This window comes from Notolepis coatsorum (assembly GCF_963971535.1).
Source record: "Notolepis coatsorum genome assembly, chromosome: 5".
Taxonomy (NCBI): domain Eukaryota; kingdom Metazoa; phylum Chordata; class Actinopteri; order Aulopiformes; family Paralepididae; genus Notolepis; species Notolepis coatsorum.
In genome coordinates, this window is record NC_140169.1 from 2151756 (window position 1) to 2223844 (window position 72089).

The 72089-nt window shown below is 45.7% G+C and overlaps 1 protein-coding gene across 1 annotated transcript; it reads left to right on the forward strand.

The window, feature by feature from the left end:
* Window positions 1–19271: 19271 nt before the first annotated feature.
* Window positions 19272–36192, forward strand: htr2aa (5-hydroxytryptamine (serotonin) receptor 2A-a; the record flags this gene model as incomplete). The annotated part of the gene is made up of 3 exons (XM_084315313.1): window positions 19272–19394; window positions 33330–33336; window positions 35309–36192. The coding sequence occupies 3 exons, from the start codon at window positions 19272–19274 to the stop codon at window positions 36190–36192; spliced, it is 1014 nt and encodes a 337-aa protein (XP_084171439.1).
* Window positions 36193–72089: the final 35897 nt, after the last annotated feature.

Below are 72089 nucleotides of genomic sequence, written 5' to 3' on the forward strand. Positions count from 1 at the left end.
TATTCTGTACTTCTGTATGACAACTATTGAAGAAACTTGAACTTGAAACTTGCTGTGTGTGGCTGTTTACCGTTGGGTGCAGGAGGGGGGGGGGGGGGGGGGGGGGGGAGCGCCGCGCTCCAAGGCCCATTTCATGTATGCACGAGAAGACATAATAATGATAATCTAGCCTTGATTTCAGGAAGATTCGATAATCAGGCGAAAAATGTCAACGTGATAAGTGTATTCCACTAAAACGCTATTATCTCGTCTTTTCCTGGGATTACTAAGGATCACCAAAACTATACTCATATTCAAAACGGTATAAAACGGAAATGTACCGATGAAAAAACCATCTGTTTCGTGCATGTTGACTGGAAGCAACTCACTGACAATCGACAGGTGTATTAGACCCATAGCTATAATATAAGATATATTTTAAGCACTTGCAAATGTCGCAGTCTCCCCATTGATTAAAGCTCTAGTGCCCCCTGGCGCCCCGACCCCTGACGCTGATTGAGTTAAAGAAAACTCTCTGTTGTCTCCCTGAGAGATCATGAATAAACCATGATAGTGCATTGGAGGTGAAACCGTAACACTGTAGCTTATCTACAAGCAAAGTATGATCAATTACATCAAATGCTCCACTGAAATCCAACATAACAGCACAGACACATTTCTTGTTATCCATATTTGATAACCAGTCATCACTCATTTCCAAGAGTGCAGTGCTCGTAGAATGGCCTTCCTGTATGCATGCTGAAAGGTTGAGAGCAGATTGTTATTGAAAAAGTAGTAACAGCAGTTGTTATTTTCATACTTGTATAAATGAATAAGGCTCAATATTTTGATCAAGATCATGCATATCGGACTATTTTGGTTTGATTATTCTCAAGAGTCATACACACACACACACTCACTGGAACTTGTCTAGCTCATCCAGGTCTCTGATGACTAACACCCTGGCTTCTTCTGGTGTTCCTTTCAGATTCATGAGGACTTGCAGTCCTGATGCTGAGTTAGCCCCTACTTCTATGGTAGTAATTGGCACTGTGAAGTCCTGGAACTTCATGCAGTTAATCTGCAAGTTATTATAAGGCTAATGAACGTGTGTTGTACTTTACTGAGAGCATTTAAGGATTTATGAATGAATGAATGAATGCATGAATGAATGAACAGATTGCAGAATGGGTACAATACAGTACGGCTCAATATATACAATTGTTAAGGGGATGCAGACCAGAGAAAGACGTTTGTCTTGTTTCCATCCGGGTCCCCCATTTTCAATTCATATAGACATTTATGACATACACAACATACATGACATTTATACCTTCTGTAACATGTCTGAATAAATGAAGTTGAGGTAATTGGCATTTGTTTTGGGTTCTTCTTCTTCTTCTTCTTCTTCTTCTTCTTCTTCTTCTTCTTCTTCTTCTTCTTCTTCTTCTTCTTCTTCTTCTTCTTCTTCTTCTTCTTCTTCTTCTTCTTCTTCTTCTTCTTCTTCTTCTTTCGTGTAACGTCAGAGGTCCAACTCTGGTGCGGCTGAGTGGCGCAGTGGGCAAGGCGCTCGCCACTAACGCAGGATATGCTGGTATCGAGCCGGCTTGGCCGGCCGTCATACTAACACAATTGGCAGTGTTAGAGGGTGGGAAAGCCGGTGGGTGGGGATTGGACGTTGTGGACAGCGACTCCTACAGGTCGGTTGGGTGACGCCGGTGCGGCGGAAACAGGAAGTAGCGGGGGCAGCGTGAGCCTCCCATGCGTTACTCCTCGCCACTGAGAGATCGAGCTGCTGTGGTGAAAAGATGCGACAGGCTGCCTCCTTGTGTACCGGAGGGGACACGTGATGCAAGGCTTCTATCCTCACTACAGCTGACCAGTGGGAGGCATAATCTAGCAAAGTTCAAGACAGGGGAGGGAAGAATTGGAAATACCAAATTGGGATGGGAGAAAAATAGAAAATGGGGAGAAAAAGTGGATAAAAAAAAAAAGAGGTCCAACTCTGTATCTTGTAGCCATGCCCTTATCTCTGATCCCACGTCAAAGAGGCTATCTTCCGAGGGTGGTCTGTATAGGGGACAGATGGTTAGGATATGCTCAACAGTCTGCTCAGGGTCTCCACATCTCTTATTTACAATTTCAGAACCACTCAAATGTGGATTAAACAACCCTTGATTCAGAATATTCTCTCCTGGTCCTAATTATATTCTAATACCGGAATTATTACACATTGTTCCTGTACTCAACCAACATTCCCAAGAGGCCCTATACCCTCTCTAACAGTAATAATGCATTTGTTGACAGAGTTGACCTGTTGCAGAATGGGAACACTGACACCCTCAACAACAACAACTAAAGATGACGCAGAAAACTAAAGAGTGTTAAAATAACACAGGATATGTTGTCCTTAATTAAAGTTGTGTTAAAATAACACAGGACATGTCCTTAATTCACTGCTACATAATCCAACACTCCCTGTCGCCAGTTGGTGGGACAACCTTGACGACGTGGTTGTTGCTGAAGAGTGGCAAGAGAACGTTAGGTTATGACTATAACCAAGTTCTGTTAGTTAGGGGCGATGCTTGGCATCGCTACTGCACTATCTCGCGTACGTGCACGCGTACTGAATAAACCACAAATGTACCTCTAATACCAGTATTAGTCTGACCACACCCCTCATCAGCTTACCTTCATAAGCAGGTGTGTGGTCACCTGCTCTCCTCCTTCCCAAGCTTTCACCACAAGGTGAGGACAAGGGCTGCAGCGGCCGTCCGATGCCAAGCATCGCCCCTAACTAACAGAACTTGGTTATAGTCATAACCTAACGTTCTGTATCGTTAGTGGCTTAGCTTGGCATCGCTACTGCACAAGGGAGGCCAAGCGGAGCCACTTGGCTGACAAATACACCCCGCTGACAGCCCCCCAAAACCATCAGAACAGGGAGGGCCGAGCCCCCCCGACCCCCCCTAATGGAGGGTAGCCCCCCTATTAGGGACGTCACGGGAGGGCGACGGACCCGACCGTGCGAAGAGGCACTCAAGCAACTCAACGCACAGGGTGAGCAGACCGTGGCTCGACCCCACGACTACACACACGCACAACCCGCATGCCACCCGGGAACGAACGGAGGAACAACCTCGTTACTGCCCCCAGAATCACGGGGTCAAGGGCAAACCCAACCCCGTGGCAAGGCCGTAGCAGCGGAGCACGAAGGAAGACCCAGACCCACCAAAAGGACTGGACTCCCTAGAATGGGGGCCCGGAGAAGTCCATGATGCCAGCATCAAGACCCCACCAGGTGGGCACGTAGTGCCCCGCCCCCCACATCGCCAGCGTATTCGGACAAAGGCCCCTCAGTTACTGCACCTGGTATTCCCAGGCGGAACCAACCAGGCCAGAACCTGCCCAGCTTCCGAGATCGGACGAGATCGGGCGTGTTCAGGTCGGTATGGCCGTAAGCCGAGCGGGCCCCGTCCCCCCAATAGCACACCGCCTGGCACACTGACCCTGCAGAATAGGCAGTCAGCATGGCCGTAAGCACACAAAAAGGTTAACCAACGGAAGCAGGCAGCGCACCGGGGAAAAACCAGGCAACAGGCTGTTAACCCTAGCCTGGAGACTGCGGACGAGACAGGCGCCAGAGGGGACAGCTGAACACAGCCGCCCCGGCGGAAGGAGCGTAAGCTGGCGGTGTTGCATGACCAAGCCTCCATTTAACAACCCCCACCCAGAGGGGTCGAGGCAGAGAAGGCTGACACGATTGGCAGACGTCATGAACGTGCAGGGGCACCCTCAAACGGTGAACCCGGGAGTTGACACTGCTCCAACACACCAGGGAATCAACCACCTCGGTGTTACCCAATGCGGTGGTTGTTCCTATAACCCCTCAAGAAAAAACTCCAAAACACACCTGCGGGTATACACCGGCTATACCGCAGTACAAGTGTTTCAGTTTCCAAAAAGGGTTAACCCAGGCCTACGGGTCGCAAACATCACTTCGGACCGGGCCTGGCGGTACGGGAAGCACAGGGTCACCAGAGGAGGTCAAAAAACCACCCCCACAGGCCCCTCTTCGCCATGCGTGAGAGAGGAGCGAAAAATAATGGAGAACCAGCCCCTAAGCACACCGTACCTGGTATTCCCCGGCGGTCCCCCAACCAAGTACTAACCAGGACCAACCTGTGTAGCGGCCGAGATCCGACGAGATCGAGCGCGTACAGAATGGCATGGCTGTAAGCCATGACGACAGTGCTGAGTAAAAACATACCCAACCAGGGTCTCCATAGCGCTTAACCCTGTGACACCCAGACCGACCTGGCATTTTTCCCCCTGAAAAAAGCCCAAGTCCCTCAGGGTACCAGAACAGCAGATCTGCATCCCCGGCGGACAACGGGTTCAACTGATCTGGACCAGCGTGACCAGAACCAGTCCCGTGCCCTAACCACGCCGACATGCCTACTCCAGGAGAAGGGCAGATATGCGTGTTGATCTTAACATGAAAAGAAGGCGCCACCCAGACGTTCGGACGAACCGCGCCTGGTGGCCCACCCCAAGGGCGTGAGACCCCACTACATATGTTCAGATCCATCCCGTCATCATCCCCCAGACATGAACGAGAATCCGTCGACAACCCACCCAGGTCATGGGATGTGGTCGCCGGAAGAGGAAAAACCCCCATCTCAGTTGCTTTATAAAAACGCTGTTTCAACCACAAGCAACCAAGGCGTGCCAGTCAATCGCCTGTTTACAGCGAGCTAGCACTATACGTGCGTCGGGACACACCCCCATCAATGAACAGGCTATTTAGACCTGTCATTGAATCCCCAAGGCGCCCAGGGGAACGACAAGAGGGGTGTGACACTCCCTAACTCCAACACTTCTGGAATAGAAAGAAGGAAGCATCAACAGTATGTATCCCAGTCTACACAGCCGGGGTAAAAAATGTTCACATTTTTACATCCCACCACTCTCCCATAGGAAAGAGACGGGGATCCCCAGAGAGACTTCCCACGCGAGCTGTACAGATTGAAAAGAATATATTGCACCTTGAGCCATGTAAAAAACTGGTTTTAGGGCCTCCGGGGAAGAGGCACCGAACCCATACACACTCAATAAACGAATTGAATCGAATATACATACAATAGAAAAGGACCCTTCTAGAGGGTCCACTCACTTTGACAATCTGAGGAGGAAGGCTCTGTACTCTGATGGAGGCTTCCTCACATGGAAGAAGGAGTCCGAACTCACAGAAGGCCTGAGTAGGCGCTTGGTGAGGAGGAGCCCTGACCACCCCCCCTGAAAACAGATCCATCACATGGACCTGAACAGCACACGGAAGTCCTACCAACAGAGACGCGCACGGTGACGTACTCTATGGCGGGGGAATTCCTGCGGTGCACACGCCCAATATACCAGGCCGTGGGACCAGGAACTCCCTCCCCCCCCCCCCCCCCCCCCCCCCCGTAACGTGCCGAACCGCCACGTGACGGGAACCTTGAAGGACAGGGGGTGTACCCCTGACCGACAGAACAATGGGGAGAGGAAAGGTTACCAGTTCACCCCTTTACGACCCCACACCCATGATACGACGTAACGACAAAAAGAGAATATGACACAGTCATAGTCAGCTCTATGAAGCGTTTCACAGCTCCACACAGCGCACGAGCTAACCTGCTATCTGATTTTTACTAAGGAAAAACACAGAATAGAGAGGGCTCTAAGAACCCCGGTCCAACATACACATGTGCTTCTGTGGCCAGTACAACCCAGTTGTAGGTCACATGACACACACAACCCATCATCACCTACAAAAAATGGCAAAAACACTCAACAGAGGAACGCCGTTTTTTTCACAATGAGAGAATACATCATTCTTGATTAGTATCGACCACAGGCCTTGCTAAGCACACATGACAGCAACCAAACCAATTTCCCTTTAGGAAATAAGTTTCTCCAGCAGATTTAGCACAACCTCAGCAATCAAGCTGAGAGTTACATCGTATCCCTACCACACAAAAGACACAATTAATGCACAACATGTCTGATAGGAGGTGATAAAGTCCCCAGGGAACCGGGGGGGGAAACACAATCCTCCTATTTTACCCTCAATACGGCCAGTTAAAACAGGAAAACCTGTTAATGTGTGAACTCACTGTTCATTGTCATTACAGTCTGAGAAAGAACATTCTTTTACTCACTCGTCACCAAGCATAGCTTCATAGGTTAGTTGCCTTAGTAGTGAGTACACGGTACACATAAACACCATGATGTTTCTCACACAACAACCAGATCAATACATCACGATCTGCACGGAGAAGCTAACTGCCAGTGACAAAAACAGCTCACACACAACCCGCAACGTATCCCAAATGTATTGCAACAACACACGTTTTGGGAAAAAACACCGTTATTCACAATACATTTAGCAAGGTAAAACCAGAAGACGTGTTATGAGGTCTGGCCAACCCCGTACCTACCCGGAACGCAGATCAGCGAAGTGCAGTCACAAGATACCGTAGAACACAGCCGTCCTGTGTTGTTCGATCCGGGCAGCGTCGCCGCTCCACCAGTCGCTACAGTCCTCTTTGTTGACGCAATCCCCGTCTAGGCTCAGGCAGGGTCGACGAACATCCCCTGTCAAGGATGACGTCGTGGTCAAGAGTGTAAAACATGTTAAAATCAAAGCACGTTCAACAGAATAGCATCAAGCTAACGGCTGCTCCAACCGTTCGGGTGCTATTGCTTCCGCTCGCGAGACGCCGATCTAACGACGCACGCGATCAGGAGCGAGCTCCCGGCGGCGCGCGAGAAGCCAAGCTACCCCGCGCCAGGCCACCGACCGGCTAACCGTAAGCTATGAACATGTAAACAATGACATAACACTCACCCAGACAGGCCGCCGTTCTGAACCCTCCTCACTTTTTAAGAGAAAAGAGAAAACAAGACGTCAACACCGCTTCACAACGGTGACATTACCACGTCCGGCGGAATCAGCACAGTACCAACTGGCCTGTATAGCTGACTTTGAACATGAATCTGCCGCTATCGCACATTACATGCACATATCCCCTCGTGAAGGAATACTCTCATTTGGATATGAAAGATGGGGTCTTAACACGGTGACAGAGAGAATCCACTCGTCCAGAACACACAGGGATCACCAGTGTCAATGGTCGCGGCCCACTAGTTAAAACTATAATGGTCGCCAGACCAAGGCCTTCTGTCGCCTAGACGGCCAAACAAAGGACCCTAGCCTGGGGCCGGTTTCCATAAACTTTGTCAAGTAGCCCCCATAGCACTAACAGACAAGTGGAGCCCGCCAGCAAACACTACTCACCCAACCTGGAACGCACCGCTCCTCACAACAGCGGCATGTCCGACAGTTCAGCTGTGGCCTGACAGGTTTCACCCCAACAAACACAGCAAGGAACTGCAGTTGAGAAGCATGCAGCGGCGTGCTCCCAATACGAAAACCGGTGGAGGGTTTATAGAATGATCATCATCTTCTAGACACTCCAGTACGAAGACAATATCGCCGTATTTTCTCGAAAATAGTGAGAGAGAAAATAAAGATATGATGTCAACGTATCCTTGTTTCCCAAGCTGTTCCTAATCCAATTTCTTCCATCATGGTGTCAAGTGTGGGGATCTACCGAGGCACCTCTTCCTTGTGGTGAAAGCGAGAAGGAGGAGAGCAGGTGACCACACACCTGCTTATGAAGGTAAGCTGATGAGGGGTGTGGTCAGACTAATACTGGTATTAGAGGTACATTTGTGGTTTATTCAGTACGCGTGCACGTACGCGAGATAGTGCAGTAGCGATGCCAAGCTAAGCCACCAACGATACAGAACCTTTGTGTGTCACAGACATCGCTGTTGTCTTTGAGTGAGCAGCTTCGCCCACACGTTGAAGTTCATACAACTGTAATGAGATCGCCTGTCAGCAGCACTGTCAAGAAAGTTGCCTGCACGCGAGATGGCGAACGCCTTTGGATTGTCAAGAAGGGTGGTTTAGAAAATAATAAGGCGAGGATGTGAAGCAATTACAGTCCAATTCTCATTGTATTTCGGTGGACGATATACGACCGCACACAGCAGGGGAGGAGAGGAATTCAATTCAAAGAGCTGCAGCTCAAAGCTAGAGTAAGTGACAGATGGAATCTGCCGACAATGAAAAGTGGATTTTAAAACACACGCAAGCCCACCACCTTTGCCGGTGGTCTGTGGGGAGCTGAGAAATGTACGGGAGGGATGGAGGAGTTCAGAGAAAGGTATGGACTCACCGACATGTAGCCAGGTCTCCGTTAAAAACATAAAATCCAGTTCACAGTGCTTGTCTGAATGTACTGTATGGTAAAGAAAATAGGTCACATATCACATTATGCATACAAACCTCTTTGAAACTCTTTAATATACACTGAAGCCAGGCTGCCTTGAAATTGCTATGGATACAAGGATTAAGTGTGATTTTATGAATGGGATATTTCTCAACACACTATGAATACTTTATTTGGTTTGTTGGAGTTAGTTTAGTCTTATGTTAAGTTAGTTAATTACACCCATACTTCACAATAGGCTTGCACGATACACCGATACTAGAAAAGCATTGCGATACCCAGCCAACGGTCCAATACTTTATTTGGTAACGGACCAGGATCTCTCCTTGTTATTGGTAACAGACCAGGATCTCTCCTTGTTGTTGGTAACAGACCAGGATCTCTGCTTGTTGTTGGTAACAGATCAGGATCTCTCCTTGTTGATGGTAACAGACCAGGATCTCTTCTTGTTGTTGGTAACAGACCAGGATATCTCCTTGTTGATGGTAACAGACCAGGATCTCTCCTTGTTGATGGTAACAGACCAGGATCTCTCCTTGTTGATGGTAACAGACCAGGATCTCTCCTTGTTGATGGTAACAGACCAGGATATTTCCTTGTTGGTGGTAACAGACCAGGATCTCTGCTTGTTGTTGGTAACAGACCAGGATCTCTCCTTGTTGATGGTAACAGACCAGGATCTCTCCTTGTTGTTGGTAACAGAGCAGGATCTCTCCTTGTTGATGGTAACAGACCAGGATCTCTCCTTGTTGATGGTAACAGACCAGGATCTCTCCTTGTTGATGGTAACAGACCAGGATCTTTCCTTGTTGGTGGTAACAGACCAGGATCTCTGCTTGTTGTTGGTAACAGACCAGGATCTCTCCTTGTTGATGGTAACAGACCAGGGCCCTCATTCATCAACGTGTTCTACGCACAGATCTGTGCTTACCCTGTACGTACGATCATTTCTAAGCAAAGAGTGGGATTCATCAATTTCGATTTGAACTTGACTCCGTGCTTACATCTACGCACAGGTCAGACCAGGCGTACCTGGCGCCCAGTGGTAGAATATATTATTACAACAAGGAAATGAGCTTCTGTGCATAATAACACTGGCATGTTCTGTACGAACCGTAGTTCATTATAGTTCATTGTAAAATAGCAACAGTAGTGTAATTATGGTCAAAACCCTATAAATAGCATTTGGAATAATAGATCTTTCTCTCAGAATGAATGCAGCATGGTTTATATAGCGTTATCGGAATATACGGGGTGTAGGCTACTGACTGACTGCGCTCCGCGTAGCTTGATTGATTGATTGATTGATTGATTGAAAAGTTTATTAACAGATTGCAGAATGGGTACAGTACAGTACAGCTCAGTACATACAATTGTTAATTGGGGATGCAGACCAGAGAAAGACTTTCGTATTGTTTACATCAGGGTCCCCCATTTTCAATTCATCATAAATCATAAAGCTCAACTCGTTATTATTTTGCGCAGACCGCAGAAACACGGGAACGTTTTGATTATATTTAAAAGGCTTTACGTTAAACGAAACAAGTGGAATTTCGAAGCTGTAAGCAGAATACAAGTCATATGAACACCCACGATATAGTGTTCTTCCCCCTTTTTACTGTATAAGAAACAATAAAAAACGCATTGCAATGACACCAGGGTGTATGTGTATTACAAAACCCTTGCAATAATGTGTCTTAAATTAATGAAAAGCATACATGCTCTGGACACAGAGCATATATCGTGTGGGTGATATGACTTGTATTATGCTTACAGAATTCCACGTATTTAGTTTTACAATGTCAAAGCCTTTTAATATAAATCAAAACATTCCCGTATTTCTGCAATCTATGTATATGATGGGATTCAAGTTCGCGTTTTTGTTGATCATAGGCATGCTGTCAGAGTATGATATCAGAACATTTGTCGTCACAGATCATGTCCTAATAGAACATAGGCTATGGCATGGATCGTGATATTGTGTGGACTGTTATTATTACTGTCTGTACCGGTACCACCCATTGTGACAACAGCCTTGTGAGTCCCGCACACAAACATGATGGAATTCAAGTTCATGTATTGAAAGGCAGGCTACATCATACATGCAGTGAGATTCATTGCTACCCAATACTGACATCAAAATAGATTGTAGTATGCCTCTAGAAATCATATGCAGCAGGTAGTAAATTGACGGGAGATCCATCGCGATTTGGAATAAAATTGAGGAGAACTTTAATCCCTGGGTATTAATCAAACAACACGGGAAAAGGCAGTCATATTCCAGCGCGGTATTTATTAGTGTTTGCGCTGCCCAGGCAGCAATGGTTAATAGATATAATTATCCGACATCACCGTAAGTGTACACGTCTGTCAGCCTGTCTCATGACACGCTTCCCTCGGCTTAGTCCATTTTTCCACATTTCATGGGTGTATTCCATTACCGTATATGGTTAATCGGGGCGTTTCTGGTATGCAAATACGTGAAAGCGTGCACGAGCCGCGGCGCAGAGCCAAGGTGGGATTCATCATGACAGGTGTGCGTAGAGCCTGCGTACGCACGTGTGATGAATCCCGACTTCCCTGTGCACTAGTTCTACATTCCGTGCTTACGTGTGGAAATAGAACATGTTCTACGCACACATTAATGAATGAGGGCCCAGGATCTCTCCTTGTTGTTGGTAACAGACCAGGATCTCTCCTTTTTGTTGGTAACAGACCAGGATCTCTCATTGTTGTTGGTAACAGACCAGGATCTCTCCTTGTTGTTGGTAGCAGACCAGGGCCCTCATTCATCAACGTGACATAGAAAATGTTCTATTTCCACACGTAAGCACAGAATTTAGAATGTGTGTACGCACAGAAATATTGGGATTTATCAACCGTGCGTACACAGGTCCTATGCTCCTCCGTGTTGATAAATACCTCTTTGTTCTACCGTCAATGCTCGTGCATGATTATCCATATATGAAACACCCCCATTGGGATGTGAAATAATGGACTGACCCGAGCAGAACTCTGAGAAACTCCACGGGAGATTGTTCACTGAGGCGCTGCCGAACCAAGAAGACACCGCGTGTTATGGGATAAATAAAAGGCGGACTTGTACACGGTGATGTCAGATATCAACGGCTCCCTAAGACCATTGCTGCAATTCTTCCTGGACAGCTCAAAATACTAATAAAGACTGTTCGTTGACCACTGTTTGGCGTTGGTTGTGTGTCATTATAACCGTGCTGTAATATGAATGCCTTTATTAGTTGTGTTCGATTGGCTATAATATGATTTTTAGAGGCATCTATTTTGTTGTCGGTATTACCGACAACAAAATAGATGCCTCTAAAAATCATATACTATTAGGTAGCCTATATGAATTACATATAATAGCAGCCATAGCCTACATTATGCAACAGTAACTTGCGCATACCAGTGTATGCGACGGACCAGTGTATACCTTATATCATATCATATTCATATAATAGTTTACTCTATCAGCATACCAGCATGTAATATCTTTGTTAGAACTCAACTTGTTATTATTTTGCACATAGATTGCAGAAATACGGGAATGTTTTGATTTATATTAAAAGGCTTTGACATTGTAAAACTAAATACGTGGAATTCTGTAAGCATAATACAAGTCATATCACCCACACGATATATGCTCTGTGTCCAGAGCATGTATGCTTTTCATTAATTTAAGACACATTATTGCAAGGGTTTTGTAATACACATACACCCTGGTGTCATTGCAATGCGTTTTTTATTGTTTCTTATACAGTAAAAAGGGGGAAGAACACTATATCGTGGGTGTTCATATGACTTGTATTCTGCTTACAGCTTCGAAATTCCACTTGTTTCGTTTAACGTAAAGCCTTTTAAATATAATCAAAACGTTCCCTTGTCTGTGCGCAAAATAATAACGAGTTTAGCTACACGGAGCGCAGTCAGTCAGTACACCCCGTATATTCCGATAACGCTATATAAACCATGCTGCATTCATTCTGAGAGAAAGATCTATTATTCCAAATGCTATTTATAGGGTTTTGACCATAATTACACTACTGTTGCTATTTTACAATGAACTATAATGAATTACGGTTCATACAGAACATGCCAGTGTTGAAACTAATGCACAGAAGCTCATTTCCTTGTTGTAATAATATATTCTACCAACGGGCGCCAGGTACGCATGGTCCGAGCTGTGCGTAAATATAAGCACGACGTCAAGTTCAAGTTGAAATTGATGAATCCCACACTCTGCTTAGAAATGGTCGTACGCACAGCTTAAGCACATATCTGTGCGTAAGTCACGTTGATGAATGAGGGCCCAGGATCTCTCCTTGTTGTTGGTAGCAGACCGGGATCTCTCCTTGTTGTTGGTAGCAGACCGGGACGATGCAAACTGGCCCATAACATTAAATGTAATGACACTCACATAGCGCAATTCTCACACACACAGTCGCTGTTCAATCCATCTCTAGACTAAACTAAATCTGTAATAGGCAAAAAAGCAGACTTAAATGACGCTGGATAATATTACGTGATATAGCTCATTTGGTTCACTTACCAGTCCACTTAGCGTACTAATGTTAACTGAACTTAGTGTTCCTTATGCTTAGTGTTTTATGACAGTAAATGTAAATAGTCAAAGGCCAGTTCTACTACATCAAAAGGAGTGATGTATTAGACCACACTACCACATGTTTTACCAGGCTTCTGATTAGGGATGCACCCATCCGACTTTTTCAGGCCCGATACCGATACCGATACCTGGGTTTTGGGTATCGGCTGATACCGAGTACCGATCCGATACCCATTGTTCAATTAATAAACGGTATGCCTCACTGTGTGGAAGAGACTGGGATCATTCTTCTGTGCAAGGCAACATCAGGCTTGACTTAAAACATTACTTTCCTAACTTTTGTGAAACAAAATGTAACAAATTAACACATCGATATAAATGTACTGAATTGTTATTTATTATTATATTATATTATTATTATAAAAAAAACACGATTATTATTCTTCTTTTTTTATACCCGATCCAGCTATTTTAGTCCTATCGGGGCAGATATCCGACATCAATATCGGATCAGTGCATCCCTACTTCTGATTGCCCAATGCGGTTATAGGGTTAGGATTACATCGCCGTCTGTTGGCTTTGATTGATTGATTGATTGAAAACTTTATTAACAGATTGCAGAATGGGTACAATACAGTACGGCTCAATACAAACAACTGCTACGAGGATGCAGACCAGAAAAAGACTTTCGTCTTGTTTATATTGTGTGTTGGAAGTTCCGTGATAAAGACCGGGAGGATGCGACCCTATCTGCGCCGCCGTCTTCGCCTCAAATAGATCCGCTATCAGCGCTATCTTTAATCTTTCAAAAGATTTTAGTTGCTATCGCTATCAGCTCTATCTTTAATCTTAATCTTTCAAAATGTTCAGTTGCTATCGCTATCAGCTCTATCTTTAATCTTTCAAAATGTTCAGTTGGTATCGCATGCACTCATCTGTGTTTCACTACACACATGAGTGCATGCTTACCAACTGTTCACCTGTTTTATTGCAACATCACCGACATCTAAGAAGGCCCTTCTAAGGTTTCTCTCCTCCACATTGCCTGTGGTGCATTTTTTCCTATTGCTAGGTTTTAGTGAGTTTTTCCTTACCTTCGCGTGGGGTATGTCTGGGAGAGTTGCATTTATTTATTTTGCATTTATTTAAAAAAATTTGACTTTATGGTGTTCTTGTTTTGTTCTTGACTTATTGTGATGTGTCTTCTTGACTTGTTTAAAGAAGACGTGTCCGGCCCATGGGGACATTAACGTGTGTTGTCGGGCCTTACAAAAAATGTTTTTGATCTGGGTCCTCCATTTTCAATTCATCAGGACATTTATGACATACAAGACAAATATACAGTAGCCTACTGTGTAACATTTTTAATTTTTTTTTAAAGATCATAAGAAAAATATATACATCCGAAGGGGAAGAAACTGTACATTGGAGGGGTTTGGGTGGGTTGGTGGGGGGGAATTTGGACATTTACCGGGGCCAGTTTCTAATTGCAGCCACCCTCTTTGAGAGCGGTTTTGAAGGAGGGTAGGGCTTGACATGCTCTTGACAGCTCTTCAATCATGTTTTCATTTGGACAGAGATAATTTTTTTATCGAAAGAGGAAAAAACCCAGTTTCAATATGTGTGGACTAGGCCTGAGAGAGAGCGAGAGAGAGGGGGGGGGGGCGAGAGAGAGATGGAAAGTATACTTGAGTGAGTGAGAATAACGGCATTAGGCTGCGTCGAGACGAGGGGGCAGTCGCTTGCCCATCTGTCAGCCAAATCCTTTCATCTCTCCCTGTCTCTTCCCTGTACTGTTGCTGCCTTATCTTATGCAGGAAGCATAACTGGTTTAACTCTCTCCCTCTGTTTCTGGCATCCCTCCTGTGTGTGCGTGTGTGTGTGTGTGTGTGTGTGTGTGTGTGTGTGTGTGTGTGTGTGTGTGTGTGTGTGTGTGTGTGTGTGTGTGTGTGTGTGTGTGTGTGTGTGTGTGTGTGTGTGTGTGTGTGTGTGTGTGTGTGTGTGTGTGTGTGTGTGTGTGTGTGTGTGTGTGTGTGTGTGTGTGTGTGTGTGTGTGTGTGTGTGTGTGTGTGTGTGTGTGTGTGTGTGTGTGTGTGTGTGTGTGTATGTGTGCGTGTGCGTCTCTTGTTGCTGCGTGCAGAGGCATTAAGATGGCCTCTTCAAGTCAGAAGGAAGATCCATGGCTTGACAGCATGTTCTTTATGTCTTCCATGGAGGAGTGTGTGACATGGACACCGTGCTAGAGAAAGTTATGCTAGCACTCGTCCACCTAACAGGCATCACCTGGATCTGACATGTCATGAGACTTGTCTGTCAAATGTCTCTATTCTGTTTGGAAGGTGTGTGCACGTCAGGTGTGTGCACGTCAGGTGCGCTCTTTGGCTGTGCTATTATTTTGACATTATTACTCACGTCTGAGCAAAAGGGATATTTTTGGATACAAATTTAAATAATCTTTGCTTCTGAAATACAGTAACAGAGAATACTTTGCACAACATTTCCAATATGCTGTGTTGTACAATTCATGACTTCTTAAATGTCAAATAAACAAGAATTTGTATTGAACTTTAAAACTAAGTAGCCACAAATTGGGGGTCTAATAATAAGACACATGAAGCAGGTGCTACCATCAGTATTAAAGGTCCCGTAATTTATCTTTATTAGCCAGGCTATGATAAGAATTAAAGTGGTTGTGATTTTCACTTTGTCTGTTTGGCTGGCGATGGTCGATCTGTCCAGCCTCGAAAAAGGGCAAAGTAGATCTCATGCCCAAAAAGGTTTCCCAGCCCTCTTATACACACTGAATACTACTATGTACTATTATACACTATAAAAAATGTTATTATTATATTATATATATAAGGTACATGTATATTACAGTGAAATGCTTGGTTCTGTATGAGCCCCGTAAGATTGTGCTTCATACAGTAAAAAAATAAGTTAAAAGAATAAAGACCAAACACTATACAAAATATACAATATTTGGGTGGATTAAACCTTTAAAACTTTAAGGTCATTGACACCTCCCATAAGTCTCTAAAACAAACGGTTCATGAGATATGAAAGAGACCGGGGCTTATTTCATTGATGGAAAATAATGAATAGATGTCTTTAATGCACAGGTGTATGAACGACTAGGTCCATTATGGCATGTTGTAAACAGGTGCCAGAGAGCTGATTACCAGCGAACCTGTGTAGCATCGCCCTGTTGCGGTCAAAAGGTGCAACTTCATACCGAATATGTATTTCAATGGACAATGATTTAGCAATGTAATGCCCATTTTGTTATTGTAAATAACTTGTAGCCAGCAAGACGTCAGTTTTCAGTTAGAACTAGTCTAGTTAGAACAATGGAGGTCGTCAACAACAACAGCGAGACTGTTTATACGCGTCATACGCCCTCAGTTTCAGGGACCCAGTTGTAGCACCGTCGAAGAACCTTCCTGCCGAGATTAAGACTTTATTTATTTATTTGTTTATTTGGAAAGGACAATGCAAAATTAATGAACACCGTGGAGTGTAAAAATTGCCAGATTTAGCATAAATCTGTTGTCCCCAAACATAAAAACAGGACTCAACACAAATTTTTTACTCACAGACAAGAGCGGGCAGGACGGTGGCAGAGAAATAAAAGGTTTAAGCCTTACCTGCCCTCTGTTGTCATGGGAAATGTGCGTTCACTGGTCAGTAAGACAGACACACTCTCAGTCCTTGTGAAAAACCAAGGGGTTTACAGGGAAGCTAGCCTGTTGCTGAGTCTTTGGCTGAATGACAACATTCCGGACAGCACCATCGAACAGGATGGCTGAACGGTGGTGCGCACCGACAGGAATAAGCAAAGTGGCAAAAGGAAAGGCGGAGGGCTTGCTGTCTTTGTTAATTCCAGTTTGTGTCCATCCTGGTCACATCACAGGTAAAGAACACTACACATGTGTTAGTGTTGACTGTTTACATCCCACCGAGCGCAGTGGCAGCACAAGCAAGTGATGTCATCCACTCCACGGTCACATGACTTCAGACAAACACGCAGACGCCTCATGGATGGGGATTTCAACCATGTTAAACTTAACAAGACCCTGATGAATTTCACCCAGTTTGTGACACGCAAGACCAGGCAAAACAAGACACTGGACCTGGTGTATGCTAATATCAAGGAGGCCCCTTTGGCCACAATCAGACCACAATCTGGTGACGCTTGTATCAGCATTACAGATCATTACTATTATCCAGAGACAGCCACCCACTTGTTCCACAGTGGTAGGAGGATGTTGAGGAGGAGCTAAGGGAGTGTTTCAGCACAACAGACTGGGACCTGTTTGGGAGGATCCATGGAGAGGACATTGATGGACTATCCCACTGCATTACAGACTACATCAGATTCTGCGAGGGGAGCATTGTACCAATCAAAGAGGTACGCTGTTTCCACAACAATGAACCCTGGATCAATAAGGACATTCTTAACATGCAATGGGACATATATGGGTCGTCGTGCCTGCCGGCGTAAGAGACGGAAATCCCGGCACTTTGCGAGCGTCTAGCAGCTCGGGTGCATTTTTCGCATAACCGAATTAAATCTCCATGTGTTGCCGTTCGAATGCCACCTGACTCGCCAAAATCCGTGCCTCAGTTCTCTAGTTACATGACGATATGTCAGGCGTGCGACTTAACTCTGCCAATCATCCGCAAACCTACTAAATGGCTGATTTTTTATATAGCGATTTTATCCAAAGCGCTTTACAATTTGTTACTCACATTTTACCCATTCTGTGAGGATTCGCCTGTCCCTGGACCTTTTTTCTCTGTCTACTCTCTTCACCAGCCCCCACCCTTGGACATTCTTGTTCCTCTACCTTCACGCACCTGTTGGGAGTTTGCAATCAGGTCTGGAGAGTACTTAGGTTGCAGACTCCCCTCCAGTCCTTGTCGGGTCGTTCTGTGTTCTGGACTCTGTGTTCGTTCTGTATTCTGTACATCACCATCACCTGCCGCGTCTCCGGCGTGAGACGACGTGCCAGCCATCACCACCTGTCGCCGTTTGCCTGGAGTGGGACACCGCCTTCGCTCTCTAATTCTCTACGGGAAGTTCCAGTGTTCCCACTCCAGACGTCAAGCCGGCTCGCCATCGCTCCCGATTCCACGGGAGGAAGGCGTCTCTTCGTGATCCTCGTTCCTGGGGTGAGGCTCGCCGTCGCTCCCTATTATTCCACGGGAGGATGGCGTGTGCTCATCCCGTTCCCCCTCGGACCCAGGCTCGCCGTCGCTCCCTAGTATTCCACGGGAGGATGGCGTGTGCCCATCCCGTTTCCCCTCGGACCCAGGCTCGCCGTCGCTCCCTAGTATTCCACGGGAGGATGGCGTGTGCCCATCCCGTTTCCCCTCGGACCCAGGCTCGCCGTCGCTCCCTAGTATTCCACGAGAGGATGGCGTGTGCCCATCCCGTTTCCCCTCGGACCCCCTTTGTTCCGCGCTGCCCGTCTGCAGCATCCGAGGAGGAGGAGGAGGATTCCTTCCTGAGCAGCAGAGCCCTACTCGGTGTAGGGACGGGAGGAGGATCTCCGTGCCCGGCCTCCGCTGTCGGGTCCCTGTCCCCGTGCCAGGCCTCCGCCGTCGGGCTCCTGTCCCGGTGCCCGGCCTCCGCCGTCGTAACCCTGTCCTCATCCCTGTAAGCGGTCCTGGCCCTGACACTTGGCCCTGACACTTGCCCTGGTCCTGGCCCTGACACTTAGCCCTGGTCCTGGCCCTGACACTTAGCCCTGACACTTAGCCCTGACACTTAGCCCTGGTCCTGGCCCTGACACTTAGCCCTGACACTTAGCCCTGACACTTAGCCCTGGTCCTGGCCCTGACACTTAGCCCTGACACGTAGCAATGGTCCTGGCCCTGACACTTAGCCCTGACCCTTAGCTCTGGTCCTGGCCCTGACTCTTAGCCCTGGCCCTTAGCTCTGGTCCTGGCCCTGACACTTAGCCCTGGCCCTTAGCCCTGGTCCCTTAGCCTGTTCGCCTGTTAAAGGCACAGTGCCGCAGTTTCATATTTCATGGACTCTTGTGTTTTTTGTGTTCTGCCTTAAAGGGACTGTGCCGCTTTTTGTTCTATAATAAATATTGCCCTGTTTTGGCTTACTCTAATACCTGTCTTGTGTTGTGCGATTGGGGTCGGTTTCAAACCATAACACATTCACTCACACATTCACACACCGATGGCGGAGGCAACCATGCAAGGTGCCGACCTGCTCATCGGGAGCAATTAGGGGTTAAATGTCTTGCTCAAGGACACATCGACACGATGCCCGGGAGGAGCGGGAATCAAACCGGGACGACTGCTCTACCTCCTGAGCCACTGCCCTACTAAACAGAATAAAGAGGGCCTTCATGACAGGGGATGCAGAGCGGGCCAAGGCTGTCCAGAAGGAGCTCAATAAGGAACTCAAAGCAGCCAAGGACAGCTATAGAGACAGACTGGAGGGAAGGCTACAGGCCATTAACACCAGAGAGGTGTGAACGGGTGTCAGGGGGATAACAGGGTCTAAGGCGCCGGTTACACCTTAGTTTAGTTTTCGTTTTAATTGTCAGATGAGTTTCGCCGCAACGTAGCAGAGGCGAGTCACACTTTCGTTTTTGTCACCTGAGCACAGTGATGTAGTACACTGCCAAAGCAGTAGGTGGCAGTAGGTGGCGGACATGAAGGCAATTTCAACCAATCAGAACTTGAATGTGCCAATACACTTCCTGCAAAGAAAATGTCAACAAGGTGGGCGCCTATGGGCGCCACCATCTTTGCCTATTTACCCAATGCAGCAATTCTTTTTCAGCAAAGTCTAATAAAAGTGCAATAAACAAAACGGATACATTCACTGTGTGTTCTGCCTGTCATTTGTTGATGAAACAAAACTAACATCAACACAAGTGACCACCAAGAGCGGATAGTTTAGTCTAAAAAAAGATCGGTAGCTACATTGTTAGCTGCATGCTAACGTCAATGGAATATGCCATTATAACAGTATAGCATTGTGGCTAGAAGCTAACGTTAGCTCACGCTAGTTAGCCAGCACCAAACTGATGATATCGGGAGCTATCAGTAGTTAGATAACATTAGAGACAACGCTGTGTGTATTAAACAAAGGTGAATAGATGACTGGGCCATTTTGTTTAATGCTTGTTAAGTTGAAAGAGGAGCTTTGAGCTAACGGGGTCTGATAGCTAACGCTAGCTCATGTTAGCCAGTGGCAGTGCTCAACCAATCGGTAATGCTAGCAGAATGAATGGATGTAAACTTTATTTAACATATTGCATAATGGGTACAATACAATACGGCTCAATACAAACAATTGTTAAGGGAATGCAGACTGTTGGACTGGGGTCCTTATAACAATAACTTGACAACACATGGTAGTTGCAGCTATTTGGGACACGGAGCTCTGTCCCAAACACACACACACACCCACACACACACACTCTGTTGTCACCGGAAGGGCACGCAGATGGTATCTACTGCGCATGGGCGTTTTCGCAACAACGGCTCCGTGAAGATTACACGACTGTTGTCGGCGAGTTTTGGCGCTACTCCAAAACGGAAAACACAATTTAGCGTTTTCAGTAGGGCCACAACGTATCCGCCAAAAAACGCATTTCTGTGTAAAAGGGACATGAAACGTATTCAAACGTATTCAAAAAACGACCACAAAAACACTAGTCTAACCATGGCCTAAGCACGGCATGGCTGTGGAGCCCCCCTCCCCCCACGGAGTGTGCAAACAAGTTGAAATTGGCCCTCATAACAGGATGTAGGATAGTATTGAGGCATTGGAAATCAACAGAGAAAATCTGTGGAATGATGAGCTTGCTAGATTAGCCTATAACTTACATGTGTTCAAAAATACTTATCCCTATTTGATAATGATTATACAGTAGATATGTGTAACCTTAACATGTAATGACTGATTATATGATCAATGTGAGGAATATGCTGGCCTGTATTTCTGTTTGTTTTTTTTATTTTATTTTAAATTTGTATTTTTCAGGTTTTCCTATCCTTTTAGTTTTGTATCACAATGATGTGATGTGGAAAACATGTAAAGAGTCTGTCTGAATAATGGAAAAAGCAATAAAGTTTAAATCCAAAAAAAAAAAAATTGCACAGAGCCCTTGTGGAGAGTTTTGTAGGGTAGAGCGACAGCAACCACCTCCAACTCAACAGCAGCATCAGCAACATCACCAGCTCAAGACAGAGGAGCTTCTGGTGGACTACCGGAGAGGCAAGGAGAGGGCCCCAACTCCCATCACCACGAGGTGGAGATGGTGGAGACATACAAGTTCCTTGAAGTACACCTGAACAACAAATTAGACTGGTAGGACAACACAGAGGCTCCCACAGGCCTACAGGAAGGGACAGAGCAGGTCATTTTGCTGCAGTCATTTTGAGTCAGTCTGTAGTAGCCAGCATTCTCTTTTTTGCCATTGTATGCTGGGGAGTCTACATCAACTCACCAACAAACTGAACAAGGTGTGAGGAAGGCTAGCTCCGTGGTGGGAGTCAAGTCAAGAGTTTTAATTGTCACGGCATACAAGTATACAATGAAATGCGGGTGGTCTTGCCCGCGACGATGTGCAATACAGTGGTACAACATATAATATAATCCAATAAAAAAAAAACATGTCGAGCTGGTCAAACTAGAGGTGGTGGCAGAGAGGAGGATGAGAAGGAAGCTGGCCACTATCCTGGAGAACCCCTCCAACCCCCTCTAGCCAATATGAGGAGCAGGTTCAAGTTCAAGTTCTTTAATAGTTGTCATACAGAAGTACAGAATACTTTCATACAAAATGCTTCTTACTGTTACGCTCCAGAGACTGTGCTAGACAAGATAGTATCAAATAACATAATAACATAATATAGCATGAATTTAGAAGAAGAATGAGGTCACAGTTGTTCGGTATAGACATATGTACAATGTTCTGAGTTACCATATAATATACAATACACAATACTATGCAGTGTACTAATGTACAGTACTATCTAGTGCAAAGCAGAAGTGGGATGAGGTACAATTTTAGGTACAATTTACAGTAAGGTGTACGAGTTGTAGTGCAATCCTTCATCCATAAATATAAAGTGTGGGGAGTGGGTGCTACAGTGTGTTTGTTTAAAGTGGGTGTGTGCTATAAAGTGTGTGTAGTGGGTGCTACAGTGTGTTTGTTTAAAGTGAGTGTGTGCGTGTGGATGTGTGTGCTATGTGTGTTTGGTGGTTGTTGTTGTGTAGTGTTCATTCATTGTTCGTTTAGCAGCCTGATGGCCTGGGGATAGAAGCTACTTCTGAGTCTTTCTGTGCTCGCCTTGAGACTCCTGTGTCGCTTGCCTGACGGCAGCAGTTCAAAGAGGCAGTTGTTCGGGTGGCTCGAGTCCTTAATAATTCTCTTAGCCTTCCCCTTGCAACGCTTGTTGTAAATGTTCTGGAGAGTGGGGAGCCCCCCTCCAATTGTGCGTTCGGCTGAACGTGTCACTCTTTGTAGTCTGCTTTGGTCTTTTGCAGTGCTATTCCCAAACCAGGAGGTGATGTTGCCGGTCAAGATGCTCTCTATTGTACATGAGTAGAAGTTCTTAAGGATCTTCTGGCTGACTTGGAACTTCCTTAGGCGCCTGAGGAAGTAGAGGCGTTGTCGTGCCTTCTTCACCACACTGTTAATGTGTATGGTCCATTTCAAGTCCTCGGATATGTGGGCTCCGAGGTACTTGAAGCTGTTGACTCTCTCAACCGGTGCCCCGTCGATGCTGAGGGGGCTGTAGTCCTTGACCCCCGACCTCCTGAAGTCCACAATCATCTCTTTTGTTTTGCTGACGTTCAGGGAGAGGCTGTTTTCCTGGCACCATCCCGCCAGGACCTTGACCTCTTCCAGGTAGGCCCTCTCGTCGTTGGCAGAGATCAGGCCCACCACCACTGTGTCGTCAGCAAATTTGACGATTGTATTGCTACTCCGCTGAGCCACACAGTCGTGTGTGTACAGGGAGTAGAGGAGGGGACTCAGAACACAGCCCTGGGGGGCCCCTATGTTGAGGGTGATGGATGAGGAGGTGCAGTTGCCTGCTCTCACCACCTGGGGTCTGCCAGTCAGGAAGTCCAAGACCCACTGGCAGAGGTCATAGCCCAAGCCCAGGTCCCTGAGCTTGGCTATGAGTATGGAGGGGACTATGGTATTGAATGCCGAGCTGTAGTCGATGAATAGCATTCTCACATAGTTCCCCTGCCTCTTGTCCAGGTGTGATGCTGCTGTGTGCAGCACATGGGATATGGCGTCCTCCGTGGACCTGTTGGGGCGGTATGCAAATTGCAGGGGGTCCATGTTGATGGGGAGGGAGGAGCAGATGTAGCCCTTTACTAGCTTCTCAAAGCACTTCATGGCTATGGAGGTGAGAGCTACAGGGCGGTAGTCGTTGAGGCAAGCAGGCTTGGATTTTTTGGGTACAGGGATAATAGTGGACTTCTTCAGGCAGGTGGGGATGACAGCCTGTTCTAAGGACAGGTTAAATATGTCAGTGAATACTGGGGCCAGTTGGTCGGCACAGACTTTTAGGACGCGGCCGGGGATGCCGTCCGGACCTGCTGCCTTCCTGATATTCACTTTTTTAAAGGTCCGCCTCACCTCATGCTCTGTTACCCTGAACACTGCGCCTCCATCAGCAGCCGACCCCCCCCCCCCCATTGCCGAGGCTTGTGAGCTGGTGTTGTTATTACCAGCATCAAACCTCGCATAGAAGGTATTGAGGTCGTTTGCTAAGGAGATGTCATTGTTCAGTTTGAGGGAGGCGCCTTTGTAGTCTGTCATCGTTTTGAGCCCCTGCCACATAGCTCTAGAGTCAGCTTGTTCAAACTGGAGTTCAATTTTATCCCTGTAGCGCCGTTTGGCCTCTGACACTGTCCTCCTTACGTTGTGTTGCGCCACCTTGTGGTCATTCATGTTGCCTGCCACTAGGCCGTCATTGTATGCTTTGGTGCGCTCTCTCAGAGCTTCACGGACGGATTTGTCTACCCAGGGTTTTTGATTTGGGTAAACTTTCATTTTGGTAGTGGGGATTGTTTCTTTCACCCTAGTACAGACATAGTCCAGCACTGTCTCCGTGTAGGCATTAATGTTATCTGTGTCGCGGAATACAATCCAGTCTGTGTTGTGGAACACTGACCGGATCGTGTCCTCTGACGTCACATCCCATTTCTGCACCTCTCGCGAGACTACGGGAGTACTTTTAATTCTTTGTCTGTACTTTGGTGTAAGGAAAATGGATGCGTGATCTGACTTGCCAAAGCCACTATCAGAATGAGCCTTGTAGCCACCTTTAAATTGCGTGTAACAGTGATCTAGGATGTTACCGCCTCTGGTGTTGCAAGTCACATGCTGGTAGAAATCAGGCAATACCTTTCTCAGATTGGCGCTATTGAAATCTCCCAGTACTAAAATGGCGGCGTTAACGTTCGTCGCTTGTATATTATTTACCTCGTCGTGGAGTCTGGAGAGCGCGGCGTTGTTGTTGGCTTGCGGTGGAATATACACTCCGACCAGGACGATCGCCGTTAACTCCCTCGGGAGGAAGAAAGGACGACACTTGATGGTTATATATTCCAGTTCTGGGGAGCAGTAGTTGGATAATTCCTTCACATTCGTTGGATCACTCCAATTTTTGTTAAACATGAAGGCAATACCTCCACCACGTTGTTTACCGGACTCTGATTGTGTCCGATCCTTCCTATGGATAAAGAAATGATCCGTTGGTTGAATCGCGTGATCTGGAACCTCCGGTGTTAGCCAAGTTTCGGTGAAGCAAAGGACATTGCAGTCCCTAACGTCTCTTTGATATTGAATCCTTGCTCGGATGTCATCCAGTTTATTGTCTATTGATTGTACATTGGCTAGCAATATACTGGGAAGTGGTGTACGGTGTCGTCTGGATCTCAGCCTGTTTCGGATCCCAGACCTTTTTCCTCGACGTCTTTTCCTGGGGTCTAGGAACAAAGGATCCGGTCCTAGTCTCCGGAGGATTTCTTCCGGCCATTGATGTGGTTCGGAAAGTTGATCCAGCGAGTAATCCAGTTGGTAAGTTTCCCGTAATCCAATGTCAATGATTGACTGACGGTCATACACATATAATGCACCAACAGTTGGTGCAGATAAAACTCCTAATACTATAAAAATTAACAAAATAGAGCACAGTCTCGTCGGAGCGATCAGAAAGGCAGCCATCACAGCAGCGCCAAGTCAACCTAATACTGCCACAGACTCAAACCCCAGACACTCCATTAACTGCCTTGGCCAGTCCTTTGTGCCAGCAGCCACCAGGCTCCATAACCGGGGGCATGGATTGCCGGCAGCAGCTGGAGAACTAACTGCTGCAGAACTTGAGAATTATTAGGAATGTCTGACCTCTGACCACTAATTGTGTCTGACTATTATGGACTATAACGTATTAGGGTACAGACCCTCACCTTTTTTTGTATCCATTGTCTATATTTATTTTATTGTAATGTATATTATAACTGATATGGCATACAGATCCTTATCTGCACCTTTGTTTATACACTGTTGATTTCTCTTGTATTCTTATATTCAGATTTAATAAAAATGTTATTGGCTATTATGTATTTCTTCTATTACCATGCCCATACCTGTACCTCCCTTCACCCTCTCCCATGCTGCTAGGATGCTCATATTTCCCAAGGGGATCAATAAAGGAATATTGTATCTTATCTTCTCTTATTGTATTTAAATCAAATCAAATGTATTTGTATAGCCCGAGATCACATGGAATTGCCCCCATGGGCTGTACAAGTCAAGAAGAAACATCACAAAAGATCAAAAACGAAAAACACCATAAAATCCAAATATGCAACACTCTTTCCCCAATGAAGATAAGGAACGACTCACTAAAAACCTAGCAATAGGGGAAAAAAGCACCACAGGCGGTGTGGAGGAGAGCTGGGCTGTTCAAAGGGGATCCCCCAACTGGATGTCGGTGATAATATAGTGTTGCAATGGATGATAGGTAATTGGTATGAATGTGTATATACTGTACATGTAATGAAATACATATATATATTGTGGCAGATATCATCCCCCGTTCCATGGCTACGTGGAGGAAGTGAGATACTACTGCCACAGGCAGAGGAGAGTCAATTAGGGAGCTGATTAGGACTGATAGAACACACCTGTGCACCACGTGATCGCCCACATCCAACACACACACACACACACACACCAGACAGACACACATAACATAAAACCCTAGAAAAGACAGTAGAGTTGAGTGGAGGTGAGGAAGGAGCGGAGTGCAGAGAGAGAGAGCGATATACGGAGTTTGTGAGGTGAGAGGTAGTTGTAAAGAGAGGAGAAAGCGAGAAGGTGTTCGTGGTATTGGACCCTAGACTGGCTGAGAAACCCCCTTGTGAAACTGACCCTGGACCGGAAGACAAACCCTGAGTATTGAACATTCCCTTTTTGTACGAGTAAGAGCCTGAAACGGTTGCAAGTGTTGTTACACTTTACAAAGCTAGATGCAGACAACGCTCGCTGTAATATTATATATTATACAATGGCAGGCAAATTTCTTGATTCTGATTGGCTGAAACACTTCTTTCAGACGGTGTTATTTCTCATAACACACTCCATGTGATCCCAGAACCCGCCCACAACCGAATAACTTTTTTTCCAAATCACTCCGCCGTTCGTGTTTTTATGAATGAAACCAAAATGGCGGACAATAATCTTTATGAATGGATGTATTGATATCGTCATAACGACTCATTCAAAAACGATAAAGTCACGTGGAATGTGTTAGTTGCTTACACAATGTTGGATTATGTAATTGGTTGGTCATGACTCATTGTGAAACAAAATATAAATCGTGGGAAGTGTGTTGTTAGATGGGATTCATTGTAGAACCTCCCTCTCCTTCAAAAGGACACTGTCATTTCACTGTTAATAAAATGTGCAATCAATCAAATAACAACCGCTAACTTCACTGTTAGATGGCATGCTTTGTAGCAACCTATGTATAGATGTAGCACTGTCTATCTGTATGTCATATGTTATGATGCATTGAAAATGGGGGACCCTGATGTAAACAAGACGAAAGTCTTTCTCTGGTCTGCATCCCCTTAACAATTGTGTGTATTGAGCTGTACTGTATTGTACCCATTCTGCAATCTGTTAATAAAATGTTCAATAAATCAATCAATCAATCAAATAAGGCTGACCTTCGATAATTTTTTTGGAATTCGAAGCTTCGGGGCCGAGATTCGATGTTAATTCGAAGCTTCGAAATATTTTTTTTTAAATATTTAATAAAATGTATATATTTTTTTATCCACTTTTTCTCCCATTTTCTATTTTTCTCCCATCCCAATTTCGTATCATCCAATTCAACCCTCCCCTGTCTCAAACGCTGTTTCTTGCCTCCCACAAGCCGGCTGCAATGTGGACTAAGTCATACATAGCACGAGTCCCCTCCGATACTCGAGGTAACAGCAGTCGCATCTTTTCACCTGTGCGGCGCGATTTTTCAGCGTCAGGGGTCTGCGCTTTTGAGGGGCGCCGCCCCCATCGCTTCCTGATTCTACTGCGCAGGCGCACCAACCGACCTGTAGGAGTCGCTGTCCACAATGCCTGATCCCCACCCATCAGTTTCCCACCCCCTAATACTGCCAATGTGTATTAGTACGGACGACCAGCTAAACTGAAAGCAATGTGGAGCGCTGGGCTCGAACAGGCGAATCCAGCGTCTCCAGTATGCGTGGTGAGCGCCTTGCCCACTGCACCACATAGCCGCCCCTTAATGAAATATTATTAAAAAAAAATTAAAAAAAAATTTGTTTATGTTGTGGGACTTGTACAACACTTTGTTCAACTTTGTCAGTGCTGTAAAGTTTAAACCTTTTTAAATCTTAGACAAACTAAACACTTTCATGAAATATTGTAAGCCGTCATTTGAGGCTTTATAAAAGCAGCACAATGAACACAAATCTGTCAGTGCCGAGTCCGACCTCATCTTAAATAACAAACAGCATTGCTTGTTGTAATTAACACTTTGAGTGCCGGGACACGTCTTTTCACGTCTTTGCTGGCCATGCTAAAGTTGCCGGGGGACGCTGTACAGCGTCCTTATATCAATATTTCAAAAATCTGCGATCGGATTCATAATGTCCCTCCGCTGGCCTGAGATCCACCAGCAGGACCCACTGAGCTCTCTGGCGGTTCAGGAGCGCCATCTGGTGGCCGATCGGCGCAATCGCCAAAACAGGATGTTGAATAGAGGTTGTCATGACGACCGTAGTACTTCCGGGCGCTCGCTATAGTTCATGTGACTCTGGCTCGTCACGCTACACGGTGATCGATTGCCAATAACTCGATAAACAACATGATTTGGACGTATATACCATTATACAAGCTGGAGATGGACCGGGTAAAAATATATCCCATAATGATAAAATTTCTACTCGACGATGATCGCCCAACGGCGCGCGGAGACTGGGGTGAGTTTCAGCGTGTAACGTTACCGTCTTCGATAATAACTGATATTCTCAACATTTGACCCACATTAGATGATTGGTATAACGCTGCCCCCTCGCCCATCCGGTCAACATCAGATGACGTGTAGTAACTTCTAGAAGTACGTCTAGTTGGAATTTTTTATATCGCGCTGATTGCCATCAAACTGTATTTCATCATCAATATAATGCATTTGGGGCTATATATCACGTTCTGGAGAAAGCTGCAGAAAGAGATGAAAACATACTTATACATTAGACCATACTTTACTATGAATATGTGAATGAAAAAGTTTAACGTTGCTACACAATGAACAATACATATAGGACTTTGAATGGGCCCTAATAATGGCAATGTAGCAATAGAATTTAAAAAGTTATAGCCCTGCAAAGAAGGGGACTTTCTCCATAGACAAATAGCGCTGGCAATCTATGGTATATCATTAATTTAACCTTAGGCAACCAAAGTGTTAACAAAGAGAGGCAGAGTTGATTTTGAAAAAAAAAAAAAAAAAAAACTGTAACTTCACTGTTAGATGGCATGCTTTGTAGCAACCTGCCTCTGCAAAAGGACACTGTCGCATGAAGCGATTTCACTGGATGTCCCGGACACAATGGAAGTATGGATATACGTAATGAATAATAAAAAAAAGATACCGTTAACTGGAATGTTAGTTGTTTACACAATGTTGGATTATGTAATTGGTTTGTCATGACCCATTGTCAAAACAATAATACATTGCAGGATTTATATGAAGTTTGTTGTTAGATGGCATGCCTTGAAGCACCGCACCTGCTTCTAGACACGGAGGCAACTTTTTTCTTTCTTTTTTTTACCTACTTTTTCTGCAGATGGTTTTGTGAATAAATCCCCATTATGCTTCAATTACTCTGTTTATTGTATAGCAATAAGGTTGGATTAATTCGGCCATTGTATAAAAGACATTACATCACTTGCAGTCGTGTGTTATACGAATTAGATCATGCCTAGGGGGGTCTAACGACCCTTGGCTGCACCTCGGGCCTAACAATCACCCCTAGGCATGATCTAATTCGTATAACACACTCCTGCGCATGATGTAATGCTTAATTATATACAGTATATATTAACAAATTGTTCTAAATAAATAATAATGATAATAAATTATTTGAAATTTGGATTTTTTTTTCTTTTTACAACTGAGGTAGGTAGATTACATTTTTAGAGACTAAAGTACAGAAAAAAAGGTACCGTTGGGTACCGTTATCGATTCACAGGTATCGGTACCGGTTCAAATGTGAAAGGTACCCAACCCTAATGACTGCCCCATCTTGCATTGTTCCTCCAGTCCTGACAGGGACACTGCTGGGTGAGATGTAGGAAGAGATACGGACCCCCAAATTAATTAGTTAATTCATTCAATCTTTATTTCAACTCAAATTAATTTAGGGCAAGCCCTCGTTTCCAATTATATTGAGCATGCAAACATAATAATAAATATACAATAAACAATACAATATACAATAAGTGCAATCATAATATAATTTGCACAATCAATTGAACCATCCAACCCTACTATACAACACACAATGGTGAGTACCATAACTATTACCGGTGATAAATCTAATGGCTAAATGATATACAGAGTCTAAGGACTTAACTCTTTGAGTGCCGGAGGCCTAGAGCATCTTAGTTCCTACCAGACAGAGTCTATGGACTTAAGAGTGGAAGCCGCCACATGTCTATAAATGACAACTCTGTAGTTCAACACAGACAGGAAAACTGCTTCAACGACTCTCTTTCTGCTAATCATAGGGAAGCTGGCTCTTTTCCTATACAAGAAGCCAATATTTTGCCGTAGTTTACTGGTCTACATGGTGTTTAACCTCTTAAGCCCGAGCGGTCCGGTACCGGACCGACAATGACATCGAGCCATAAATCCATCTCTACAGAATGTATGAATTAATGTTGTGGTTAACCGTCTGTAGTGTGGTAGTGAAAGATTAACGTTCTGTAGTGTGGTAGTGAAAGGGTTAAGGTCACCGTCATTTGCGATCTCCAGCAGCTGATCCTCTTGTTGCACGGACATGCTCGATTGGCCCGGATTATTCGCAAACGGGGTCGCGGAACCATTCCTTCGCAGTTCGTGGGTCTTTTGTGGTTGGGAAGTAGCGCTCAAACTCTTGTAAAAGCAAAGACAGGCGATCGTGCACCTGCTGGGAGAGTGCTGGCCCAGGCGTGGTGTCCTCCAAAATGTTTGAAACATGTCAAATATCCCTCTATCCACTCACCGCCCCCTGTAACGTTCTGGGTTTCTGTCCTATCCTAGGACTAGGAACCCTACTGTCTTTCTGGAGTACTTCACTCTGTTGTTGGTATTTGCACTACTTGATTGTCACCTCTGGTTTGCTGTCACTCACTGATTGACTGTCACCTCTGGATGCTGTCACTGGCTGTCACTCTTGCTGTCACTAATTGATGCGGTATGTCAGGAATGTGGCTTTATAATAACTGTGTTCTGAGCCCCCTGCTGTACTCACTCTACACACACGATTGTGTGGCCAAGTTCAGCTCCAACTCCATAGTGAAGTTTGCAGACGACACAGTGGTGGTGGGGCTGATCTCGGACAACGACGAGAAGGCCTACCGGGAGGAGGTTGAGGTACTGGAACGCTGGTGCCAGGACAACAGCCTGCTCCTGAACATTGGTAAAACCAAGGAGCTGATCGTGGATTATAGGAGAGGACAGCAGGAGACACACACACCACTGATGATAAACGGGGCTACCGTGGACAGGGTGAGCAGCTTTAAGTACCTGGGGGTCCACATCTCAGAGGATCTGACATGGTCAACACACATAGACACAGTCGTAAAAAAGGCGAAGCAGCGCCTCTACCACCTGAGACAGTTAAGGAAGTTCAGAGTATCGGGGAAGATACTCCAGTCCTTCTACTCCGGAGCTGTAGAGAGCATCTTGACTGGAAACATCACTGCCTGGTATGGAAACAGCACGGCACAGGACAAGAAGGCCCTACAGAGAGTGGTGCGCTCAGCCGAGCGTACCACGGGTATTGCACTACCTCCCCTGCAGGTTCTATACAACAAGAGGTGCAAATCCAGAGCCTGCAGAATAATGAAAGACCCCCACCATCCCAATAACAGCCTGTTCCAGCTGCTGAGGTCAGGGAGACGCCTGCGAACCCCAGCTACTAGGACAGAGAGGCTTCGGCTCAGCTTCTTCCCCCAGGCCATCAGAGCCTTGAACAATGAACACAGAGTGCCACAGAACACTGAACTTCTCACACACAAGCACACATGAGCACACACACGACACGCACGCTGTGCACGCTCACACACTAGCAGCCACTTAACACTTTAACATGAGCGGGCACACACTCATGCCGCACACACGCACACTTATGGCCAAAAAGGAAAGGTCACTTTAGAAATAGTATAACAACAGTAACAGTGTATTGCACTACCAAAGGACCCAGCATGTCCTATATGCTCTGTAAATAACTATGTACAGATACCGAGATGTCCCACCATGTTACCTGTTACCTGTTTATTGCACAATGTTTTTTTTTTTTATTGGATTCTATTATATGTTGTACCACTGTATTGCACATCGTTGCGGGCAAGACCACCCGCATTTCATTGTATACTTGTAGCCTATGCCGTGACAAATAAAACTCTTGACTTGACTTGACATCCTGTTCTCTTTCTCCCTGCTGGAGCTCCAGACTTTCCTGCGTGCAGTCTTCCCCAGAACGAGTGCTGGAACCTATTATTGCTGTTACCTTGATTTAGCACCTATCCTTTAGTCTGTTCTCAGTTGACACTTGGCGTCCTTCTTGTTATTATTTGCTATCCTTGCTCTCAGTGTTCTTGCGTTAAAGAGGACACACTTTTGAAGAAGAGCAAAACACATCTCCGTCTCCTTCTTCCTCTACCATTGGAACTCAAAACCTACCTGCATCGTAACAGCCCCCACAATTCCAGTTTGGCTTTGAATGCAGCTACTTTATCTGCCAATTTGAACACAGTTGTCATTTCCCCCTGAAGTGACAGATTAAGTTCGTGGAGCAGATTGAATATGTCGCACAGGTAAGCGAGGTTGGCGGCCAATTCCTTGTCACTGAAATGAGCCGCCAGTGGCACGTTTTTTTCCAAGATAAATCTCTGCAGCGGCTCTCGTAACGCAAACACTCTGGCCAGTGATCTTCCTCTGGATATGGAAGATGAGGAATGAGGACCATTGTCTCCAAAGCCAGACTATGGCTATTAGTTACAACTGTGTCTACCCATCTATGACACATCAAGGTGTCTGCTGTGAAAAAGGCCTATATTGAGCATCCAATCAGTGCAGCCTGAGGGTCAATGAGGGTAAAGGTGTAAAGATACTGCTAAGCCATTTTCAATTGTTTATTTGATGGAGACAAACATATTTATACAAATTGCAATTGAATATAGAACATTTGTAAAGGTTACAGTACACATGGAGGGGATCGTTAAACAGTCCCAGTCCTCTAGTTGAAGTGTAAATGTGACTCCTCAACCATAGCTGTGGCTTCATGCATTAAAACCTAGACCATGTGTTTCTATTCCCTCATTAAAACAACTACATAGACATCTGCAATGTTGTTTCCCGTTCATCTTGCAGAATTATTAATGAAAAGCGTTGTAATTTATATAAAGTCGCAATAATTCTGTTACACTCCCTCTCTCTTATTCTCTCTCTCCTTCTCTGCTATTCTCACTCCCATCTCTCATATTCTCTATCTCCCTCTCTCCTATTTTCTACCCCTCTCGCCTCTTCTCTCCCTCTCTCTATCCCTCTCTCCTATTCTCTCCCTCTCTCTCCTATTCTCTATCTATCTCTCCTATTCTCTCTCCCTCTCTCATATTATCACCCTCTCATAGGCGGCGCGTGAACCGGCCATTAGGGTAGGCTATACCGCGCCGAGCGCGCAATTTTTTTCCTTTTTTGTCAATACACAGTGCAAATTAAGTGTTCACGACTTGAATCACAAGTTGCAGTGCTGACAGCAATGAAGGGAACGTCTTTCGTAATTTAGATCTCATCATGCTTTGAAAACAATGTACATACAGTAGCTCTAAAAGGTTTCCACGATTTGATGAACTCGGACTCTCATCATGTCCTCTTACTAGAGCAAGCCCTTGTTTGCCAAGATAACGCAACATACAGCCTCAGGTGATCCGTGTAGTTATGCCCAGGGGCAGCCCGGTGCAGCTTCTAAATTTTATATATGCCTTGGGAAAATACCGTATATCCATTTTGATTTTTGAAATTTTACTCAAAATAGCGCGCTGGTGTTCGCTACAAAGCGATCGGCGGGCGGAGATTCGGAACGCAGATGTTTGCTTTACTGCGGGATCAGGATGATCATATGCATGATGTGATTGGCTACATTATTTAACCTGAGCCTATGCGTGATTGGTTACTGCCTGTACCTGGAATGTTAAACGCCGCCACCTATCACAGTCGATCCATCACAGTCGAGAATGCAGCTGTGACCGCGTCCCAGACCGCCAAGAACCTTGGTGTTGTCCTTGACGACCAGTTGAACTTCTCTGCTCACATTGCAGCGACAACCAGAACCTGCAACGTCAGAAGGATACGCCCCTTCCTGACAAAAGAAGCCACCCAACTCCTCGTCCAATCAACAGTCATCTCCCGCCTCAACTACTGCAACGCACTGCTAGCTGGCCTCCCGGCCACTGCCACCAAGCCTCTTCAACTCATTCAAAACGCAGCGGCCCGCCTGATCTCAAACCTACCGAAGTCGGCCCATGTCACCCCACTTCTTAGGGACCTGCACTGGCTCCCCATTGCTGCACGTATCCGCTTCAAGGCCCTCGACCTAGCATACCGTGCGGCAAAGGGAACCGCTCCCCCCTACCTCCGGTCAATGGTCTCTAACTACACACCCTCAAGACCCCTACGCTCTGCATCTTCTGGCCGCCTCAGACCTACTCCTATCCAAGCTCCCGGAGGGTCATCAAAGAGAAGCCGCCTATTCTCAGTCCTTGCTCCACAATGGTGGAATGGTGAACTACCCACCCCAGTTAGGACAGCCGAATCCCGTCCAACCTTTCGCCGTCGACTAAAGACTCACTCCTTCAACCATTATCTGAAATGATAAAAAAAAAAAAAAATCGAACTGTGACTAACCTTACTGTCATGAACTAACCTACACTGTAACACGCAACACTTTGATAAACATTGTTACTCAGCTGATAGAGTTGTACCCTTCTTGCTGTCTTGTCGTACAGAACTTGTAAGTCGCTTTGGATAAAAGCGTCAGCTAAATGACTAAATGTAAATGTAAATGTAGCCGACTGACACCTTCGTCGTTGACACCTTGGCCAGCGGGCTGCAGCACAAGACACACACAATAGCCAGCAGCCTGCGCACATATATTATATATACATTTCAAAATTCCCAGCATAATATTCTGGGTAGGCATAGCCCCCCCTGGCCTTATAGACCTGCCGCCTATGCGCCCTCTCCTATTCTCTCCCTCTCTCCTATTCTTTCTCCCTCTCATATTCTCTCCCTCTCCTATTATCTCTCTCCATCTTGTATTATCTCTCCCTCTCCTATTCTTTCTCTCCCTCTCTCCTATTCTCTCTCTCTCCCTCTCTCCTACTCGCTCTCTCCCTCTCTGTCTACCCCTCGCTCACAAGTGCTCACGTGCACACAAAAAAACACGCACACATGAATCTGAATCAGTCATGCCTTATTGTCTACGTCTCTTCCTCCATTCAATTCAAATTGCTTTCTTTCTCTCTCTCTCTCTCTCTCTCTCTCTCTCTCTCTCTCTCTCTCTCTCTCTCTCTCTCTCTCTCTCTCTCTCTCTCTCTCTCTCTCTCCTCAGGCATCTCCATGCCCATCCCTGTGCTGGGGCTGAGGGACCACTCCAAGGTCTTCAAGGACGGCAGCTGCCTGCTGGCGGACGACAGCTTCGTCCTGGTGGGCTCCTTCGTGGCCTTCTTCGTGCCGCTCACCATCATGGTGGTCACCTACTTCCTGACCATCAGAGCACTGCAGAACGAAGCCACGCTCTGCCTGGACCAGCTGGTCCCGCGGCCCAAGTGGAGCCGGCCCACGTTGACCCTGGGGTTCCTGCCGCAGGCCTCCGTCTCGTCGGAGAAGCTCTTCAGACGCTCCATGAGCCGCGGCGAGGCCGGCGGCGCGGGGGGCGGAGGAGGAGGGGGGGCCGGCGCGGCGAGGGGGAGCGTGTCGACGGGCGTGCCGCTGATCGGCCGGCGCAGCATGCAGTCCATCAGCAACGAGCAGAAGGCCACCAAGGTCCTCGGGGTGGTGTTCTTCCTCTTCGTGGTCATGTGGTGCCCGTTCTTCCTCACCAACGTGCTGGCGGTGGTGTGCGACCCCGCCGCCTGCGACCCCGCGCTCATGGGCGGCCTGCTGAACGTCTTCGTCTGGGTGGGCTACCTGTCCTCCGCCGTCAACCCGCTGGTCTACACGCTCTTCAACAAGACGTACCGCGCCGCCTTCTGGCGCTACGTCCGCTGCCGGTACCGGCCGGAGAGGAAGAAGAACCTGCAGCTCATACTGGTCAACACGCTGCCCCCGCTGGCGTATAAGTCCGCCCAGCTGCTGCCCCTGGGGGACCTGGGGCCGCTGCGGAACGGGGCGGGGCACTCTGGCCGCGGGGCGAGGGACCGCTCTTTACCGGGATGGGAGAAAGCCACGTCGAAGAGCCAGCGAGACGATGACAAATACGAGAGCTGCTTCTAAGCGGATGCCCCTAAGGGGGGGAGTTACCCTGGAATACCCCTTGCTCCACCCACTTGGGATACGCCCTTTGTGAAGGGGATAGACGACATTCAACTGCTGGAGTCACGTGGTGCTGGTAAGGGTTAGTATTGATGGTTTGAGCCAGACTGGGGGGTAAGTTCTGAGCCCACAGAGCCAGTGACCTTTGGTAACATGAGTCTAGGAGGAGCACAGCCTAGGAGGGGGGTGCTGATGTCATGAGAGTCGAGACATGTAGGAGGAGTACACGACCACAAACGGGAAAAAAGTGACAATTCTATCGACCTTCCAGGCAGTGACGCATTCCCACCAATCAGACGAGGACGATTCTTACGTACTCCTGTGACATCATTCACCCCCTGTTCTTCCTCCTCATCTACCCCTCCATGGTGTGTGTGTGTGTGTGTGTGTGTGTGTGTGTGTGTGTGTGTGTGTGTGTGTGTGTGTGTGTGTGTGTGTGTGTGTGTGTGTGTGTGTGTGTGTGTGTGTGTGTGTGTGTGTGTGTGTGTGTGTGTGTGTGTGTGTGTGTGTGTGTGTGTGTGTGTGTGTGTGTGTGTGTGTGTGTGTGTGTGTGTGTGTGTGTGTGTGTGTGTGTGTGTGTGTGTGTGTGTGAGTTAGAAATAACTCAATCTCCCATAATCCCTTTCGGTGGATCAGCCACGGATTCTACCGCCTCTGATTTTAGGAGGGGAATCTGTGAGAGCAAGGAGGCGCCAAGGGATCCGCACTGAGCCTTGACATGGAGGAACTGGAAAATCATCCTGCTTGTGGCGATATACTACTTTGACTCACAAGCAACAGTCATGGAGAGCTAATGTTAAAACGCCAGCGACAAACAAATGGGGGTAGAAGTTGCTTCAGATGACACTATGCACACACACACACACACACACACACACACACACACACACACACACACACACACACACACACACACACACACACACACACACACACACACACACACACACACACACACACACACACACATACATATATAGATCTATATTTGTATTTTGTGCACATACTGTATTATGTAAACATTTGTGTATATGATTAGTTATGTTTAGTTTTGTTATTATCAACAGAGATATCTGATGAAGACACGGTATGAAGATACTAAGCCAGGTTTACTGTAATAAGAAGTGGGATGTCGTGAAGATTAATATATTGAAAGGGAAGGCTGAATGGTCATTGTTTAGGCAATGGAGATCAATGGAGCAATTGAGGTTTTCAGCCTGGTTGGTGCTTGGCAAAATGAAAGGACCATACCAGTCGACTTCTGGCCATTACCAGTGATTGTCCCTGTGTGTGTGTGTGTGCGTGCGTGCGTGCGCATAGGTGTATAAAGTGTTTATGTAGAGATACCTTTCATACTGACATTGATGTTGAAAAGGGCTGGAAATATGCTCCATGAAACTTGAATGTCACCAGGCAGGTAAAATTCACCCTCGTGAAAACTTTTATATAACCCTTTATATATTTTCACCAACGTTACTCTACTGCAAGTCACTTTTACTTCTATTTCAAATTCAGTTTTAGAGATACATGTAGGAAGGTGGAGCACCTATGGAGAGTATCCAGACTAGAAGTACTGCGTGTACTGAATGCTGCATCTTAAAGAGCTTTTAGCCAGTTTTAACACAACTATTTGTTCAATTGTCTCTCCTCCCTCTCCACCTGTCTTCTCTGTCACTGATTGTAACACATTTCTGAAATGTTTTGTGGATAAAGTCAGTGATGTCAGAGCAAACACCTCCCCTTCATCCAGCCCTCCTATTGGTCTCCCCTTCATCCAGCCTTTCTATTGGTCTCCCCTTCATCCAGCCTTCCTATTGGTCTCCCCTTCATCCAGCCTTCCTATTGGTCTCCCCTTCATCCAGCCCTCCTATTGGCCTTCCCTTCATCCAGCCCTCCTATTGGCCTTCCCTTCATCCAGCCCTCCTATTGGTCTCCCCTTCACATCTGGACCCCTCTCTCCCAAAGATGATAGGCCCATATCTAAACTGCCTATCAGGTCATCTCAACAAATACAACTATTAGCCATTCCTCCAACCCCGGTCTAAACACCAGAGGTGACCCTGCTTTTCAAACCATCGCACCACTCTTGTGGAACACCCTCGCCTTAGCGCTGTGATCTGCAAAGACAGATACAAATATTTGTATTCAGACAGGCTTTTAAGTAAGAGCATCATTTATCGTTATTGTAATCTTTTATTATTTTATTTTCTGTCCTGTTTCAACTAGCTTGTTTTAATCTGCGTTTACTTGACATGGTTAGCTACTGTGTTATGTGTTATTGCTTTTTGCTTTTAATTATGTCAAGCCTCTTGTTTCTGTGAAAGGTGCTATACAAGTAAACGTTACTTCCTTCCGTCCTTACTTACAGTACTTACTTACTTACATGCAGGGCTTGTAGTAGAGTGTTAGTCCAACATGCAGGGCTTGTAGTAGAGTGTTAGTCCAACATGCAGGGCTTGTAGTAGAGTGTTAGTTCAACATGCAGGGCTTGTAGTAGAGTGTTAGTTCAACATGCAGGGCTTGTAGTAGAGTGTTAGTTCAACATGCAGGGCTTGTAGTAGAGTGTTAGTCCAACATGCAGGGCTTGTAGTAGAGTGTTAGTCCAACATGCAGGGCTTGTAGTAGAGTGTTAGTCCAACATGCAGGGCTTGTAGTAGAGTGTTAGTCCAACATGCAGGGCTTGTAGTAGAGTGTTAGTCCAACATGCAGGGCTTGTAGTAGAGTGTTAGTTCAACATGCAGGTCTTGTAGTAGAGTGTTAGTTCAACATGCAGGGCTTGTAGTAGAGTGTTAGTTCAACATGCAGGGCTTGTAGTAGAGTGTTAGTTCAACATGCAGGGCTTGTAGTAGAGTGTTAGTTCAACATGCAGGGCTTGTAGTAGAGTGTTAGTTCAACATGCAGGGCTTGTAGTAGAGTGTTAGTTCAACATGCAGGGCTTGTAGTAGAGTGTTAGTCCAACATGCAGGGCTTGTAGAAGAGTGTTAGTCCAACATGCAGGTCTTGTAGTAGAGTGTTAGTCCAACATGCAGGTCTTGTAGTAGAGTGTTAGTTCAACATGCAGGGCTTGTAGTAGAGTGTTAGTCCAACATGCAGGGCTTGTAGTAGAGTGTTAGTCCAACATGCAGGGCTTGTAGTAGAGTGTTAGTTCAACATGCAGGGATTGTAGTAGAGTGTTAGTTCAACATGCAGGTCTTGTAGTAGAGTGTTAGTCCAACATGCAGGGCTTGTAGTAGAGTGTTAGTCCAACATGCAGGGCTTGTAGTAAAGTGTTAGTCCAACATGCAGGGCTTGTAGTAGAGTGTTAGTCCAACATGCAGGGCTTGTAGTAGAGTGTTAGTCCAACATGCAGGGCTTGTAGTAGAGTGTTAGTTCAACATGCAGGGCTTGTAGTAGAGTGTTAGTCCAACATGCAGGTCTTGTAGTAGAGTGTTAGTCCAACATGCAGGTCTTGTAGTAGAGTGTTAGTCCAACATGCAGGGCTTGTAGTAGAGTGTTAGTTCAACATGCAGGGCTTGTAGTAGAGTGTTAATCCAACATGCAGGGCTTGTAGTAGAGTGTTAGTCCAACATGCAGGGCTTGTAGTAGAGTGTTAGTCCAACATGCAGGGCTTGTAGTAGAGTGTTAGTCCAACATGCAGGGCTTGTAGTAGAGTGTTAGTTCAACATGCAGGTCTTGTAGTAGAGTGTTAGTCCAACATGCAGGTCTTGTAGTAGAGTGTTAGTTCAACATGCAGGGCTTGTAGTAGAGTGTTAGTTCAACATGCAGGGCTTGTAGTAGAGTGTTAGTTCAACATGCAGGGCTTGTAGTAGAGTGTTAGTCCAACATGTAGGTCTTGTAGTAGAGTGTTAGTTCAACATGCAGGGCTTGTAGTAGAGTGTTAGTTCAACATGCAGGGCTTGTAGTAGAGTGTTAGTCCAACATGCAGGGCTTGTAGTAGAGTGTTAGTCCAACATGCAGGTCTTGTAGTAGAGTGTTAGTCCAACATGCAGGGCTTGTAGTAGAGTGTTAGTTCAACATGCAGGTCTTGTAGTAGAGTGTTAGTCCAACATGCAGGGCTTGTAGTAGAGTGTTAGTCCAACATGCAGGTCTTGTAGTAGAGTGTTAGTTCAACATGCAGGGCTTGTAGTAGAGTGTTAGTCCAACATGCAGGGCTTGTAGTAGAGTGTTAGTCCAACATGCAGGGCTTGTAGTAGAGTGTTAGTTCAACATGCAGGGCTTGTAGTAGAGTGTTAGTCCAACATGCAGGGCTTGTAGTAGAGTGTTAGTCCAACATGCAGGTCTTGTAGTAGAGTGTTAGTCCAACATGCAGGGCTTGTAGTAGAGTGTTAGTTCAACATGCAGGGCTTGTAGTAGAGTGTTAGTTCAACATGCAGGGCTTGTAGTAGAGTGTTAGTCCAACATGCAGGGCTTGTAGTAGAGTGTTAGTTCAACATGCAGGTCTTGTAGTAGAGTGTTAGTTCAACATGCAGGTCTTGTAGTAGAGTGTTAGTCCAACATGCAGGGCTTGTAGTAGAGTGTTAGTTCAACATGCAGGGCTTGTAGTAGAGTGTTAGTTCAACATGCAGGGCTTGTAGTAGAGTGTTAGTTCAACATGCAGGGCTTGTAGTAGAGTGTTAGTCCAACATGCAGGTCTTGTAGTAGAGTGTTAGTTCAACATGCAGGGCTTGTAGTAGAGTGTTAGTCCAACATGCAGGGCTTGTAGTAGAGTGTTAGTTTGACATGCAGGGCTTAGACTTAGGACTTAATTAGTAGAGTGTTAGTGAAGGTAAAACTATCCAGTGCTTTTACAATGGAGTTTCACTGTCTAGCAACTATCAAGTTCCATGGAGAACGTTCCACCCTGTTTCAACATCAAGGGCAATGTGAGTGGTGTTCAGTAAGGTAGGGTGTGGTCTGCTAAAACACACACCATATAAACCTATGAAATTAATTAAAGACTCCAATCTCCGGTAATGGCGAAATGTCATAATTAGACTGGTACAGTCCTTTACTATGGATAACAATGGGATTTGAAGTGTACAAAAATGTATTTGTCATACTTGTCATATATTATATATATATGAAAAGGCACAGCTTTAGACATGGCTCGGTCCTGATAAAGCTACGAGACTCCTTGCACTAAGTGTTGTTATGGTTGATCTGTTATTGAACTACGAGTCGCCATCGCTTGGTGAACTCGTCCTCCTCCTCTTAAAGCCAAAGCAGACGGGAGAACAGTTTGTTTTTAAGTCAAACAGCTCCTCTGTTCTCACTTTGTTCTGGACACAGTTTGTTGCTCTAAAACAGGATTCAGGGAACAAATCAAATGTGGGGTTGAATGTGTCTCTTCTACAGTTACGTGGTTAGAAACGAAGCGTCACCCCAGCAGCACAACGACACACACCATGGATATAGATATGTTTGCACTATAGTCTTCTGCTTTCGGCTCTTATTATGGCAAAGGTCGGCGTCCGTCCACCTTCCACTTGAGCAGTCCTAGTCGGAGACAAAGGCTACATTTATATAGGAACAAAAACGAAAATTGGATTCAACCATCTGTGGCATGGGTTAAAAAGTCATTTTCATGGAGGTACACATCAGAGTTCATGTGGTTTTTTACACAGCCATGAAAATAATGAACCCTTTCACTACCACACTACAGAAGGTTAACCTTAGTGAAAGGGTTAACCTTCTGTAGTGTGGCTGTGAAAGGGTTAACCCTTTGTCATGTGGCAGTGAACGGGTTAACCTTCTGTATTGTCGCAGTGAAAGGGTTAACCGTCTGTATTGTCGCAGTGAAAGGGTTAACCCTTTGGTAGTGTGGTAGTGAAAGGATTAAAAGGTAGAATCTGTAATGCCATCAAACGGCGACCTCTAGGCAAGCCCCACCTCCTTTTTTTACATTATTTATTTTTAGTGTGATGTGTGGGTTGGAGTTGAGTGGAGGATAGTGGCCTGAGAGGTCTGGAGAAATTCACAGTATAATAAGTTACTAAACTTACCAAAAGTTACCAAAACAAAAACACGTAAACAAAGTGCAATACAAAGTGGGGCTCTTTTGCCTAGAGGTCGCTGTTTGACAGCATTAGCATTAGGCTGGGAGCCAACATAGAGCCATATCCCCCAACTGTTTTCACTTTTCACATGTGAATAGCCATGCATATATCCATGCAGACCTGCTCTGTCAGCCCGATCTCACTTAAATTATGTAAATAAAGTACTTATCGACCACAGGAAAAAGGTTTATAGCCATTAGTAATATATTAATGTATTTTTTTAAATGTACAATGTGTACGTATTAGAAATAAGTACACATATTACATATTAAGTTCATGGGAGGCAAGTGCCTTTACTTCAAGACTACCGAGACACTCTTCCCAAACCCTAACCTTAACCACACTGTTACCTTAAACTAACCATAACCGTCAAACCCTAACACTAACCTTAACCCTAACTTTCTATCTTAACTAGGGATGTCCGATATTGGCATTCAAATGTGATATCGGAAAATATCGGTATCGGTTACATTTATTTATTTATTTTTTTATTCTTTTTTTTTTAACATTTATTTCACCTTTATTTACCCAGGCAAGCAAGTAAGAACAAATACTGATTTTATTTATTGTCAAAAATATGCATAATGTTGTGTTAATTCCATGACAAGATATATGTAATGTTAATTACCTGAAATTATTCAGTTTTTTGGAGGGGGAAACCCTGCATATATCGGTATCGGTTGATATCGGTATCGGAAATTAAGAGTTGGACAATATCGGTATATCGGTATCGGTAAAATAGCCAATATCGAGCATCCCTAATCTTAACGATCTATTCTAGTTCTATGAATGCTAGTGATGCTCAGCATCATTCTGCACATATCTCGCTCCAGTGTATATGCACTGAATAAAACCTCACAATGTACCCTTACATACTAACATCCGTCTGACCACACCCCCATCTGCTACCTACATAAGCAGGGGTGTTGCCACACACTCATCTCCTTCCCAAAAAATTTCACCACAAGAAAAGATTAAGGGCCACAGTGGCGTCTAGACGCTGAGCGTCACTAGCATTCATAGAACTACGGTTATATTCATAACCTATCGTTCTATATCATGCTAGCTTCCGCTCAGCGTCATTCTGCACAACGGGAGCTGAGCAAGAGCTTGAAGCTCGACAAATGTACCCCGCTGAGGCCCCCCACAACCATCAGACCGGGGAGGACCGAGCCCCCCGACCCTCCCTAATGGAGGATACCCTCCCTATTGGAGGACGGGAGGGAGACGGATCCGACCGTGCGAAGAGGAACTCGAGCAACTCAACGCACAGGGTGAGCAGACGTGGCTTGACCCCACGACTACGCACAAGCACAACCCGCATGCCACCAGGGAACGAACGGAAGGAACAAACCTCGTTACCGCCCCCAAAATCACGGGGTCAAGAGCAAACTCAACCCCGTGGCAAGGCCGTAGCAGCGGAGCGCGAAAGAAGACCCAGACCCAGAAGGGACTGGAGCCCCCCGGAAAAAAGGGGGCCCGGAGAGGTCAACGACGCCACAGCATCAATACCTCACCAGGCGGTCACTAGTGACACCGCCCCCCACATCGCCAGCGTATTCGGACAGGGCCCCTCCGAGAGCGGGCCCTTCCCCCCACTAGCACGCCGCCTGGCACACTGACCCTGGCACACTCAGGCAGTCAGCATGGCTGTAACTCGAAGCACTCAAGAGGCTACACTACAGCGGGAGCAGGCAGCGCACCGGGGAGACGACCTCCAGAAGGGGTCGATCCCTCAATCCAGGCAGCAGGCATTTGACCCGAGCCTGGAGCACTGCGGACGAGACAGGCGCCAAAGGGGTCAACTGAAAACAGCACCCCCAGCGGAAGGGGCGTATGTTTCAAGTTTCTTTAATAGTTGTCATACAGAAGTACAGAATACTTTTATACAAAATGCTTCTTACTGTTACGCTCCAGAGACTGTGCTAGACAAGATAAGTATGAAATAAAATAGTATAGCATGTAAAATAGAAGTAAAAATAGAGGTCACAGTGTTCAGTATAGACATATGTACAATGTTCGATGCAGAATAGAAGTAACTGAGTTACCATACAATATACAATATACTATGCAATGTACTAATATACAATACTATATAGTGCAGAGCAGAAATGGGATGAGGTACAATTTAGGTACAATTTACAGTAAGGTGTACGAGTTGTAGTGCAAATCCTTTACCAATAAATATAAAGTGTAAAGTGTGTTTATGATCTAAAGTGTGGAGAGTGGGTGCTGCAGTGTGTTGTTTGTTTAAGTGAGTGTGTGCGTGTGGGTGTGTGTGCTGTGTGCATTTGATGGTTGTTGCATAGTGTTTATTGTTCGTTGAGCAGCCTGATGGCCTGGGGATAGAAGCTTCTTCTGAGTCTTTCTGTGCTCGCCTTAAGACTCCGGTATCGCTTGCCTGACCGCAGCAGTTCAAAGAGGCAGTTGTTCGGGTGGCTGGAGTCCTTGATGATTCTCTTAGCCTTCCCCCTGCACCGCTTGTTGTAAATGTTCTGGAGGGTGGGAAGCCCCCCTCCAATTGTGCGTTCGGCTGAACGTGTCACTCTTTGTAGTCTGCTACGGTCTTGTGCAGTGCTATTCCCAAACCAGGAGGTGATGTTGCCAGTCAGGATGCTCTCTATTGTACATGAGTAGAAGTTCCTAAGGATCTTCTGACTGACTTGGAACTTCCTTAGGCGCCTGAGGAAGTAGAGGCGTTGTCGTGCCTTCTTCACAACACTGTCAATGTGTGTGGTCCATGTCAAGTCCTCGGATATGTGGGCTTCGAGGTACTTGAAACTGTTCACTCTCTCAACCGGTGCCCCGTCGATGCTGAGGGGGCTGTAGTCCTTGACCCCCGACCTCCTGAAGTCCACAATCATCTCTTTTGTTTTGCTGACGTTCAGGGAGAGGCAGTTCTCCTGACACCACTGTGACAGATTCTCTACCTCTTCCAGGTAGGCCCTCTCGTCGTTGGCAGAGATCAGGCCCACCACTACTGTGTCATCAGAAAATTTGATGATTGTGTTGTTGTTCCGCTGTGCCACGCAGTCATGTGTGTACAGGGAGTAGAGGAGGGGGCTCAGAACACAGCCCTGGGGGGCCCCTATGTTGAGCCTGATGGATGTATGCTGGCATTGTTGCGCACCATGACAAAGCCTCCACCAAAAAACCCTGACCCAGAGGGGCCGAGGCAGAGAAGGCTGACACGATTGGCAGACGTCATGAACGTGCAGGGGCACACTCAACCGGGTAACCCGGGAGTTGACTCCGCTCCAACACACCAGGGAATCAACCACCCTCTTGGTACCACATGCGGTGGTTGTTCCTATACCGCAGTACAAGTGTTTCAGTTTTCAAAACGGGGTTATCCCAGGCCTACGGGTCGATGAAACACAACTTCGGACCGGGCCCGGCGGACCGGGAAGCACACAGGGATGCCAGAGGAGGTCCATAAGACCACCCCAACAGCCCCCTCTTCGCCATGCGTAAGAGAGGGGCGAAAGGTAAAGGAGCACAGGGTACAACATGTACCCAACAAAGGGTCTCCATAACGCCCAACAATGTGACACCCGGGCCGACCCGGAATTTTTCCCCCTAAAAAAAGCACAAGTCCCTCACGGTATCAGAACAGCAGATCTGCGTCCCCGGCGGACAACGGGTTAACTGACCTGGACCAGCATGACCAGAACCAGTCCCGTGCCCTAATCACGCCGAGATCCCCACTCCAAGAGAGGGGGTAGGTACGCGTGTCGAACTAAAAGATGAAAAGAGGGCGCCACCCAGACGGTCCCATTTGTACCACGCTCAGTGGCCCACCCCAAGGGCGTGAGACCCCTCTACCTATGTTTTGATCTATTCCGTTAACATCCCCCAGATATGAACGAGAATTCGTCGAGACCTAGTAACAGGCGATCGGAAGAGAAAACCTCCATCCCAGTTGCCCTATAAAAACGTCGTTTTAATAACGAGCAACCAAGGCGTACCAGCCTCATACGTGCTTCTTATCAGAAACACCCCGAGCCAGCACTATGTATGCGTCGAGACCCAAACACATCAATGGATAGTCTAACAAGACACCAGACATTGTTCCTCCAAGTCGCCTGGGAGAACGACAAGGAGCCGTCGTGCTTCATGTTCTTTCCTCTTTTTATTAAAAAAGAAAAAAACACAGACTGACATGAATCCCACGTGACGCGGGTAAAAAAAAAATTTTACATCCCGTCACCCTCACCACAGGGAGGAGACGGGAATCCTCAGAGAGACTTCCCACGCGAGCTGTATAGATTGAAAAAGAAAATTGCAATATTGAGCTATGTAACACTTGGGTTAGGACTCTCCGAGGAGGAGGCTCTGAACCAATACACACTCAATAATCGAATTGAATCGAATACACATACAAAAGAGCAGAACTCCTTTTTGAAGTTCTACTCACCTTGACATTCTGAGGAGGAGGCTCTGAAACTCTGAGGAGGCTCCCTCACTGGGAAGGAGGGTTCGAACTCACAGAAGGCACTTCTCCCTGAGGAGGAGCTTCGTGAGGAGGAGCTCTGACAACTCCCTGAAACAGATCCATAACATGGAACCTGAACAACTCACGGAAGTCTTACCAATAGAAACGCGTTCAGTGACGTACTCTATGGCGGGGGAATTTCCGCGGTGCACACGCCCAATCTTTCAGGGTGTGGGACCAGGAAACTCCCCCCCCCCCCCCCCCCCCACCCTGTAACGTGCCAAACAGCAACGTGACAGGAACCCTGAAGGACAGGGGGTTTCAACCCCTGACCAATCAGAAAAGGGGAGGAAAGGTTTACCAGTTCACACCTTTACAACCCCTCACCCCTGATACGATGTAATGACAAAGTAGAGCATGACCCAGTCATTGCATGCTACATGAAGCATCTAACAGCTTCATATAGCTCATGTGCTAACCTGCTATCTGATCTTTACTAAGGAAAAAACACAGAACAGAGCGGGCCCCTTTAAGAGCCCCGGTACCAGACTTACACATGTGCTTCTGTGGGCCAAACCTAACCCAGTTGTAGATCTCAACGACACACACAACCCTTCATCACAACAAAAAATGGCAAAAGTACACTCTTACTACAGAGGAACGCCGTTTTTCATAACGAGAGAGACATAAGTCCTTGATTACGTATTGGCCACAGGCCTTGCTAAGCACACATGATAAGTGACCAAACAATCTTTTCTTTAGGAAAAGAATAGTTTCTCAAGCGGAAGCACAACCCCAGCAACTTAAGCTGAGGGTTACATCGTATCCCCACAAACACAGTGACACAATATATTGTAAACAAACATGTCTGAGAGTAGGGGGGGAAGCCCCAGGGAAACCGGGGGGGTCACCCCTCCTACCTTACCCTTGATACGACCAGGTTGAACAGGTACCCCTGTTAATATGTGAACATGCTGTTCATTGTCATCACAGGCTGAGAAAAAGATTCATTCCTCAATCACATGTCACTAAGCATAGCTTCACAGGTTAATTAACCCACTTAGTTGTGAGTTCACCCACGTTACAACGTTACATGAACACACATGTTCTCATCACAACTAACCAGTTCATTTTTACACATGTAAAAAACAACGCCGATTTTCTATGGAGAGAGAAGCTATACCAGTGACAAGACAATTCACACACAACACGCGTCGTATCCTCAATGTATTGCAGCAACACATGTTTTGGAAACATCGTTATTACAAAACATTTAGAAGGGAAGGAAAGAAGAAGTGTTTAAAGTCCGGTCAGGACTCCTACCTCCACCCTGAGCACAGGCCGAGAGGACTGCAACACTGGTCAACGGGACACTGAGTCGAACCCGGCATCTCCTGCGTTGGTGACGAGGGTAATGTCTGCTACGCCACCCAGCCGCCGTTCTCCATGTTGACGAAGTCCTCGCTGGCATGGCACCCGGGTGTAGGGTCGACTAACATCCTCTGTCAAAGATGACGTCGTAGTCAGAGTGTTTAAGGCATGTTATAGTCACAGTAACGTTCAACAGTGTAGCATTAAGCTAACAGCCGCCCGACTGATAGCAACAAGCTAACGTTTCCTAGCCTAGTGAACACAACGAGCTAGCGCCGCAGCTAACAGCTGACTGGCTAACAACAGTAGGCCACAACCTAGCACGCCAGCTAAGCAGCTATCACCTGAACTGTACACAACTACATAATAAGCCACACTTCAGACAGGCCGCCGCCTGAGTCCCCCCTCATCCTAAGAGAGCAAAGAAAAAGAAATGTCAAACACAGTTTTCAACTGTGATTTACCAGACATGCAGCGGAGTCGGCTCAATTCCCATCCGGGCTGCAGCCGACTTGAGCATGGAACTACCGATAAAGAAGATCCATGCCCACTTTTCCTCGTGCTTTAGGGTGTACTTCCACATTCATGTGAAAGATGGGGCCTGCACGGGACAGAGAAGCATCCGCTTGTCCAGAGAATCCCGGGTTCAACCAGGTCTCGGTCGCGGCCCACTAGGTTGACCATCATGGGCGTCAGACCAAGATCCTCCGTCCACCGCTTAAGAAGCCGAGCAGAGGACCCCAATCTGGGGCCGGCCTTCGTAAAATTGTCAGCTAGCCCCCACAGCACTAGCAGACAACTAGTGCTCGCAAGCAAAACATTACTCACCCAGCTCGGAAGCAACCAGTTTCTTACAACAGCCGGTGCATCCCACAGTCCAGCTGTATGACCGGAGGTTCAATACCTATCCAGCCGCAGCAAGGAGGACTGCAGGTGGGGAGTATATCAGCGGCGCGAGCCCCTAATACGAAAAAGCCGGTGGAGGTCAGAATGATCATCATCTTCCAGACACTCCAGTGATGAATACATTATCGCCGTATTTTCTCGAAATAGTGAGAGAGAAAATAAAGATATAACATCAACGTATCTCCTTGTTCTTCCTTTCTTCAGATAAATACTTTCTTTCCCATATCAAGTGATTGGTATACAGGCACTTCCTATTGGGGTGAAATTTGAGAAGGAGATGAGTGTGTGGCCCCACCCCTGCTTATGTAGGTAGCAGATGGGGGTGTGGTCAGACGGATGTTGGTATGTAAGGGTTAGGGATGCTCGATATTGGCTTTTTTACCGATACCGATATTCCGATATTGTCCAACTCTTAATTTCGATACCGATACCGATACCGATATCAACCGATACCGATATATGCAGGGTTTCCCCCCAAAAAAACGGAATAATTTCAGGTAACTAATAATTTCACTCGATGCATTCAAAAGGCTTTCTAAATGTAAGCATTATCTGTGCAAAATATGATAATTAAAAAAGTAAAAATTAACATTACATATCTCTTGTTGTTGAATTAAACCAAAATGCATACTTTTGACAATAAATAAAATAAGAATTGGTTCTTACTTGCTTGCCTGGGTAAATAAAGGTTAAAAAAAAAAAAAAAAAATAAATAAAAAAAAAAAAAAATTTTACCGATACCGATATTTTCCGATATCACATTTTACTGCCGATATCGGCCGATAATATCGGTCGGCCGATAATATCGGACATCCCTAGTAAGGGTACATTGTGAGGTTTTATTCAGTGCATATACACTGGAGCGAGATATGTGCAGAATGACGCTGAGCGGAAGCTAGCATGATATAGAACCATAACTGACATTAAAATGAACCATCATCATAGTATTGCTGTCACCCCACGACCACAATCATTGTTAGTTAGACACCCGGTTGTTTGTTTTGGACTTTCGCCAATACAAAATGTAAGTATATGACTTCAGATTCAGATTAAGTTTTATTGTTGCATCTTGTCATATTCTCATACAAAGAGAGCAAAATGATTGGGTCTCGCCCCCTCGACCTACAGCATGTCAATAAAATACACAACAATACATACGACGCAAAAACACAATAAAAACCAGCATAATAGTGATGTAAGAAAAAGTGACAGTGCTGAGAGTGGTGATATAAAAAGTGCAACAGTAGAATAAAATGTACATAAAGTACTTAAAATACTAAATACACAAGTACACACAATAAAACCATAATTACTAGATAGTGTTCATGAGTCTGATGGCAGTATGAGTCCTTGAGCCTGCTGGACCTGGCTATGAGGCTGCGGTAAGGCCTCCCGGAAGGTAGCCCCTTTGGTGACTGCGATGCAAGCCATTTTTATAAACTGGTCAACACTGCTCAAAACGGCTGTATTTCCGGCGTTGGGTGCATGATGCGCATGCGCTGTGATGGCGCACCAGGCAGCCAAATACGGAAATACAGCAGTTTTGAGCAGTGTTGACCAGTTTATAAAAATTATTTAAAATGTTTATTAGAAACGCAGAGCTTTCAAACCCTGTGTGTGTGTGTGAAACCCTAATGGAACGCTGGGTACCTTTGAAATTTATATCTGATATATTTTGGACCCACCGCTAGCTTTTAAGCAGTGCTTGCTGGTGCAAATTAACCTGGCTACTACGAAGCCATAGTGACTGCGTATTCGAGCCCCTGGCTTGCATCGCAGTCACGAAAGGGGCTACCCAGAAGGCAGCAGTTGTTGAAACAAACTGTTGTTGGGATGGCTGGGGTCTTTTATGATCTTCCGGGCCTGGCTGATGCACCGGCTGTTATAGATGTCCTGTATGCAGGGGAGCTCACAGCCGCAGATGTTCTGAGCTGTCTTAACAACTCTCTGTCTTTACATGATCTAACTTTTTTCCTGTGGTCGATTTAGTACTTTATTTACGTTTTCTGATGAGACCGTGTTGGTAAAACCAGACAGAGGAAATCTGGCAAAAAAAATTATCTTTGTTTAATTGGTTCATAAGCCACATTTCAAATGAATTTAGCATCAGATACGTAGTTACTCTCTGTGTATCGCTCCAGTTGCAGCTCTGAGGCATAGCTCTGAGTCATGCACACAGTGCCGGTGATGTAGGTGAGACCATGAGAAGACACACTTAACAGTGTTTTGAAGATGTACAAACGTGTGTCTATTTTGAATTTGATATTACCATGGTGACAGTCACCATTTTTTGTACGTTGACTGTGATGGAATTATTTTATTATTATTTTCTTTTTCACGTTTTTGTTCCTTGTTTTCTGATCATCAAAGTAAAGACCTGAGACTGAAGCCTTTCGCCAGCGTGTCTGGAGTTTCTTTTCTGCACAATGCTGATAATATAATAACATATATAATACATATATACCAATATGTGATCTGCTTAGTTATCAGAGTGGAGGCTACATGTGGAAAAGAGTGCATAAACCAACACACTAGGGCTGGGCAATTAATCTAATTCTGTTCTCAATTACGATGTTGGCTTCCAACTAAATTAAATGAAAACAAGATAATCGACTTTTAGTCATATTTTTGAGCCAGGTCATGTTTGAGTTTTTTATATTTACAAGGAAATCCACTGTTAAACGACAAGTTTCCAAATGATGTTTCCAAAGTCAATGAGTAATCATGTTAAATAATCGCAATCTCAATATTGACCAAAATAATCGAGCAGTGATTATGATCTTTGCCATATAATCGAGCATCCCTACAACACAGAGAGAGAGAGAGAGAGAGAGAGAGAGAGAGAGAGAGAGAGAGAGAGAGAGATTCAACAAAGGTCAGGTCTCTCTTTTCTTTTGTATGAAGAGACGTCACCCGGCAGACATTTTGATCGATTATGCGTCTATTGGCCGTAGGACCCGGTTATCCAAGCAAAAGCCCCAACAAGGCGTCAAAATGAGCGTTTTCCTAACGTTTTTTTTTTCAGCACAGTTGTGTCAATGTTGTTTAAACGCTTTTGGTGAGATGAGGATTTCAAATGCAGGCCAACAACAATACAACTGCCTCAAAGATCAACGACACCACCAGCATCTCATCATGTTACTAAGTAAGGGTTGAATGAATTCATGCCAAATTGTAAAAATGCCGCCGTGGCCGATGATGCGTTGGACGGCCTGATCACCTTCAGATAGGATGCGGTTCATTCAAGTTCAAATTTGTTTTTATTTGTCAGAACAAAATACAGTATACTTTATAATGATACTGCATGTTATTATAATTAACGGCACCGGCGTTGCTATGCCGCGGAACCAGTTATTTCCATTTGCCCACACCACATGCTTTCGCTATGCCTCATTGAACCAAGTTGAAACGTCTGCACTGCGTGTCGAGGTGCGGAGGAGAGGTTGATACTGGCGCAAGGTCCTGAATCGCACAAACACATTTCCAACCAAGGGGAAGTTACCACTGGAATCGCTGAGCGGGGGTGGGGGAAAACACAAGAATAAAATAAATTAGGCACTAGGTGTGTGATGACGTCACGTGACTGAGAGGAATGGCGTGCTGAGTGCTCTGCACAGCTCTGTCCTTAAAATATAGTATTTTGCTTCTAAATGATCATCTATTTAAACTGAAGAACTGGATTATTTTGTTCAAACATAGTTGCCTGTCTGCATGTCTATTTCTGGCTCTTGCCGAGAAACCCGAACCCAGACAAAGAAAGGTGAACGGCGTGCAGCAATCAAACAAATCATGTCAAGCGAGGACACACCTGCCTGGGCGCAGCTACTCCTAACGGAGGTGAGCGACCTTAAACTATCAGTTGAAAGAAGACTGGATGAACTTGGCAATTCAATGAAAGACCTAAAAAAAGAGACACAGGCTATTCTGAACAGAGTCTCTAATGCAGAGGGAAGAATGGGAGATCTAGAAGACCAGTGTGCGGCCAATAGTAAAACCCTGCAGGTCCAAGCCAAAGAACTGAACACGCTACAAACAAAGTTTAGTAACTTGGAAGCACAAAATCAGAGAAATAATCTGATCTTTGTTGGCCTGGCAGAAGGACTGGAGACAGGCAACCCAGACAAGATGATGGGCGACATATTAAAATATATTCTGGATGGTAAAGACGACGAGCCAACACCAGAAATTGAAAGGCAGCACCGTAGCCCACGTCCCCGCCCGGCTCCAGGTGAGCCACCGCGGCCGTATCTGGTGCTGCTGCGTACGGAGATGGAGCGACAGACAGAGGATCCTCCAGGCCGTGGCGGAGAAAAGGCAACTATCCTGGCAAGGACAACCACTGAGAGTCTTCCAGGATCTACCAACGGAGATCAAAAGAAAGCGCGCAGAATATGATGACATCAGAGCGAAACTCCGCAGAGAAACGTCCCTGCGCTATGGAATACTTTAGGTGAAATATATCTACAACAACGCATTGGAGGCTGTTGAAGATTTGAAGAAACGATTACCCAAGATCTTTGGTTGACATGAGTGAGATGACCAGAGGCATAACTGCACCAGCGTCACTGTAAGCCCCCCTGCTTTATTTTTTATTTTTTTTTTATACCTTCATTCATTATGCTTTACGGCTGGGAGTGGGACTGATGGAATTGAGATATTATTTATGTTACACAATGAACAAGTGAAAAATGAACTAATCACACTCTCTCCCTCATAAACATAAACGCTGGTGCCCGCAATCGCGTATTTTTTAATTGCGCAAGTTGATTGAACTTTGAGAACGGAGCTGTGTAGAATGCAGCACGGCCGCGCCTGCTCTGCTCGCGGACAAGGGATGGACATTAAGTCTATCTCTGTTTTGTTTACTGTTTTTCCTTTGCCTAATGGCTTACTTTATGTATGTGTATGTCTTGTACTTTTTATGTCTTTGTCTATCCATACATGTTGTTGCATAGTTTACAAGGAGGAAGCTGTAAAGTTGCTTGATAAAAAATAATGGGACCTAATCATGTAAATTTGATTAGCTGGAATGTGAAAGGTATTTCAAACAAAGCAAGCGAAAAGATATAAAATTATTACATATTTTAAATCCCTATCATGTGATTTGGCAATGCTCCAGGAGACCCATCTTTTTTTTTTTTTTTTTGTCTTTTTCCCCCTCCATTTTTCCTCCGATTTTTCTCCCATCCCAATGTTAGTCGTATGCCAATTCCCAGTCCCTTCCTGGTCGCTGCGCACTTACCCCCCACAGTCAGATCATCTGGGAGAGTGGAGGCTACCACGTGCTTCCTCCGACACACGTCCAGCCAATCAACGCTTCTTTTCACCTGGCAGCGCGGATTCTCATCGAGAGGGCGTAGCGTGTGGGAGGATCACACTATCCCCCTCAAGTCCTATCCGCGCTTAGCAGGCGCCCCGACCGAACTGTAGGAGTCACTGTTTACAACGACCCGGACCCACCCCGCCAGCTTCTCCCACCCTCTAATACAGCCAATTGTATTAGTGCAGACGGCCAGCCAAGCTGGTGACAACCCCGGAGCTGTGAGCTGGATTCGCCTGGTGACAAACGCAATCTCCGCTGGGCCACCTAACCGCCCTCAGGAGACCCATCTTAATGAAATAGAATCAGTTAAATTGAAACAAAGATGGGTAGGTCAAGTGTTCTCAGCACCAGGCAGTGGAGCCTCTAGAGGGGTAAGCATCCTGATTTCAAAGAAAATATCATTTAAACTTTCAAAACAAATAGTTGATAAAGATGGTAGATATATAATTTTGTCAGGTATTTTACTAAATGAAAAATGTACTTTAGTAAATGTATATGCCCCTAATACGGGACAGAATACTTTTTTGTCAAAGCTGAATCTGGTGCTGGCAGAATTGGCAGATTATCCCATTCTGATGGGTGGGGACCTAAATTTGGTTAGCAATGCCTCGATTGATAGGTCTGTGCGCCCCCTCCCACTAGACGGAGCATTGTCAAGTGCACTTAAAGAAATGCAAAACTCTCTTGCATTAACCGATATTTGGCGTGTTGTCAACCCTGACACACGTGAATATACTTTTTACTCCCACGCTCATAATTCATATTCCAGGATTGACTATTTTCTCTTCTCACAATCCTTGGTGGGTAATGTAATTGATTGCAAAATTCATAACATACTTTTATCAGACCATGCGCCCCTGTCAGTCCTTTTTACTCCTGCTGTAATTAACAATAAAACCAAACAATAGAGATTTAATAACTCCTTATTGAAAGATCAAGTTTTTGTGTCTATGATTGAGGAGAAAACAAGGAGTACATTAGTATTAATCTTACATCAGTCCAGTCAGTGCAGACGGTATGGGAGGCTTATAAGGCAACCTGTAGGGGCTGGATTATAAGCTACTCAACAGCTAAGAAAAAGGAAAAAATGGCAAGGAAACATGGTCTGATTACTGAACTTAAGTCCTTGGAAACTAGTCATATGTTGGACCCTGACAATTTAGAACTGAAAAAAGCAGTGTTGGTTATAAAAACAGAATTACAAGCAATTCTACATGAGGAAAATGCATTTGCCCTCTTTCAGTTGCGTCGAAAATATTATGAATCTGGCGATAAGGCTGGTAAAATGCTTGCTCTCAGACTGAAGCAGCAAGAAAATCGTCAATCAATCTCTAGCATATATGATGAAGATGGCTCTTTGATTTGTGAACAACTTCAAATCAATCAAGCATTCACAAAATTTTATAGCACACTGTATAAATCAGAATGTTGTACGAGTGAAGAGGAAATGAAAAACATTTTCAGAGATATAAATCTCCCAACCCTCTCTGAAGAAGAAAGGGAATCACTGGATACACCTATCACGGAAAATGAAATTAAATCGGCTATCAAATCCCTCTCAACCGGTAAAACACCGGGTGATGATGGTTATACAAGTGAATTTCTTAAGTGTTTCCAAGTCACTCTTACACCACTTCTAATATTGCTGTTTAATGATATAGTGGCCAATCAATCCATGCCGCTAACCATGCGGCAAGCTACTATTTCATTGATTCCAAAACCTGGCAAGGATCACTTGCAAATGTGTAATTTCAGACCTTTGAGTATTTTAAATAATGATTATAAGTTGTTTGCGAAGGTCCTTGCAGGGCGATTGGAAAATGTTATAGCCTCATTGATTCATATTGATCAGGCTGGCTTTGTACAGGGTCGTCTAGCTTCAAATAACATGAGGAGGCTAATGCATGTCATGTCAAGGGCGGGGGCCTCCCATCATCCAGCGATGGCAATATCGCTGGATGCTGAGAAAGCCTTTGATCGAGTGGAGTGGAAATATCTGTTTTATGTACTACTGTAATGTACTAAGGTCTAAGGACCACACAGAATAATAACTGGAGCCGGCTGCACATGAGCAAAAACAGCCTCTCTCAGTAAATGCTTTCAAAACAGTCCCGGGCAGGTAAGAAACGTACACAAGGCGCTTTTCCAAAATAGTAAATTATATTTATTGTATAGGGTAGGAATTCAAACCTCCACTGATTTATTATTCTAAGGAGGGGAAGTAATCCCACAAACATATAAACAAACAGGGAAAAGGGTAAATGGGAGAACAAACAAGGTAAGTATAATAATAAACAAGTCAAACACTAAACACACAACCACATGCCACGTGGTTGGCAATCTGGGAACCACCCAGCAATAAGATAATTAGGGCTATTTACAAATAACCATAAGTGCCATAAGACACAATCAAGCTTACCTGGTTATACAAAGAAACACCACTCTAACCATGTAGCTCACAGTGTAGGATGAACACCACTTTAACCCCAATGTTTATGAATCACCACTCTAACCATATAGCTCACAGTGTAGGATGAATCTAAAATGGCCAACAATATACATACCCCACACAGGGTTTGGTCCACGCAGGCAGCACATAATTAATAGTCCACACACAGTGGCAATTGGCATAAAAAGGCCAATACAATAATCCACTCAATAGTGGCAAACAGAGGCAACCTCACTCCACTTGGTCACTGGCAAATGACACAGTGAGGCGCCCAGACGTGTGTGTGCTGTCAGGTATTTGTCCACCCGTCCCTCTTGAGGTGATTGCCATCAGCTGTCATTCATTAGGCAATCAGCACTCTTCAGTGTAGGGACGGGCAGCACCTGACAGGAAGAGAAAAGAGACAGCATCAGCTCTCATGTTCACACACACACACACATCACATACAAAACATAACACATTAAATATACTAACCTGATGTTCAGATGGTATCATAAATACAGTAATAATGGTAATGACCAACCCACGTACCCATGTACGTCACACCTCCCCCCATAAGAGCAAACCTGTAGGGTTAGCAAAACATTATTACTTATTACCCAACATCAGATTAGTACCACATACCAGGGAAAACAGAAACAACAACAACCTCTACTTTGACAGGCCGCTCCACCGATACCGTCCTGTCAACAGGAGACAACAAACTGGAAACTTTTCCTGGGAAAAAAAATAAGGCACAAAAAATCATCTCATCGCGCTTAACAGGACAGCAACCAGGAAAACAAAAATCAGCACATTTCCCTGGCACCATCACAGCGCCCATCTCCTTTCAAAATGGCGTCACAAAAATAACATGGTCAGGATCCAAAATGGAGTCACTCAAATTAGACTCACATTACTACCAGCATACCTGGCCGCTGCCACTCGTGCCAACCAGCTTGGTAGGGAGGAATCATTGTGCAGAGTAGTGATCAATGTTTGACGTCCCAGTGGCAATGGTACGTCAGCAACCTCGGGAATTACCAGCTCCCCCTGAACGCTACTTACAGCAACCTTTTCCATCTCGCCAATAGACGGCCCCCCCTGTCCTCAGCGAGATCCTCGCCACAGACAGAGTCACTCAACGTCAAAACCTGAGTTCGCTACCTCTCCTGTGCCTTGGTGACAACACAAGTAGAAGAAAAATTGGGGTGATTATTAATCAATTCACAACACAAGTCAGTCAATGGAGCGTTTTCAACCTCCAACACAGGGATCACACCCTCCCCAGCGATATCGTCCCCCATGATAAAATCAACCCCCACACCTTTTGGTTTCTGGGCTGACCCTTTTTTCTCCTGTCGCTTCCTCAGCGTATGACAACTTTTTACCACATGGCCCGTCGTTTTGCAATAATTACACACCACCGGTCTCTTAGACGGCGGTGAGCGTGGCTGGAACGCTGACTCACGAGGAGTGAATGAGCCACCTCCACCACATACATTAGGACGTACAGAAACACGTTTGTGTGACCATTCAAACTCATCTGCCGAAATCGCAGCCTGTCGGAGTGTTGACACCCCCTGCCCATGTAAATAGAGCACAGCTTCGACTGGCAGGGTGGCTTTGAACTGCTCCACAAGTACCAATTCACTCAATGATGCAAAGTATTTTACCTCACACGCAGAACACCACTGATAAAAATTAAGTCTCTCCTCCTGGGAGAAATCAACATGGGTTTGGGAAGGAGACTTACGGCGGTTGCGAAAATGCTGCCTGTATGCTTCTGGTACCTGTTCGTACACACGCAAGACAGCACTTTTCACTTTCTCATATACCATGCTGTCCTCATTCGATAATGACCCGCACGCCACCTGAGCCCTACCAGTGAGTCTGCATTTCAATAAAGTTGCCCACTGGTCCTTTGGCCAATGCAAAGCCCACGCTATATGCTCAAAAGCAGAGAAATATGATTCCACCTCAGACTCCTGAAAGGGAGGAACCAAGGACATATGCTGGCTAATATCAAAGGGTGCCTGGGAGTCGGAAAGTACTGGAGAGGAAGTGGTGCTACGTTTAGCGTCACCACACTCCAACTCCAGTTTCCGCATCGCCAATTGAAATTCCCTATCAGCCATCTCCTTTCTCTCCAGCCTGTCTCTCTCTCTGTCCTCCTTTCTCTCCAGCCTGTCTCTCTCTTCCTTATCTCTCACCTCCCTTCTCTCTTCTCTGTCTCTTTCCCTCTCCTCCATCTGGAGACGGAATAAACGCAGCTTAAAGCGTGCGCTCAATTTACCAGAAGAAGCAGTAGAACCATGGTCTGAACCTAGTGCAGAGTCAACACTCTCAGGATCCGACACACCAACATCCTGATCACAAACCTCCATAGCTTCACTCATGAAAAATCTATACTCTGCACTCTGCACTCTGCACTCTGCACTCTGTACTCTGCACTCTGTACTCTGCACTCTGTACTCTGAATACAGTTATGAAAGAAAGTATACTGCCGTAGCAACACACAATACTACCCACAATACTACAACAAATCAGACTTCAATAAACCCTACAAAATAGCCACTCACCTATAGTACTCAATAATGTCCCTGTGCAACACTCAACAGCCACATTATGCAGTATGACAACCTGACCAATTCGATTTAATATCCACATCTAACATTCATGAAAACAATAAATGTCGGCTCTAACTACCTAACTAGGATCACACTGGGTAACACTAACTACCCCGTCTAAACTACTTCCCTAGCGGAATGAGGACTACACATATCTTCAGTCGCTTACCGATTTCATTGCGCACTCCACTGGAATAGACGACGCGTGCCCCCCTCCCCCTAACCAAGCAGGTGATCCACCCTTTACCTATGTGGAAAAAAATAGAATGGTTAAGAGCATAACTTACAACAATGGTTTACAACAGTCAAGTGTGCAGCACGGAAATATGGATATATAATAATACAACTTACCAAATGAAAAGACGCAACCTACCTGACATGCTCCAATCGACAAGTCCACATGTCACATAACAACAAGGAACTATACAATTGTGCAAACTAACGAGCCCCCATGTCATGTACTAAGGTCTAAGGACCACACAGAATAATAACTGGAGCCGGCTGCACATGAGCAAAAACAGCCTCTCTCAGTAAATGCTTTCAAAACAGTCCCGGGCAGGTAAGAAACGTACACAAGGCGCTTTTCCAAAATAGTAAATTATATTTATTGTATAGGGTAGGAATTCAAACCTCCACTGATTTATTATTCTAAGGAGGGGAAGTAATCCCACAAACATATAAACAAACAGGGAAAAGGGTAAATGGGAGAACAAACAAGGTAAGTATAATAATAAACAAGTCAAACACTAAACACACAACCACATGCCACGTGGTTGGCAATCTGGGAACCACCCTGCAATAAGATAATTAGGGCTATTTACAAATAACCATAAGTGCCATAAGACACAATCAAGCTTACCTGGTTATACAAAGAAACACCACTCTAACCATGTAGCTCACAGTGTAGGATGAACACCACTTTAACCCCAATGTTTAGAGTGTAGGATGAATCACCACTCTAACCATATAGCTCACAGTGTAGGATGAATCTAAAATGGCCAACAATATACATACCCCACACAGGGTTTGGTCCACGCAGGCAGCACATAATTAATAGTCCACACACAGTGGCAATTGGCATAAAAAGGCCAATACAATAATCCACTCAATAGTGGCAAACAGAGGCAACCTCACTCCACTTGGTCACTGGCAAATGACACAGTGAGGCGCCCAGACGTGTGTGTGCTGTCAGGTATTTGTCCACCCGTCCCTCTTGAGGTGATTGCCATCAGCTGTCATTCATTAGGCAATCAGCACTCTTCAGTGTAGGGACGGGCAGCACCTGACAGGAAGAGAAAAGAGACAGCATCAGCTCTCATGTTCACACACACACACATCACATACAAAACATAACACATTAAATATACTAACCTGATGTTCAGATGGTGTCATAAATACAGTAATAATGGTAATGACCAACCCACGTACCCATGTACGTCACAACTACCTAAATACGGATTTGGTCCGGTTCTCATGAACTGGATAAAGGCACTTTACCATGAACCGGTTACGTCAGTCAGAACAAATGGTATAAGGTCTGATCCATTCCATCTCTATCGATCTACCCGCCAAGGATGTCCGGTTTCACCGCACATTTTTATTCTTTCCCTCGAACCACTTGCCTGTGCTATACGTGCTCATAAAGAAATCAGTGGTATTCGTATTGGTAGTTGTGAGTATAAGGCCAGCCTGTTTGCTGATGACATATTATTAACACTAACAAATCCTAGCCATTCCATCTCTCAAGTGCTAAAGCTTATAGATACATTTGGTAAATGTTCGGGCTATAAAGTGAATTATAGTAAAAGTGAAGCTATTCCACTTAACAACCTAACTTTTCAATCACATATGGGTTCTGCTCCTTTCAATTGGAAGCCAAAAGGAATTAAATACCTGGGAATTAAAATCCGATCTCCCATTGAAACAATGGTTGAGTTAAATACATCTGACCTTTTAAAGAATATAAAGGAGGACATCAAAAGATGGACAGTCTTGCCTTTATCCCTATGGGGCAGATCTGATATTATAAAAATGAATTTGTTACGAAGGCTAGCTTTTTTGATGTCCTCTATACCGTTAAAGTTCCCCCCTAGTTGGTTAAAAGAAATAAACAAATTATTTTCTGGCTTCCTATGGAACAACAGAAAACCTAGAATCAGCCATAAAAAACGTATAAAACCAAGAAGTAGAGGAGGAATAGGACTACCAGATATCCACCAGTATTACATAGCATATAACTCAAGATACCCCTTGCAGTGGGCCTACAATAGTGTGAGACAGATTGGCAGCTGGGAATGGCTTGAAGAACAAATTATAGAAGAACATAACAAAGATCTATCTCTTTCAATGTTGTGGTATAACCCAAAAATCACTCCCAGACTGGACAATCCGCTTTTAGAATTTTCATGTGAAATAGTGAAAATCTTACATAAACGCCTGACCTTTAGTGGATATTCCTTACCATCATGTCCATTATGGAAAAACCCTTTGCTCTCTGCAGGAGGTAAAATCCTTAAAAATAATGTATGGCAACAACATAATATAACACAGGTGGGCCAAGTGATCGAAAGGGGAAATATGATACCTTTTAATGAACTTAAAACACAGTTTGGGCTGAAAGACACAGAATTTTTATCTTATTTACAAATACAATCAGTTATTAAATCATTGTTGTCTAAAGGCATAGCTATAGGAACAAACGGAGTCATGGAAGAGACATTAAGGGGAATTACAGACAGGAAAGGCATTGTTTCTGTTAGGGTTTGTAACCGACCCCAAGCGCAACGGCACAGAGAGAGTTGTTTCAGAGTTAGCCAAAAACAAGGGCGTGTTTATTCTCAGAGTCACAAGATTGAATTAGGTGGAGAACAGAACAAACGGGGAATCTGGCATGTGAAGAATGTTTGCGGCTCTGCAGATTTCTCCCAGAAGGTGATGGTGAGGAATTTGCTTGTGACGTCTGAGCCGCTCTGCAGATCCCCCCAGCATACACTCCAGGTGGAAACGGAGGGGGAGAGAGAAATCCCAGTTAGCTCAGCGCACAACAGATACAGAGAGGTGACTGATCCAAACAAATATCCAAGTGACTTGATCTTCGGTGTGATACACACAGTTAGCAGAGTCCAGAGAAAAAACAATACGGTAATCCAAGGTGTAAATCCAACAACAAAAAATAGGTGAGAACAGTATAACAAAAACGGGATCTCTTCGGTGTTTCACAAACACACAAAAAACGAGTGATCCAAAAAGAACTGTTTCCAAAAACTCACCAGAGCGCAATGCGTAAAGCGGGCAGATAAACGAGGCGTAGCCTCGTACGGGGAATCAGGTTCTCCAACAGGGATACTTCACGAGAGTCCTGGGGAGCAACAGACAGCGACGGGAAAGAAAGGCAGATGCAGGGAATATTCAAAACGATCCAACATCGATATTAGGGGGAAAAGAGTATATAAAGCCCTCTGGGGCGCTGATTAGAACACACATCAGGTGCGTGATGGTAATTGATACTTGACTTAGAAGTGTGCGTTCGGCCACGGACCAATCATCACAGAATCCTCACAGAAACCTTAAAGGAACGGAGCGTGGCGGGGAATGCAATTAATTAACAAAATACCTTAAAGGAACGGAGCGAGTGGGTGGGGAGCGGACAAAACCTCACAGTACCCCCCCCTCCACGGGAGCCACCCGGCGACCCACTCGGCCCCGGCCTGCCCGGAACGGGACCGAAGGAAGCCGGCGATCAGGGGCACTGGAGAGGGGGACAAAGACAGAGGCCCGGAGAGGGGGACCGGAGACGGGGACAGAGGACCGGCGAGGGAGGCCGGAGACGGGGACAGAGGACCGGCGAGGGAGGCCGGAGGCGGGGACAGGGGCCCGACAGCGGAGGCCGGGCACGGGGACAGAGGACCGGCGAGGGAGGCCGGAGACGGGGACAGAGGACCGGCGAGGGAGGCCGGAGACGGGGACAGGGGCCCGACAGTGGAGGCCGGGCACGGGGATCCCCTTCCGTCCCTACACCGAGTAGGGCTCCGCTGCTCTAAAAGGAATCCTCCTCCTCCACGGATGCTGCAGACGGGCAGCGCAGAACACAGGGGGTCCCAGGGGACCGGGGCGAGAACACGCCATCCCCCCGTGGAATAGGGAGCGATGGCGAGCCGGGGTCCGAGGGAGAACACGCCATCCCCCCGTGGAATAGGGAGCGACGGCGAGCCAGGGTCCGAGGGAGAACACGCCATCCCCCCGTGGAATAGGGAGCGATGGCGAGCCGGGGTCTGAGGGAGAACACGCCATCCCCCCGTGGAATAGGGAGCGACGGCGAGCCAGGGTCCGAGGGAGAACACGCCATCCCCCCGTGGAATAGGGGCCAGGAGACGGCGTGGAGGCCGGGCCGGGCGTAGAAGCTGGACCGGGCGTAGCGGCTGGGCCAGGCGAGGGAGCCGGACCAGGCGTGGAGGCCGGGCCGGGCGTAGAAGCTGGACCGGGCGTAGCGGCTGGGCCAGGCGAGGGAGCCGGACCAGGCGTGGAGGCCGGGCCGGGCGTAGAAGCTGGACCGGGCCAGGCGAGGGAGCCGGACCAGGCGATGAGGCAGGGCTAGCTGCCTGGGCACAAGCTAGCTGAAAGGGCAGTCCTAGCTGTGGGAAAGCTACACAAAAAGTGGAGGCCATGCTAGCTGGGGAAGCTACACGTAAAGTGGGGCTAGCAGAGGGACTGGGTTAGCTGCCTGGGCAAGGCTAGCTACAGGGCCTATGCTAGCTGCAAGGGCTGCATTAACATAGAGGCTGTGCTAGCAGCCGGGGGTAAGCTAGCTGACTGGGGCCATGCTGGTAGTAGAGGCCTGGCAAGCTGCAGGGGCTCTCTCTGTGTCGGCTGGGGTCGTCATGGTTGGATCGTAATGTTAGGGTTTGTAACCGACCCCAAGCGCAACGGCACAGAGAGAGTTGTTTCAGAGTTAGCCAAAAACAAGGGCGTGTTTATTCTCAGAGTCACAAGATTGAATTAGGTGGAGAACAGAACAAACGGGGAATCTGGCATGTGAAGAATGTTTGCGGCTCTGCATATTTCTCCCAGAAGGTGATGGTGAGGAATTTGCTTGTGACGTCTGAGCCGCTCTGCAGATCCCCCCAGCATACACTCCAGGTGGAAACGGAGGGGGAGAGAGAAATCCCAGTTAGCTCAGCGCACAACAGATACAGAGAGGTGACTGATCCAAACAAATATCCAAGTGACTTGATCTTCGGTGTGATACACACAGTTAGCAGAGTCCAGAGAAAAAACAATACGGTAATCCAAGGTGTAAATCCAACAACAAAAAATAGGTGAGAACAGTATAACAAAAACGGGATCTCTTCGGTGTTTCACAAACACACAAAAAACGAGTGATCCAAAAAGAACTGTTTCCAAAAACTCACCAGAGCGCAACGCGTAAAGCGGGCAGATAAACGAGGCGTAGCCTCGTACGGGGAATCAGGTTCTCCAACAGGGATACTTCACGAGAGTCCTGGGGAGCAACAGACAGCGACGGGAAAGAAAGGCAGATGCAGGGAATATTCAAAACGATCCAACATCGATATTAGGGGGAAAAGAGTATATAAAGCCCTCTGGGGCGCTGATTAGAACACACATCAGGTGCGTGATGGTAATTGATACTTGACTTAGAAGTGTGCGTTCGGCCACGGACCAATCATCACAGAATCCTCACAGAAACCTTAAAGGAACGGAGTGTGGCGGGGAATGCAATTAATTAACAAAATACCTTAAAGGAACGGAGCGAGTGGGTGGGGAGCGGACAAAACCTCACAGTTTCTGCAATGTATAAACTATCATGTTCAACCACCCCTGATACCAATACCCAAACTAAAGTCCAATGGGAGCGAGACATGGGTATACCCATATCTGAAACACAATGGGAAGCAGCACTTAGGAATAGTACAAAAATATCAAAATGTGTTAGATATAAAATTATACAATTAAAGATACTACACAGGGCCTATATAACACCCTGTACATTGAATAAAATGAATCACACCCTACCCAAATTGTACTGGCATGGGTGTGGAGTAGAGGGTACGCTCATGCACTTGCTGTGGCACTGCCGGCTTGTTAGGACATTTTGGTTGGACATTGCTGAGGACCTGTCAGTTACTCTCCAAATTGACATTAATCCTTGCCCTATAATGTGTATATTGGGTGTAAAAATGGACACTGCTCAAGCAAAGATTGTAAATAATACTGTAGCACTGGCTTTTCTAGCATGCAAACGGATTATTTTAATGAACTGGAAAGAACGCAAACTGAACTGCTTCAGTATGGAGAAATGGCGCAAGGACTTCATGGACTTGCTATCGATGGAACAGGCTGCTCTGTCTCTTCAAGAGAGTGATAGGCCCGATGGCCTTCAAGGTCCCCTGAACTTTATTAGATCACTATCTGGAATAAGTTTGTGTACTGAACCTTTGTAACGCTCTGCAACCCCCCCCCCCCCTCGCCCCTTGTTGTTATTGTTATTATTATTATAATTTCTTGTCTTGTTTTGTCATGTATGTATTGTCTTGTTTGAGAAAAATTTAAAAAACTTTAAATATCAAAAAAAAAGAATAAAATAAATAAAAATAAAAGCTGTAGGAAACACACAACACCAGTATACAATAAGTAAGGGATAATGTAGCCCCTTACGTGACTGCGATGTGCACACCGCAGTCACTCTCAGCTGTGCCGCGACCAGGCTAAAAAGAAAGTACCAAGCGGTGATCGGGGGCTGGGGGTGGGTCAAAAATATATCAGATATGAATTTCAAAGATACCCAGCGTACAATATGGGTTTAACACAGCTTTACAGTGGGGTCTGGAAGCTCGGAGTTGCTAATAAACAGTTTAAAACATTGTTACAAAACGAGTGGTACTCACAGAGTGAACGTCCATTTCCGCCGTTGGTGCCACAGCGCATGCGCACCAGGCAGCCAAATAGCGGCAAAAGAAGAAGACGCCATCTTGCCAACGTTCGCTCTGTGAGTACCACTCGTTTTGTAACAATGATTTAAACTGTTTATTAGCAACTCCGAGCTTCCAGACCCCACTGTAAAGCTGTGTTAAACCCATATTGTACGCTGGGTATCTTTGAAATTCATATCTGATATATTTTTTACCCACCCCCAGCCCCCGATCACCGCTTGGTACTTTCTTTTTAGCCTGGTCGCGGCACAGCTGAGAGTGACTGCGGTCACTAAAGCCCCAGGCTTGCACATCGCAGTCACGTAAGGGGCTAGGGATAATGTATAGCTACGAGGTCATTGTCGCAAAATAATTGGCCGACACTGTGTTCTGGAACACCGAGGCGTAGCCACTGTTGCGTTCCTCATATCAACACTGATTGCACGCACGCTAAGGACGCCACGTGCACGCACGCTCCAGGTGCGTGCACGCGATCCCATGAGGAACGCATCACTGGGCGCAGCCGAGGTGTTCTAAACGCAGTGAAGGTCAATTATTTTGCGACAATGACCGAGTATAGCTATACATTATCCCGCTTATTACATGGCTAACTTACTAACAATATACCTAATTCATTTTACACCATCGACAAGACGAGATCAAATGCAGACGCAGTTGTTCTGTGGACTTGATTGAACCTGATGTAGTGCAGCGGGGCGAGATAAAGCTGGGAACGAGGTTATAGCTTTCGTGACTGCAATCAAAATGCTTGATTGTGATTGGTCAATAGCGCTCTGTTGCCCCTAACATCGGTCATTATTGCGCCGTTGCCCATAGCAGCGGTCAATTATCGAGAAATAGTTGACTGCTGCTAGGGGAAACGGAGCGCTATTGACCAATCACAATCAAGCATTTTGATCGCAGTTACGAAAGCTATAACCTCGTTCCCAGCTTTATCTCGCCCTGCTGCACTACATCAGGTTCAATCAAGTCCACACCTGCCGGCGATGATAGAGGAGCCACAGAACAACTGCGTCTGCATTTGATCTCGTCTTGTCGATGGTGTAAAATGAATTAGGTATATTGTTAGTAAGTTAGCCATGTAATAAGCGGGATAATGTATAGCTATACTCGGTCATTGTCGCAAAATAATTGACCTTCACTGCATTTAGAACACCTCGGCTGCACCTCGGTGTTCCAGAACGCAGTGTCGGTAAATTATTTTGCGACAATGACCTTGCTATACATTATCCCTTACGCCAGTAGTGTGTGTGACATTGTATCGACCACCAAAGTACTCACCACTCTTCATACAGGAATTTTCAGAACTCATATCGATCTGCATTACCAGGTATGATCGAATCTTCTTAACACAATCGCGGCCACTGGGATGAGTCTAATTAATCTCAAGAGGACCGGGGAATGTAAACAAACGTGGGGCTGTTTGTAGAGCTAAATCTATACTTTATAGTATTGCTATCTGTCCATTCTCATTGTCAATTGAGTCCATAAACCGTCCCTTCAAAATGGCTTAACCCTTAGGGGTCACGCTGGAGCTTTGAACCCATCGGCGGACAACAAAAGAATTAGAATCCCTCTTAAATGCTCAAAAAGGACATCTTTTCAGAAATCGATAAAAATAGAAAAATGGCCATTTCTAGTGCTTTGACATGTAAGGTATACGTCCCCCAACTTGCTAAACCTAATACGACTTGTAAATACGTTTAATTCTTGCTAGATGGTATGATTGTAATAATCTCCATTTGCGATAAGAACTACATCGCGTCACGAAACGCACATACATGGACGCGCGCACACACAAACAGCGCATAGGTGTTAATCACTGAGTGATCTAATATGCATATTCTTCAGCGCAAGAGGGGGGGGTTTGTGTTTCTCACTGTCTGCCGTTGATAATATAATCTGAAGAGGTCCTGCATTATTATTATTATTATTATCATTCTCGAGAATACACGGGACCCGACGGAACGTTAATTTATGTATTAAAAGTAGAACATGCTTTTCATCCTTGCCCGTGTATATACCCACGTCGCGCTAAAACAACATAAACTACTGTATGGCAGAGACAGAGTGCGTGTGTGTACGAGTTATGAGTTATCTCGCAGTTCATTCAAGCGCGCATCACGGTGATGACAGCTCTCTAGAGTAGAAAGGTGCGCTCACAGGGGCGTAGCTGGAGATTCTGGGCCCCATCAAAGAATCAATTTGTGGGCCCCCAATCTATTAAAAAATGTGCACACACACACACTCTCTCTCTCTCTCAAACAGAGAAATCAAAAGAAATCAGTACATTACAGAAGGAATTTATTGTACAGTCTTGTACAGTGGGTGACAATATTGTCAAAAGGAAAGATGAAATTACATACCTAGGTTTCATGTCTATCTATATCTCCCTCTCTCTCCCTCCATCTCTCCTCTGTATCTCCCTCTTTCTTTCTCTTCCTCTATATCCCTCTCTCCCCCCCTCTCCCCCTCTCTCCATCTATCTCTTTCTTTCTTTCTTTCTTTCTTTCTTTCTTTCTTTCTTTCTTTCTTTCTTTCTTTCTTTCTTTCTTTCTTTCTTTCTTTCTTTCTTTCTTTCTTTCTGTCTAGTTAGTTGACAGCTTACGCATGATGTAAAGTAGAAAGTAGAGAGGTGAAGACCTGTTCTCTCTCTCTCTCTCTCTCTCTCTCTCTCTCTCTCTCTCTCTCTCTCTCTGCCACACGTGCTGCCACATGTGCTGTCAGGGTCAAACCAGTCTGGATTGATGTTGTAGTCTGAAAAAATGCCAGGAAATGCTCAGAGAATTGTTGCATATATAGAACACAAATGTTCTAGAATGTTCGATTATGACATCATACTGTGACATACTCCTTCTGTAGTGTAAAAAAACATGCATTCTCATAAATATATTACGATCAAATCTATTTTGTACTTGATGATACATTTGAAATTGGTTTGGTTATGATCATGTTATTAGTGTGTGTGTGTGTGTGTGTGTGTGTGTGTGTGTGTGTGTGTGTGTGTGTGTGTGTGTGTGTGTGTGTGTGTGTGTGTGTGTGTGTGTGTGTGTGTGTGTGCTGTGTGTAAAAAACGAATTAATAATATAATTATTATAAATGTCTCCCTCTGTATATATCTCTGTATCTCTTTCTTTCTTTCTTTCTTACTTTCTTTCTTTCTTTCTTTCTTTCTTTCTTTCTTTCTTTCTTTCTTTCTTTCTTTCTTTCTTTCTTTCTTTCTTTCTTTCTTTCTTTCTTTCTTTCTTTCTCTCTCTCTCTCTCTCTCTCTCTCTCTCTCTCTCTCTCTCTCTCTCTCTCTCTCATCTCTCTCTCTCTCTCTCTCTCTCTCTCTCTCTCTCTCTCTCCTCTCTCTCTCTCTCTCTCTCTCTCTCTCTCTCTCTCTCTCTCTCTCTCTCTCTCTCTCTCTCTCTCTCTCTCTCTCTCTATCTACTTACTATACTATCTATATATCATCTATATATATATATCTAAATGTCTAAACCTCGGTCTATCTAGTGTGTGTATACACCAGTATCACTGACTACCACGGCAAGCCTATAGAAAATGATTCTATTTAATAATAATAATTATTATTATTATAAATGTCTCTCTCTCTGTATCTTTCTTTTTTCTTTCTTTCTTTCTTCTTTCTTTCTTTCTTTCTTTCTTTCTTTCTTTCTTTCTTTCTTTCTTTCTTTCTTTCTTTCTTTCTTTCTTTCTTTCTTCTTCTTTCTTTCTTTCTTTCTATTATATTACTATTATATATCTATCAAAATATCTAAACCTCTGTCTATCTAGTGTGTGTATGCATGGCATCAAATCAAAGTGTGTGTTGCTGTAGGCCTGCCTGTATTGATCAGTCACACTATACCCCCATTCAGCCGTAATTGTTCCCTGCTGGGCCTTTGTTTCATGGTGTGAATTAGTAGTCATTTGAGACATTGACATTGACATCACATTGCATTCTGGGAAGGAGTGTAGTTCCCTTATTGTAACTGAGGGGTACAATTCCCTGACTGTATTGAATAAGTATGGTATCATTAAACCACTACTGAGTTATGTACATTACTACTGGCCATACAGTACACATGTATATGTGATGAACACCCACAACAATAACACGGCTTAACGAAGAAAGTCCTGTTTGTAATATTTATTAGAAGAGCATCAATATTATCTTACATTATTGAGAATTAGAGTCGCGCTTGTAAGGCGAAGAATGTGCATGAATAGGTCAAGAGCGTAAGTCCATGAGCATATTACGAAGGGGATAATTAATACCACCTGTAGCATAAGAATTATATAAGGTACACTCGTAGGTCAGCTGGAGATACTAAGGGGGTTCCCTCCGGTTGTAAGCCAGCAGGGGAGAGGAATGTTCGGGAGCAAAAGTCTGGATCAACGAGGAATCAATAAGCTCCAGCTACGGGAGGCCGGGTACATATACTCCCCTCGATCGGCAGACAAAGCAGCAGCTATAATCCAAGTATGCGCGACAGCATAGGTGAAAGCCAGCCAAGCCTCCTCCTAGAGACAGTGCTCGAGTGATGCTCCTCACGGGTAAATTCCACTCCTCTTTCGTCGAGGGGGGTGTTGTGGTTCTTGTGCTGCGGTACTGATTCGGCTTGGTGGCATAACGGTCACCGACCGGCGGTTATCATTAGATCCCCGAGGTCCATCTCTTGGGCTTGGTCCACTCCACACGAACGTGTCCAGTTGTAGGCTGCTGACCTCCCTGGCGAGGAAATCAGATAAGTCTAGGAGGGATGCCTCTGGGCCGTTGGGGTCGCGGTGGTCTCTCTGCCGCCGAAAGCGCTCTTGTCGGGCGGGAGGGAGCTTCTCTAATATCCTTTCTACATTAGAGTTAGCATACAGTTCATATATCCCTTTCCTCCTTTTGGGACCCCCAGCATCCCTACCAGGGACTGTACCTTGATAGAGAGGGTCATCCAATGCTCTATTGTCTCTGGCTGGGGGGAGGCGGTCGATATCTCTTATTTCCTGTATCACGTAGTCCCATATGCGTCCATAACGTTGGTCGAGGGCTACTAGAGCCGCGGTTGTATGGGGTACTTGAGTTGGAATATGCCAGCGCTATATTATGCGCTCTGGGCACCTTCAGGTGCTTGAGGAGGATAGCATATTTGTACGTCTCATCGGGGATGTCGGACATCATAGTCTCTAAGCACATCCGTAGCTCCGTGTACTGTGCTCTGTCCTCGCGTGTAAAATCCGGGAACGTCGGTGTGCCAAGGTACGATGCCATTGGATGGCTGGCACATCGGTGAGCGTTGGGGGAGAGGCCTCCTGGGCGAGTCTCCCCCGTACGTGTCGTCGTGGGCTGGTACTTGGTGGGTACCGAAGCCCGGGTACCCAGGTGCTGTTCCTCGGGGCTGGCGGTGCGTCAAACTCACCTGTGAGTTGAGTCGGGGGGTTTTGTAGCGCAGTGACTCTGGGCTGACGTCCTGGGCTGTACTGGGCCTCCTGGTCCAGAGTACGTTGCTGCTGGTCGGGGCTGTACTGGGCCTCCTGGTCCCAGAGTACGTTGCTGCTGGTCGGCTTGACATTTCTCCTCTTCCTCTTCCTCTTCCTCTGCTAAGTCCTGGAGTCTTCTAGTCAGTCTCTCGGCGACGTAGGCCGGTTCTTCCCGGTTGCTGGGTCTCGTATGGACCGGCCGGGGGAGGGGGGTTCGGAGACCGTGGACAGGATCCTCCTGTTGGCGGGGTCCCGGGTCGCTTGGTCGGGTAGGGGAATGTGCCCTAGACCCTTGTCGTGATGATCTCCGGGAGCTCCGTGCGGAG